This window comes from Neolamprologus brichardi, chromosome 22 (assembly GCF_056152115.1).
Source record: "Neolamprologus brichardi isolate AB-2024 chromosome 22, ASM5615211v1, whole genome shotgun sequence".
NCBI classification, from domain to species: Eukaryota; Metazoa; Chordata; class Actinopteri; order Cichliformes; family Cichlidae; genus Neolamprologus; species Neolamprologus brichardi.
In genome coordinates, this window is record NC_142124.1 from 9,851,786 (window position 1) to 9,923,874 (window position 72,089).

General features: G+C 42.4%; 1 protein-coding gene across 1 annotated transcript; it reads left to right on the forward strand.

Annotated features, from left to right (window-relative positions):
* The first annotated feature begins 23,698 nt into the window (after window positions 1-23,698).
* Window positions 23,699-59,192, forward strand: nedd9 (neural precursor cell expressed, developmentally down-regulated 9). Its single transcript, XM_006794371.3, has 7 exons — window positions 23,699-23,924; window positions 39,295-39,702; window positions 51,406-51,504; window positions 53,592-53,729; window positions 55,505-56,680; window positions 57,046-57,135; window positions 58,229-59,192. Exons 1-7 carry the CDS (start codon window positions 23,913-23,915, stop codon window positions 58,772-58,774), a joined length of 2,469 nt encoding a protein of 822 aa, XP_006794434.2. The 5' UTR covers window positions 23,699-23,912; the 3' UTR covers window positions 58,775-59,192.
* The last annotated feature ends 12,897 nt before the right edge of the window (window positions 59,193-72,089 follow it).

The following is a 72,089-nucleotide window of genomic DNA, read 5'->3' on the forward strand; positions in this document are numbered from 1 at the left end:
AAGTTATTTAGTTCCACCTTCCTCACTCTCCAGAGAACACTTTGCATTTCCAAATTTGAGTTTTTCAGGAGTAGATGTTCTTTCATGTGCAGAGAAAACGTCCTTTATGTCTAAAAAGGCTCAAAGCTAAAAAGCAGTTCTCGCAAAGGATTGATCACACGGGAAAAAAACACACCTGATCTTTTACCAGACCTGGAGTCAAAAGTACAGATTGTTCCACTGCTGGTTTCGCTGAAGAATTCAGTGCTTAAAAACTATTTTGCGGTGCAGCTACGTTGCCCAGCTCTTGCTACATCTATACATATTAAATGTGAAGGCTCGTGCATGACTCCTGCGTGTGTGGCTGGCTCATTCGGATCGACTCTGACTGCAGAAGGGGGCACAGCATTGAGATGAAACCACTCCGGATGGCCGAGAGCAGAAACTGGATCAGACTCACGACCACACGTCTGGCTGTGTTTGTGCACGAGTGTGTTTAAAGAAGAGAGAGAGACAGGAGCTATTTAAGCAGAGGGCTTTTAGGCGATGGAGACATGCTGGAGGTCCGACCCTGTGAATGTAAACCTCTGCTGTCCCGAAGACATGTTTTGTATCTGCGCAGCTGTTGATGTTGAGGGTTTTTCAGTGGAAAAATCGGTTTGATCATAACAATCTCAGCCCTGCTGTAAACATCTATTTCGTGTGATAGCTAATGTGCTAGTGGCTTCTAAATTAATGTTTTCCAAGTTATTGCTAGCGCAGAAAACATGAAACATTTTCCTTCATCAGAGCTCAGATTTTACTATCTTAGATCTTTAGTCAGCTCTCTGGAAAAAGCAAGAAGACTCTTTTTTGAACATTTGTGTCAAAGATAAACTTTTAGGCGATTTTTAGGTACTTTGTTTTATTTTAATTGGACAGCAGAATTCCCATTAAAGATGAGCGGTCTTCACTTCAAGTCACCAACCTCATTTTGGTTTTTTGTCTCTTTTTTTCTAGCTGATCTACATTTGTGGTTAGATGTTTGCATCCACTCATCATGAGCATGAAAGTCATGATAATTTGGGGCTTTTAATGATTTCTTTGAACTGTTCTTTTTCCAGCATGTAATTGATTGTACAGAGGGCTTTATTTAATGACTTTAAAAAACAAGAACTGGGTACAAAAGTTTGAATTTATTGTGGATTTTCTCTAATCTACACAGGCTCGAACGTACACATGCAGGTTCAAATATAATCACTTAAATATTTTTAGTGCTTAAGGTTCTACAATTAGATAGTTGGTGATCATGATTTACTGAAACTGGTAGTTTCTCTTTGCCAGTATGAAAAGGATTTATTTTTAGTCAGCACTCATTGGATTTATCAATGGGAAAGTTCAAGAAACTCAATGAAGATGTAAGAAGGAGAGTAGATTTACACAAGTTGGGAAGGTCTCTTTGAAACATTTCTTAACTGCAGATTAGAAGCTCTTCAGTCAAAACAACTTTATATACAAGTTCTTCAGATTGCAAAAAGTTTATTCTGTTCAACTGGGCGTAGCATTTTCAGTGGGAGAAATGTTTCATCACTCATCCAAGTGACTTCTTCAGTCTCAGTTGACTGCAGGACGTGTCACTACTTAACCTGGAAGAAGACTCAAACTGTCAACATCAGAAAACAGGAAATCAATTAGGATTTTATCCAGCAACTAGCAATCTTTGGAGTTCATCGTGGACTGAGAGGATGCTGACCAATGAAGGAACCTTTGCTACAAAGTCAACACTTTCAAATTCCACTCAAATTTGCTGCTGCACACATGGATATCCCAAATGCCTTCTGGAGAAATGTTTTATGGTGAGACGAGACAAAGATTGAGCTTTTTGGGCACAATGACAAGCGTTATGTTTGGAGGATTAAAGATGTAGTTTTCAAACGTAACATAACCAACTGTTAAGCATGGTGGTGGTGGAATTATACTTCGGGACTGTTCTGCTGCCAGTTGTACTGAACAATGAAGGACTACCTCCAAATTCTTCAACTTCACGTTAAATCAACAGCTACATGTTTGAAACTCGGACACAACTGGGCGTTCCAGGGGTACAATGATCCCAAACACATATCAAAGCTGGTTTTGGAATGGATATTAAGCTTCTGGAATAGCCTTTTCCAAAGCCCTGACCTCAACTCTACTGAAAACATATGGGTTACATTTAAAAGCTAGGTCTTCATCAAGAAGCCAACCAATTTAAATGAACTCTACCGATTTTACCAAGAAGAGTGGTCAAGTATCTGGCAAAATCATCAGCGCATAAATACTTTTGACCCTGTGTGTATTAGTAGAAAGTCCAAAATAAATTCAGACATGCAAACCAAAATTAGGTTGACCTGAGCACCAGTTTAGGTCATTTCATCAATTAAGCAGCAACCATGGTAGGAAAAGGCTACATAGAAATGATCCATCCATCTATTTTCTTGACTGTGTATGAAGTCCAGGGTTCAGTTTGGACAGTTTTTAGAATTCAGAGCCTATCCCAGATGCCATACAGAGAGGGCAGGGTATGGTCACATTTACACATAGAACCAATTTACAATCACCAGTTAACCAAAAGTCAAAAGTCAAAAGCAGGGCTTTTTTGCTGTAACATAACAGTGCTTTAATAGTAACCCCCAAAGTAGACTTGGTGCAACTCTCCACCCAGAATGAAGAGGCTGACTCTGTCCTGGCAGAGGGAGGTACTTTTGTGGAAGTGTGAGTCAGAAGATGACTTCTGGAGGTGGAAGGCTGGCAATTCACTATGATCTTGGATTACCACGGAGACCTGACTCACTGGATTTACAAAAAATATCCCAGCAATTTTTGCAGTAATTACAATTATTAGGAACATACTGGGAAGCAAATGTAAAGTCATAGTAGTTAAAATGATTTGTTTATCTGCTTTTCAGCTATTGCGGTCACACAAAAGGTAGTTTATAAATGTCATTATAAATTATGACATAACTGATGTGCCGGCAAACCAACTAATCTGAGTAAAACCACACTTTACCTGGACAGATTTGACTTATCATTACACTGAGCAAACCTATGGTGGCTCAACAAAAAAACAATTGACCAATGAAGGGTTTAGTCACTGGGATTAAGAAAAGGGTTTGTCATCTTCAAGTATAGCTACACACAAGGAATAAGCAGAAGAGGATAAAAGCGTCACTAACGAGATCAGATGTTAAAAACTTCAATGATGAGTGATAAACCGATCTTTAAGAAGAGATTCTGAAAATGACACTTACATTTGTCCGCATTTTATTAGGAGAGAAGTAAAATAAATGTGTCTTTCTGAAAGAAAACTGTTAAAGTAGCGTAGTTTGGTGTATAATGTTCTTAACGGGGTGCTAAGGATGCTAATTTCTAGCCTTTAAAATGCTAGTAACTGTAGGACAATGCTAACAATCTAAAGCACCATATTTGTGTTAAAATGTACATCAGTAAAGGATGTAAGACTGGGAAACTCCATCCAAAAAGTGGTACAATACTATGAATGAACCATTGTTGTTCTGCCTCTGTCCCTCATACATGAGGGTTTTGTTTTCAGGTAACTTTCTGTTTCCAGTGTTTTTGTTTCCAGGTGTTGGCACACATGGCTGACAACACAACACTCCTACACATCAGGCTTACGAAATGTGTTTGTTTCCCTTTCATGTCTGAAGAAACGCTACACGGTTAATCCCAGTGATGTCCTTCATTTCACCGCGTCTCATCTGCGCCCACAGCCAACACCAAACCCGGATACAAGCCAAATGCTAGCTTTACTTTTCAGCCACAGATCCCGGGCAGAGCTCCGTGTCCTGACAAGAGCAACCAGAAAGCAATCAGAGCAGTCAGACCCCGTTCTCCAGAACCACAATTAGATTTGTAGCATTTTCGCTCCAGACTTTGTGTTGAGCAATCTTCCAGCCCAGACTACACCCTGCTATGAGTTCATTAAGAAACTACCCACACTACACCCATTCATCTCAGTCAGCGGGGTATGCAGGAAACCAGAACCCCATTTCCAAGCCATACCAGAGGCACACAAAGACCCCAGCACGGATGGCTTACATTGTATCACTGACTTTCCTTCCTGCTTATTCACATATTTGCTCAAGCCCCTTGGAATGATTGTGCTTTGTCTCAATACTGTTTTTGTAAGGTTTTGTTAAGAAAACATTAGCGTGCAGGTATGACCACGGGGGAGAAAAGCTGCATTGAACATTAGTCTTGGCTAAATAATGCAGGAAGGGGGGGGGGGGGGAAGGTAGGCGTGTACAGTGCAGTCAGAAGAAGCTTAAAGTAGGGCACTTGGCAGAAAGCAGTTTATCTCTCAACAAAATGGTGAGTAAAAGGCCAGAGGAGGAGTCAAAGGTCAGGAATCACTCATAAAATCATAGTCATTTATGTTTTTATGCATATTTGCGGCTGCACTCTGGAGTATGTTAAAAGCTCCAGGCGCTGGCAGTCTTCCCCCTCCACCAACATGCTGAAGGGGGGGTCGGGGGTTTGGTGGCAGCGTTGCCTCGTTTAGATCCTTCAATTCCCAGAATTCCCACCCGCATCGCCCCTGCCCGCAGAGCACAAAAGGATGGATGGATCCTCTCCATAAATAACCAGCAGAGCAAAGCCAAAACCACTATGTTTTTCCCTCCATGCTTTGTTTCAAAGCCTCGAACTGAAAGTAGCCTCGGTCTCAGTGTGCTGGATCCATCACACAGGCAGATAAATCTTTGGCACACATTTGAATAAAGGAGGAGCAGAAGTAAGGAATTTTAAAAATAGAGGAAGATAAAACCAAGAGACTGAACAGACTTGTCTGCACATGAGATTAAATACACGAGATAATGTCAGACTGTTGAGATGTTTGCTCTGTATGAATAAGAATTGATTTAAAGCTTAATTTAGTGCTGAAAGGATTACCCAGACCGTCAATCAGGACTAATGTACTCAACATGTTTGATAATAAATTCACAGTTTTGGCTCCAGTTATCAAAGATTTGGAACATTTGTCTGCGTTATATGAGTTAAACTGAGTATTTTGAGGTTTTACTGTCTCGAAATAATAACACTTGCATCACTTTGTGATCTAAAACATCCAAAAATCAGTATTTAGTGAATATATACAGATAAAATAGTAGTGAAGCGTGGTGAAGAGAGAGCTGAGTGTAAAAGCGAAGCTCTCAATTTACCGGTCGATCTACGTCCCTACCCTCACCTATGGCCACGAGCTGTGGGTAGTGACCGAAAGAACGAGATTGCAGATACAAGCGGTGGAAATGAGCTTCCTCCGAAGGGTGGCTGGTCTCTCCCTTAGAGATAGGGTGAGAAGTTCAGCCATCCGGGAGGGGCTCAGAGTAGAGCCAGCTAAGGTGGTTCGGACATCTGACAAGGATGCCTTCTGGGCGCCTCCTGGGTGAGGTGTTCCGGGCATGTCCCACCAGGAGGAGGCCCCGGGGCAGACCCAGGACACGCTGGAGAGATTATATCTCTTGGCTGGCCTGGAACACCTTGGTGTTCCCCTGGATAAGCTAGAGAAGGTGGCTGGGGAGAGGGAGGTCCGGGCTTCTCTGCTTAGGCTGCTGCCCCCGCAACCCGGCCCTGGATAAAGCGGAAGAATATGGATGGATGGATAATTATTTTCTATTTGAGTGATATTTTTATTTATTTATTGACCCTTTGGAACAAATGGAGGGTGGGGCTATGTTTCTCGCATTTATTTTCCTCTATCTTATCTTTTCTTTGGCATTATACTTTGTTTTTCTGCTTGTATTTTGTTGACTTATCAGGCACTCTAATAATTAAGAATGCTTTGGCTACATACAGTGGGGCAAAAAAGTATTTAGTCAGCCACCGATTGTGCAAGTTCCCCCACTTAAAATGATGACAGAGGTCAGTAATTTGCACCAGAGGTACACTTCAACTGTGAGAGACAGAATGTGAAAAAAAAATCCATGAATTCACATGGTAGGATTTGTAAAGAATTTATTCGTAAATCAGGGTGGAAAATAAGTATTTGGTCAATAACAAAAATACAACTCAATACTTTGTAACATAACCTTTGTTGGCAATAACAGAGGTCAAACGTTTACTATAGGTCTTTACCAGGTTTGCACACACAGTAGCTGGTATTTTGGCCCATTCCTCCATGCAGATCTTCTCAAGAGCAGTGATGTTTTGGGGCTGTCGCCGAGTAACACGGACTTTCAACTCCCGCCACAGATTTTCTATGGGGTTGAGGTCTGGAGACTGGCTAGGCCACTCCAGGACTTTCAAATGCTTCTTACGGAGCCACTCCTTTGTTGCCCGGGCGGTGTGTTTTGGATCATTGTCATGTTGGAAGACCCAGCCTCGTTTCATCTTCAAAGTTCTCACTGATGGAAGGAGGTTTTGGCTCAAAATCTCACGATACTTGGCCCCATTCATTCTGTCCTTAACACGGATCAGTCGTCCTGTCCCCTTGGCAGAAAAACAGCCCCATAGCATGATGTTTCCACCCCCATGCTTCACAGTAGGTATGGTGTTCTTGGGATGCAACTCAGTATTCTTCTTCCTCCAAACACGACGAGTTGAGTTTATACCAAAAAGTTCTACTTTGGTTTCATCTGACCACATGACATTCTCCCAATCCTCTGCTGTATCATCCATGTGCTCTCTGGCAAACTTCAGACGGGCCTGGACATGCACTGGCTTCAGCAGCGGAACACGTCTGGCACTGCGGGATTTGATTCCCTGCCGTTGTAGTGTGTTACTGATGGTGACCTTTGTTACTTTGGTCCCAGCTCTCTGCAGGTCATTCACCAGGTCCCCCCGTGTGGTTCTGGGATCTTTGCTCACCGTTCTCATGATCATTTTGACCCCACGGGATGAGATCTTGCGTGGAGCCCCAGATCGAGGGAGATTATCAGTGGTCTTGTATGTCTTCCATTTTCTGATGATTGCTCCCACAGTTGATTTTTTCACACCAAGCTGCTTGCCTATTGTAGATTCACTCTTCCCAGTCTGGTGCAGGTCTACAATTCTTTTCCTGGTGTCCTTCGAAAGCTCTTTGGTCTTGGCCATGGCAGAGTTTGGAGTCTGACTGGTTGAGGCTGTGGACAGGTGTCTTTTATACAGATGATGAGGTCAAACAGGTGCCATTCATACAGGTAACGAGTGGGGGACAGAAAAGCTTCTTACAGAAGACGTTACAGGTCTGTGAGAGCCAGGGATTTTCCTTGTTTGAGGTGACCAAATACTTATTTTCCACCCTGATTTACGAATAAATTCTTTACAAATCCTACCATGTGAATTCATGGATTTTTTTTTCACATTCTGTCTCTCACAGTTGAAGTGTACCTCTGGTGCAAATTACTGACCTCTGTCATCATTTTAAGTGGGGGAACTTGCACAATCGGTGGCTGACTAAATACTTTTTTGCCCCACTGTACCTACATATCTGTTGCAACAAAGACATTTCCTAACTTTAGAAAAATATGCTTTATATATCTCAGTTTCTTATTTTGATTAACATATAACAAAAACATGCTTACATGCTTTAATTCAGAGTACTAATGATTTTCTAATGATTAATATTGTGCAAAAATGGTCATTTTAGCTGCATACGGTGGTGTTTCATAGCACAATGTGAAATCGCCACAAAACGTCATCTGTGTTTGTGTCACATTTCTTCACGTCACTCAGCACAAGTTTAGATGTAATGTCTAGACTCTGGTGAACATAAAAATATAGCATCGTGTGTTTGTGTAGTTCACATCATGAAAGGGTGTATTTTCACCGAGTCTGCAATTTTTTCCTAAACCAACCCAAGTTGTTTTTAGTGCCTAAACCTGCCCAAGTAACATATCAAACATAATAATGTAACGAACATAATAATTTCACAAAAATTGGTTTCTAGATACACTAATAAATAGATTTGATGTTGTCACTATTTCACAAGCTGCTGTGATGACTGCAAAGCCTTATTAATGTTTTAAAAACAAATATCATCTCCTAAATGCCTTATACTGATTTTATGCTGAATTACAGTATTGATTAATGAGAAATACAAAGCCTAGTTTCATCACACAAAGACCGATGAGCTCAAAAACACACAAACACTTTCATCATCTCAATCTCAGCTCAGAGTCTCATTTCACCCCCACACTGCTTCTGCTTTTAAGGCAGCCCGGGATTAGTGATTAAAGCTGTGTGTGCTCACACATCCACCATACAGTAAACACACATACAGGACCACACACACCTCTACACCACTCTGCAATCAGACAGAGAGCACGGGAGGTCAATACACTCAGTCTGTCTCCTTGCCAACTAGAAACCTTATCATACCTCCAACCAAGCAGGAAGGCATCTCGCAGCTCACGAGTGACAGTTAACACATTATCAGGCTTAATCTTCAAATCCCAGCCCAGATGTTAAATCCAAGACCAGGACACTCACACCTTTTCACTCTGACAAACCCCCCACAGTGCCTTATATTAACTCAGGTGCATCCATCAACACCAAACATGAAGCCTGTTCATTTTCGAATGGGATGTCATTATGTTTGGTCATGTTTTATTCATGCTAACACCTGGAGGAGCTAGAGGTGCTCTATCTTTAAAATTAATTAAAAAGTGTTCATTGATTAGTTTTAGTGTCTACCATTTATCCATTAAGCCATTAAGCTATTGGATTCATCTTCTCATTTATCACAATAGGAACTCAATCATCTAACCTCTTTTAGCTAACAAAAGTAGCCTTAGCTGCTCTTTTTAATAGTGTGTCCAGTTTCAATATCAAGATTTGATCAGTGCTTGCAACTATATTTTGACTGTTCATAACATGCTTGTGAAAAATGTAATTTCGACAGTTTCTTTCACAGTACTTTCAGCTCGTACTTTAACTAGCTAGAGTGCTAGCTAACTATACTGCTTGCTAGCAGATCACTATTTTTAGCTGAGATTTCCACCAGTAATTTCACTGTTATAATTAAAGTATGATTTGCAGGGGTAAAAGAGGAATATGTAGACCAGAAAAGGTCTACATATTTTTCCCTTCCCTAAATAAGTTTTATTGCCAGTGAGGATAAAAATGTATCCCTACAGGTATGCATCGTGGCTGCTAACCGCTGCATCCTGGAGTTAGAAAGCCTTGATATAAAGGGGTCTCTGGAGAAATGTTTCACATTACACAGACGGTTTGTTGGCTTTGTAAAGGACAGGTCATCCACAGAGAAGCACTCCTAATCTGACTGTCTTTTCCTGGATCGTTCACAGCGAGAACGTACGGTCCAGAATGCTCTAAAACACACTAATTTTCACATATTTATTGATTCATAACCTTTTCTTCTCGTAATGAATTTCATTATTTTCATTATTTTTATTTAACCACATTGAAAAAGCAGTTGCCAGAACCTCTTCGAGGTTCTGGCAAACCGTCAGGCGTCTCAGGAGGGGAAAGCGGTGCTCTACCTGCACTGTGTATAGTGCTGGCGGAGCGCTGCTGACGTCGACTGAGAAAATTGTCAGGCGGTGGAAGGAATACTTCGAGGACCTTCTTAATCTCACTGACGTGTCTTCCGAGGAGGAAGCAGAGTCTGGGGATGAGGGGAATGACCCGCCAATTTCCGGGGACGAGGTCACTGAGGCAGTTAAACAACTCCTTGGTGGCAGAGCCCCTGGTGTTGATGAGGTCCGCCCCGAGTTCCTGAAGGCTGTGTGAAGCAGCGGGAATGAGGATCAGCACCTCCAAATCTGAGGCCATGGTTCTCAGCCGGAAAAGGGTGGAGTGCCCACTCCGGGTCGGGGATGAGTTCCTGCCCCAAGTGGAGGAGTTCAAGTATCTCAGGGTCTTGTTCGCGAGTGATGGGAGAAGGGAGCCGGAGATCGACAGACGGATTGGGGCTGCAGCTGCAGTAATGCAGACGCTGCACCGGTCCGTCGTGGTGAAGAGGGAGCTGAGTGTAAAAGCGAAGCTCTCAATTTACCGGTCGATCTACGTCCCTACCCTCACCTATGGCCACGAGCTGTGGGTAGTGACTGAAAGAACGAGATCGCGGATACAAGCGGTGGAAATGAGCTTCCTCCGAAGGATGGCTGGTCTCTCCCTTAGAGATAGGGTGAGAGGTTCGGCCATCCAGGAGGGGCTCAGAGTAGAGCCGCTGCTGCTGCTCCACATCGAAAGGAGCCAGCTGAGGTGGTTTGGGCATCTGACAAGGATGCCTCCTGGGTGAGGTGTTCGAGGCATGTCCCACCGGGAGGAGGCCCCAGGGCAGACCCAGGACACGCTTGAGAGATTATATCTCTCGGCTGGCCTGGGAACGCCTTGGTGTTCCCCCGGATAAGCTGGAGGAGGTGGCTGGGGAGAGGGAGGTCTGGGCCTCTTTGCTTAGGCTGCTGCCCCCACGACCCGGCCTCGGATAAAGCGGATGAAGATGGATGGATGGATGAAAAAGCAGTTGGTTCGCCTATCCGTTACAATTCGCTCACACTTAATTTCTTGTATGTCACAGTGTCACTATACGGATAATGAATAAGATTATTGCCTCCATAATGTTTTACTTTAAATTTTCCATCTTTTTATACTTATTTTTAGATTTAAGGTAATAAAGAAAATACAAGCTTGTCACGTCAGACTGTGGTTGGTGTTCATTCTGAGAGCTTTGAGCCAATCACCTTTGTTTTGTTTTGTATTCACTCCCTGCTTGGTTAGCTGTAGGAAAAGGTATTGGACTAGGTTAAACTACACCCTTCCACAATGAAAAATGCAAGTTAATGGTACCTAGGGCATTTAAATATCACACCAAGGGGCCTCAAATATGCGTCCAGCTGACAGTTGTCTCTTACTACTTGTGCGACCGCTACATTGGGCCCCGGGCACCAAAGTTCCACGTTTGTATATTTCTAACGTAACAGTCGCTTTGACAAAACAGCAGTATACCCTTTAGACACCATGAGAATAAACAGGCTCAGCTGTGCAATCTTTCTGAATAAAAGTACTGGTGTACACTTTCAAAGACCAACAAAAGCCTGTATTGTGATGCAGAAGGGGTAGCGGTGGCAACAAATTTACACCCAAGATACCAGTCTTTTGGACTGTTTGCTTTCATGCTCTCTTTAGCTAGACTTAGGCACCAAAACTACTTGGTTTGGTTTAGGAAAAAAATAATGGCCACGGTGAAAATACACCCTTTCACAACGACAACCACATGTGAGAACGCTTTGTTTTCTTGTTTAGTCGGGTGACGTGCACTTTTTCACATGACCTCGTCTGCATAGACTGGAATCTTTCTATTTTTCACACACTTCTAGACCTCTATAGGTCCACGACGGCACCTGCCATATCTGTGCGAATGACAATAACTGACAGTTGGACAAAAAGAGGTTGATATTGGAGGTGAATGCTCACATAAGAGACATTGTTCACAAGCTGAGGATCAGGCTGTCTAACAACTTGTGTGCCTGCTGTAGATTGAGTGGCATACACTACATTGTCCAGACTTATTGCTCACTGGAGAGAATGATTGGAAGCAAGGCCTGAACCCAAGTCAATATCAAGCGTCTGACCTCGTCGTCCTTATATTTAGAGAGCAAAATGGGAAAATTTCAGCTCTTTTTTTCCACGGATAAACCTCTGCTGTATGCAGGGATGTCTGTATGTCGCCTGAATTTTAAAACCGTTCCTGACACTGAAGCATTATCACACAGTAGCTGGTGACAGAATGATGAACAGTTGGCTCTGCAGCAGAATACAAGACCAATCCAGAGGCAAATTACTCACAGGGGAAGGTGTGCCCAGGCAATGTACAATGAATGAACAAGTGAGAGGGGTAAAAAACAGAGTGAACATTGAACTCGGGGTATTAAAAGATGGCCTTGGCAACCAGTTAAGCGTAATTCACTTTCACAGTGAGCATTTACGTGTGCAGCCCAATCTCAGGCTACTGCAGACTTTTATGGCCTTGTTTTTCATCGACTACAGATCGGTTATATCACTGCCAAGCTGAAGGCCAAATAAAGCAAAGTATTTAGCCGCGTACAAGGAGCTATTCAGGTCATTGAAATACAACTGTGACAATCAGAAGTAAATGAGACCCTTCATGTTATTGAGGTTGGTCGAGCTGGAGCCTTGGAGCAGCTGCTAAAGGCTACAGACCTTTAATGCTGGGACTGTTACTTCTGATCTCAGTTTGATTCAGCTAATGATGCAGAAGGAAATTAATCTACTGTAATGCTTGAGCAGTGTGGCGGAATACATTAAACACAGCACAGAGTTTATATGAGTTTTTACGACTGACTACCTTGGAAAAGTGGTCAGACTAATGCCATGCAGGGATCACTGTGTCAGTTCTACCAGTATCCAGTTTAAGTGGGGAAATGGTTCCATGTCTGTTTTTTGTTTAGAAAATAAGTTCTTTCAAAAATAGAGTCAGACATAGAGCTGGGCGATATATCGAGTTTTTAAAAAATATCGATATATTTTTATACGAGATATAAGATGTGACAATATCCTTTATATCGATATAGTCTATGTTACGTTATAACTATACTTGTGGAGCCGCAAGTTTGCCTCTCTTCCGTCCACTTTTGTCTTTACGCAACGTTACTTGGCCTCGCTCCTCCTTCACTGAACACAACTCCCCCTCCTCCCCCATCGCTTCACCTGCAGGAAGCGACAAGATGGACACGACAAACCTCCGTTAACGAGTTACTGCGCATCGCCCCGTGCGTGGGGCTGGACGCCGTCAACGTGTTAGCTAGCTAACCACGCTAACGAGCTAACCACGCTAACGCCATGCAGCCCAGAGGCGCTGCACAGCCTGAAATCGTTTCATTTTCTCAAAAGTTGACAGTGCGCCTTATGTATGAATTCTGGTTGTGCTTGATGGCCGCGAACCGATTTTATGTGGAACACGGCGCTCAGCAATCTGTCAAAAATGTTTTAGTACGACTTTGGTAAGATGCAGAGCTGCACCGGTTGATGGATTGTCAGAGCATTACGGCTACCGAGGAGCCTCGCGGAGTGATACGTACTGTGCTTCAACGTAATATTACCCTACTGTGTATAAAGACCATAAATGGCACCTGTTAAGAGACGTGGTTACGACGAGGATTTCAAACTCAATGCTGTCAGTCACACAGTAGAAGTTGGGAACAGAGCAGCTGTGAAATCTGTCTTTGTTACTATGCTCTGCATCTTTTAGTTTACATTTTGACTGCACAATTGTGAGCTTTTTGTTATGCACAAAAACAACATTGTTTTCTTTTATTTATGGAGCATTATTATTTAATAAATGCTCATAATTTATTTTTGAGTAAATTTTATGTACATCTATGCTCTATGTTAATAAAAGTGCCTGTGTGACATCTGGGACACAGCTTTGACTAAGAACTCTCTTTTTGTTCTTACTTTATGGCTTTAAAAAAAAATATCGAGATATATATCTTATATCGCCGTCCAGGTAAAAAATATCGAGATATGAATTTTGGGTCATATCGCCCAGCCCTAGTCAGACATGAAGATTCCATTCCCTCCATTTTTATTCTAGTCTGTAGAATAGCTTTGCATATCTTTGATGGTCCAAATACACATACAGACAGATAGATAGATAGATAGATAGATAGATAGATAGATAGATAGATAGTGTGTGGGGGGGCACACCTCATTTAATAGTTTTTCTTTATTTTTACTACTTTCAGCATTGTAGATACATACTGAAGACATCATAGATATGAAGCAGGATATATGGAATTATGCAGCAATGAAAAAATGATAAATTATATTTTAGATTCCTGAAAGTAGCCACCTTTTGCTTTGTTGACAGCGCTGCAAACTCTTGGCCTTCTCTCAGTGAGCTTCATGATGTGGTCACCAGTGTTGGTCAAGTTACTTGAAAAAAGTAACTTGACCAATTACTGACCAATTACTAATTACCAATTACTAATTACTGATTACTTCCCCCAAAAATTAATCCCATTACTTTACTGATTACTTATTTTCAAAAGTAATTAATTACTTAGTTACTTAGTTACTTTTTAAAAACACAATTTACAACATGAATAGGTGATAAAGCGATAGATCTTTCAGCCCAATTCTACTTTTTCTGCATAATCCATCATACAAAATGTAATCAAATGGAAAAGTCTCTTTTTAAAACTTGTTTTGTTAGTTTTAATCTTTTAACTTTATGCATCAAGCAAAAATTTAATTATATGCAACATTCTCTGACTGGAAGAAATTTGTTTAATATTTAAACCTATTTTCTGCACATTCCAGCATATAACATAAAATATTTTTTTGGTGTTTACACTCAGTCTTTCAAATAGATGCAAGTAAAACACAGCAGAAATAAATAAAATCAAAGACTAGCGGTCCTGTTGCTCTATTTTAACCTAAAGTTAAAACCTAAAGTAAAGCAGGAGTGGGGTAGGCGGAGGTTTGCCCTGGTGCAGGTGTGCCGCAGCGGTCAGTTGAAGAATCCGCGAGTTTCTCTGTGAATTTCCCATTACATCGTAGCTACTCGGTGCTTGCTTGGAAGTTTAGGGTTTTTTTTCATATTTTTTGCCTTCTTAATGGGGTTGGGACCATCAGTTGTGTTGTAGGAAGTACTGTACACAGCTGACAGCCCTAATTGACAACTGTTAGAGTTCATATTATGACAAGAACCAATCAGCAAAGTAAAGAGAGACCCCTGTCTTTAACAAATGAAGCTCAGTCAGTCCGACAAATTGTAACAACATTGACTGTGTACAAGTACAGTCGCAAAAACCATCAAGCGCTACGATGAAACTGGCTCAGATGATGACGACCAAAGGAAGACCGAGTGTCACCTCTGCTGTTTTTTGATTGGCTGCCCCTCACAAACAGGTGCTCCGCTTATTTCATTTGGCACAGATTTGTACACTATACTTGATACCTTACACATCACATACTGTCACACACATCCCAAACATACTAAACCACAGATAACGTTTAGAAGAGCTGAGAGAAATCATATGTTTTCATGGTAACTCCTGAAAATATGTTACTGTTACTTCCACTTCCAACTATCTGCTGCACACCTCTTCATACTTTTCACTGTTAGTGACGAATGTTTGTGGGTTTCTCAGTGTAACTGTATTTAAACAAGTGAAACCTTACTTCATCTTTGGTGTGAACACACCATGATAATGCATACCTCTGCTTTACATTGCACCATATTTTATAATTTCTTTTTTTAAAGCTGACAGCCAGAAGCTTGCTTCGCTGTCACTTGAAGTCGCCCGATGTCATTTACGTTCTATGACTGAAAGATCCTTGCTAATCGCTTTCAGTGTGCATGTAGCTTAATAGCTACTTGTCCGAGTTTGTTCATTGTTAATGCACTGTGATGTCTATTCTTCCACTTTAAGGTTGTCTTACATTAAATCTAAGAGAAATGCTATTTCACCTTTACTGTATATAGAAAGACTGACAATGAACACATGTCTTGAAGGTTGAATGATCTTCAGTATGAAAGCCAGGTCCGTTTGAGAGAGAAGCTAATGTTTGAGGTCAATGCTAAAACTCAAGGATGTCCAAAACAAACTAATGGGCTTGAAATGTGATCCTGGCCTACAGTCCAAGGCTCAAGGACTCCACAGTCAGAATTACCGAGCTGGTTAAAGACAAGAAACAGTTGGTTACTTAAGGAAAGAAGCAATTAATTGTGGGTTACTCTTGTATTTCCCAAAGACAGAATTTCCAACCACCTTGATAGGCTTTGTGTTAGTGGGGAGCGAATTTCCACACGAAGTCCTGGGAATACAACCTTCAGTCTTTTCCTTTCCAAGGAGTTGTTGCATCCATCAGGCTGGCCTCAGGGTTCCTCCAACACTCTGGACTAGAGTGGCATCTCAAATCCCTGTGCTGGTTTTATTTCATGCAGGTTGCTGCTTTGTCTTGTCTGTCTGCAGGTAATACCTGCTTGACCCCACAGGACATAAAGTCTCTTTTATAAAGCTTTTAGTAGAGCTGCAGTGTCACCTCTATTGCTGAGAACCCTGTTTGATTTAAGAGAACGACTCTTTAAAGCGCATGTATTCAGAGTTTAAAAGACAAACGACAGAAAAGGATCAGCTAAGTAAGCGCACTCATATTTTTTCAGTAGTCTTCTTGTCTTGTGTGTTTTGTGCATTCCTTTGCTGCTCCTCGGACACGAGGCTGCCATAGGTCACCGGGACTGGGTGGAGGTGGTGTTGGTGGTGGGGACTCGCCTGTCTGAGCAACAAGGGTTGGTGGAGCATCTATAAATCTGCCTCAGCTAGTTTACGAGAGTTTGAGGGACGTTTTTTCATGGGGAGCAGCGAGGGGGCTATCTCAACCTGGCCTGCACAGAAGAGCTTTTGTCAGGAGCCACCAACACCTCCACCTCCTGCTCCCGTCCATCCACCCAAGCAGCAGTGAGCATAGCCCCCCACCCCTACCCCTCATGATCTCTACTTCTGGCTGCTCTGCACTCTGATGAAACCTGGGGCCGTATCTGCAGGGGTGCTTATGTAACCAAAACATCACAGACACCTGGCGGAGATGAAAGGCGTCCGGCTCGTTTTTCACTCGCACTATTACCGGCTATTTCCGTGCTGAAATGTGCCGTAATAACACTCTGAGACCTCTGCAACTCCAGAGATGGGAGGCCCTTTCAGCTCTTGTAATACAGTAGGTGAGAGGCCACAAATACTGCAGCTATGGTGGCAGTTGTCATGGCGACTTGAGCCCTTGATGCCAGTGCAAATCTTCCCCTGGCTTCTCTGCTGAGATCCAAAAGCGGGATCCTGGGCTGCAACCAACGCTGAAGAGGATCATTTTTTTTCTCTCATTCGCTCATTCCTGCCAATGAGCTGATGATGCATGTCGGGGGAGAGTAAAAGCCAGCTGAAATGGCACGCTCAGTCGAGACTGAAGACTAATGGACTCATTCAGTGCAGCCAAATGTTGTGCGAAGAGGATAAACAACCTTTTTGGCTTTTTTTTCCTCTCTCTTTCAGGCTGCTTTCTTCCCGGTGCCGATATAAACAGATGGGAAAATGAGTTTTGTTTATCATAGGAAACAGGTGCTTGCATGCACATAATCACATGCCATACACAGAAGAATAGCCCCCCCGTGCCCACTTGTGGCTCGGAGAATGGGCTCCAGCTGGGCATGGTGTATGTTTCACAAACGAGTGTTTTGAGCGCCCTTACAGGAGGCATTCATCTGAGGATATGACTGTTCACGGGGGACAATGAGAGCCGATAGGGTCCCTGTGATTGTGATAAATGAGCTGACACAAATTAGAGCATGAGATGCAGGCTAATTACAGGAGATTTCAGCCCCTTTAAAGTAATAGCACACAGGCCCACAGTAGGCAGCCCACTGCAACAGACAGACCTCCACGAGCCCTGCTGTCATAGCGAGGGGGCCTTTTTCTGTGTGGTGTGTGTGTTTGTGTGTGTGTGGTGTGTGAGGTCATGAGATGCACATTTTGAGCGCATGCGAGCATAGGTGTGAGAAAAGAGAGGAAGGCTTTCCTGCTTGTTTGTCAGCTTGTCAGATATCATACTGGGTGTTTCTTCTCACCTCCGTTACATTGGAGCTCACATTAAAGAAGTGACATCGCAACTTTCACCCACTTTGTCTTTCCTTCATTTGGGGTAAGCACAAAAGTTAACCTTAAAATAATGTAAATTTACTTTTTTTCTGGCCTGTGAGGACAATAAATTGAATTTTGGTGAGTTTTAAACTATATTTTTATGGTATCTGAGTATTCTGAGTTGCGATAGTTTTATAGGGAGACAGTTTCATGCATACACAGACTTTTTCAGACTTTAGCAATGTTTTACTTTTCATATAAAGCTTTTGTGACTTACAGAAAAAGATATGGTAAGAGCTGCTGGATCATACTGCTGTATGCACTGATCAGTTTATTTAATTCTTCCATTAAGGTGATTTATTGTGTTTAAGGTCAAAAATAATCAGTCATTGTTTTCAAACTGTACGAAACTCTTTTTGAGATCATTCAGTCATGACTGAATCTGAAAACTGTCTCCTGTCTGTCACTGCACAGCTAAATCATTCCTACATACGTTTGCACTTGAGAACAGCCGTGGCAAAAGCTATTCTTTTTTCTGTTTATCTATTTAACAGAAAGATGAAAGTGTTAAGAAGCAGTTTTATTAGGTGTTGTCATTTTGAATTTACAGTAACATCAAAGCACAGGGGAAAATGTTGCATAGTCGCAGTTTCCTGACACCCTTCTGCTGTCACCATTTCTAAGAATAACAACCAGCACATTTTCTTCTTGCTGAACTTACAAACGTGTATCAGCGGGATCAGGCCACATGTTAACTATAATGGAGAAACTGTTTTTAAGCTTGATGTATCTCCAATTATTTTTTAAATTTACTTGAAACAGAGTGCAGGCAGGGTGGGGCAGGTGGAGACGAGTGTCAATGGTGATTTGTGTCAGAAAGATGGCCGCAAAAGTGATAGAGAAGATGTCTATGATGTCTAGAAGTGGCAGAGTTGAAGATGTTGAAATTCTTATTGAGAGTGACCAGGATGGACAGGATTAGAAATGAGTACACAGTACACGGTTACAGCTCAGGCAGATGATCCACTGTGCTGATAACTGCTTGTCCAGTTCAGGGTTGTGGAATAGCTAGTCTATCACAGCTGTCTCAGAGCAATAGGCTCTAGCTTTCCCATGACAAATTAAGAGTGAGTCATAGGTTTGACACAGAAACGTAGACAGCCATTCACAACTACACCCAATTAGAATCACTAGTAACCAAACCACCCACAGCAGGGCCCCAAACAATCTGCAGATTCAAAACCAGAACCTTCCTCTTGTGGGATAACACAAGCCACCCTTTTCTTCTTTCGTTCTTCAAACTTTAAGGGTTAGCTAAGCGGATATAGTGGTTTATTATACAAAAACTCTTTTCTTTCTTTTTTATATTTGGATACATTTGGATGCGCTTTTGTAAATTGTGAATTAAGCTACCAGAATGTGTGGCCCCCTCATATCTGATAAGGATCCTGCATTATTGGTATTTACATCAAGCTATGCAACTTTGATGAGACTGGAGTCAATGTTTCCTCTAATTTTTCATGTGTCTGAGCGAACGCACAAACTCCCTGAGCGGTCCCTTGGACCACCGTGCAACAGCAGACCTGTGCACTGTGGTCACGCCGGCATCAAATCCATCCCAGTTACATGGTTGATTAAAATAATCAAATTACAGCATTTACATTTATGTTACACTACTTTTAATTAACTGCTTTAGCCCCACTTACAATGAAAATTAAAAAGAATCTTGTTCATGACCTGTGTAGTATATTAACACTATTGAAAGTAAAAATAACTTGTATTATGAGTATGAGTCTGTGGTCTGGGAGAGAGTCCCGTAACTCTCTGTCTGCAAAATACAGTATATAATGACCAGTGTTGGGCAATTAATTATATAGTTGCTTCTTCAAAAAAGTAACTGAGTTATGCAAACAACAAAGTTTTTTGCAGCTGTTTACCTAAAAATGCAGCCAAGGCGTTTTTTAAATAAACATTTAAAACTATTTACAGAACAATCAGCTATTCTGCATCAAATCTGATGCCACACAAATTATTTGTGCCACTCCAAAAAATCATTTCTGTCCACTATGAAATAAAGGAGAACAACAGCCTGATACCTGCAGGCAGTGTTGGTCAAGTTACTTGAAAAAAGTAATAAGTAACTAATTACTGATTACTTCCCCCCAAAAGTAATCCTGTTACTTTACTGATTACTTATTTTCAAAAGTAATTAATTACTTAGTTACTTAGTTACTTTTTAAAAACACAATTTACAACCTGAATAGGTGATAAAGCGATAGATCTTTCAGCCCAATTCTACTTTTTCTACATAATCCATCATACAAAATGTAATTAAATGGAAAAGTCTCTTTTTAAAACTTGTTTTATTAGTTTTAATCTTTTAACTTTATGCATCAAGCAAAAATCTAATTGCAACATATGCAACATTCTCTGACTGGAAGAAATTTGTTTAATATTTAAACCTATTTTCTCCACATTCCAGCACATAAAATAAAATATTTTTTTGTGTGTTTACACTCACTCTTTCAAATAGATGCAAGTAAAACACAGCAGAAAATAAATAAAGTCAAAGACTAGCGGTCCTGTTGCTCTATTTTCACCTGTAAAGCAGGAGCGGGGTAGGCGGAGGTTTACCCTGGTGCAGGTGTGCCGCAGCGGTCAGTTGAAGAATCCGCGGGTTTCTCTGTGAATTTCCCATTACGTTGTAGCGCACTCGGTGCTTGCTTGGAAGTTTAGGGGGGGGGTTCGCTGTAAAAAGAAGTTTTCTTCCCATGCACAATGGGCTCTAATGTTTTTGTCACTTTTATGGAATCAAACTCACAATAAGATAAGTTCTTCCACGCTTTAAATGCTGCATGCTCATACTCTCTTCCCACTCCATATATTATCCATGGTTGATCTGCACACAGCTGTTGTCATGTGTCACTCGCTTATGTCACTGTCATGAGACATTCTTGCAAAAAACTCACGGTTTTAGTAACGCAGTAATGCAGCGTTTCTACGGGAAAGTAACGGTAATCTAATTACCGTTTTTGCAATAGTAATCCCTTACTTTACTCGTTACTTGAAAAAAGTAATCGGATTACAGTAGCGTGTTGCAGGCCTGACAACAGGAGATGTATCACTCCTGTAACACCTGTAACATAGTCACCTCATTGTTCTGACACACACAACAAAACTATTGACTACACTACACACTAACTACACAAGATTTGCGCTAAACGTCTCAAATCTCTCACGTCTCAAAACACCGCCGTCACTCCTAAAACTTCCCCCTTCCTAAACAACTGGTCATGGCCATGTTGCCATATCATTTTTTGATTGGTCGACATGGTCAAAGGAGCTTGCAAAGAAAAGCGTCTGGACTTCTTTAAGTTACTTGAAGACGTTTCACCTCTCATCCGAGAGGCTTCTTCAGTTCTAAGGTCAAATGGTGGAGAGTCCCAGATATAACCCTAGTGGGAGTATCCCCCCACAGAGGGACAAAAGGACCCCCTGATGATCCTCTAATCGCCTGAGCCAAGGTGTGGAACTGGGTGTGGGTCCCAATCAGCCAGAGTTTCGGGTGAGTTCATTGTGAAACCTGGCCCCACCTTATCATGCGAATTCCTGAGGTCAGATGGCCCAGGGTGTGAGTGGGCGTTAAGGCGTCTGGGAAGGGATCTCAAAACTGGATTATAGATGGCAGAGAGTTGGTGTCGTAAACCACCGCCTCTGTTCAAAGATGGTCGCTCACAGTGGACATAGATGGCTTCTTTCACTCCTCTTTCAAACCATCTGTCCTCTCTGTCCAAAATGTGAACATTGGCATCCTCGAAAGAGTGTCCTTTATCCTTAAGATGCAGATGGACAGCTGAATCTTGTCCTGTGGAGGTGGCTCTTCTGTGTTGTGCCATGCGCTTGTGAAGTGGCTGTTTGGTCTCTCCAATGTAGAGGTCTGGGCATTCCTCGCTGCACTGTACGGCATACACCACGTTGTTAAGTCTGTGTTTTGGAGTTTTGTCTTTCGGGTGAACCAGTTTTTGTCTGAGTGTGTTGCTGGGTCTGAAGTACACCGGGATGTCATGCTTGGAGAAAACCCTCCTGAGTTTCTCTGATACACCGGCTACATAGGGGATGACAATGTTGTTGCGCCTGTCCTTCTTATCCTCCCTCGCTGGTGTCTGATCTTCTTTTCTGTGCCTCTTTGCTGACTTTAAAAACGCCCATTTAGGATAGCCGCACATTTTGAGTGCTTCCTTTACATGTGTGTGTTCCTTCTTTTTCCCTTCAGGCTTAGAGGGAACATGTTCTGCCCGGTGGTGTAGGGTCCTAATTACTCCAAGTTTGTGTTCTAGAGGGTGATGGGAGTCAAACAGGAGGTACTGGTCCGTGTGTGTGGGCTTCCGGTAAACTTCGATGTTGAGGTTGCCATTCTCTTCAATGTGCACAGCGCAGTCCAGGAAAGGCAAACAGTCATCCTTCGTGTCTTCCCTGGTGAACTTGATGTTTTTATCCACAGCGTTGATGTGCGCAGTGAAGGATTCCACTTCTTGTGTCTTGATTTTGACCCAGGTGTCGTCTACATATCTGTACCAGTGGCTGGGTACTCTTCCTTTGAAAGAGCCAAGAGCCTTCCTTTCCACTTCCTCCATGTAAAGGTTGGCTACAATAGGTGACACGGGGGAGCCCATGGCACAGCCATGTTTTTGTCTGTAATAGCCTTCATTGTATTTGAAATATGTGGTGGTGAGGCAGAGGTCTAACAGTGTGCAAATCTGATCGGGTGTGAAGTTGGTCCTGTCCTCCAAGGAGCTGTCTTCTTGTAGTCGTTTTCTGACAGTCTCCACTGCCTCCGTGGTGGGTACGCTTTTCTTTGCAAGCTCCTTTGACTACGATGACCTGGATGACTGAGAACCTTCACAGACATTGGTCGACATGGTACATTTTTCCACCAATAGGAAAGGCTGGGGTTTTTTGGTGTTGTTTTTGCTCAGGTGGAGAGTGCTTTTAAGCGTTTTCCTTATAAACCGCAGTTTTTACCGTTTCTTCCCGCAGTAAATATAATGAATTAAGCTTAATGAATTTGATTTAGTTCTTTTGTCTCCTGCTCAAGCTGTGGTTTGCAGTACGATGTTGAATTTAACACTAAAAAGAGTGTAATAATGAGCGCCTCATGTAAAGAGGACTGGTAGCAAACTATTTCCTGATTCTGTTTGGGAGGTAAAGTTTTAAATGTGGTGACTTTAAGTTAGTTATTTAACTCATGTCATCAGAAATGATGGCCAATGTTGTAAACTTTATGCACAAACAAATATGCTAGTCTGTAATTTCTACAGGTGCACAGATGATGTTAAAATAACTCGTTTTTTTAGAGACTGTTGTACTGTACTTTATGCAGCACATTTGTGGTGCACTTACAGTATACCATAACAAAGCGTCAGGTAGCATATAATTACTTAGGCTTCCATGATGGAACAAGTGCAAGACAAATGTTGGTTACTAGTAATGTTTCATATGTAAATGTATGTGTTCATTAATTGATTCAGAAAGGTCACGATGATTTTAGCTGTACCGTCTTTAAGCTATACCAGAAACGTAAATATAGATGTTATACATTATATATGATATCATAGATATTTCTCGTTGGTCTGGACAATTGTCTGTTCACATTGTAACTTATAACAATTGCATTTTTGTGGTGTCTTTTATTAACTTTTATTAAAAAAAAAAAAAAAAGATCACTTTATATCAGTTGTAAATGTGCAGAATAAATGGAGAAAAAAAATAAAGCCCTTTTAATGATTTTTTTTTTACGCCTGGCATTAAGTTATGCTAGAATTAACATTTTTATGCCCTGAAAAACCAACAGAAAGTTGACAGAATCATTTTTTTCTTCATATTCTACTGTTTATTATTATTTTTATATAATATTTTTCGATTTTTAAAATTCTTGTTTTAATTCAATTTTTAAATTTTTTTTTTGGCAATTTAATTTTTAAAATATTTTCTTTCTACTCTATTTTTTTCCTTTATTTTATTTTGATACGACGATGACGTCGCAGATTTCTAGCGGACCGTAAGCGGGCGTGGTTAGAGGGTTTTCGTTGGGCCAATCAGGAGCGCCTAATGTTAATGAGCTGCAGGAGTCGGTGTGGTGAGCGGTTCTCCGGAGTAGAGGAGTAGAAAGCGGCGGACTGGAGTCAGCTAGATCATTGCGTGTTTCTCTGCATATGAATCTCTGGATGGCTGGTTAACCGCACAGGAAGAAGAAGAAGAAAAACTCTTAATAGTGCCTCCGGTTATTCCGACGTGCCGCTGTTTGTCGCGGTAAAGCGGATATTTCTCACTTTAACTGGAGTCAGAAAGAAAAGCGGCAAGATGAAATACAAAGTAAGTGAAGCGCCGCGGGCTGGATTTGATGCTACATCTCAGTTTTTTGTGTTATTAAGGCTGGATATTTGTTGTGTTGTTTAACCTGGATAATGACAACAAATCTTGATGCTGTCGGAGACTTCTTTTTGAGTCGACGTGAATGTGAAATGTTAACGCTTCTGTATTCGTGGCGGTAATCACAACTTATTTCAGTGAATACATCCGGGTTGCTTTTTTCTTATGAACTGGTTAAAAAAAGAAGAGGAAACTGCACTAATGACTTGCTGAAACGTGCCTTTTTTGTTTCTGCTTGATGTGTGTGTGTGTGTGTGTAAATGTGCTGCACAAGTCAGTATGCGTCACTTTAAATCTGCAGGTTACGTTTTCCATCACAGGGGCGTAAAGAGAATTAAAATGAAACCAACTTTGAGGCCCCCTCCTTGCACTCACCACTACATTAGATTAGACAATGTCAGAAAATTGTGGGTTTTTTTGAAGTCTAAAACCTGAAGATATCAAGTTATGACAAAGAAATTTGTGACAAATACACATTACCGGAGGTGTAATTAGCAAATACTTAGAGATATTGTTTAAAAAATGTTTTAAAAAAGGAGTATTGGGTTAAGAAAGCGTTTGTAAAAAAATAAATAAATTAAAAATATATATATCTTTAGAGAAGATTCATGGTAGTGGATGTGGAGTGACATTACATTGTTGTTTGGCTTGGCTCCTTGGAGATCAAAATGCTCAGCTAACCGCAGGTCATTTCCACAACAGCTGAAAGCCCCCCCGAAGAGATATTTATTTTAGTGCTATAAATCTGTGATTCTTATCCTGTTTTTGATGCTGTGGATGTTTTATGGTAGTGAGTTTTCTTTTGTGAGTAAACCTCGCTGTAATGTGGTTTAGGATGCTGTAAAATCAGACCAGCTCTCAAACAGACAGAAAAGACTGTTGTTAATGCTGTCAAATGCAGTTACTGGTATTAAAAGGGAAAGTCACCTCTGCATCATCGGCTACAACCACAGGTCTTTGCATCAGGGTGTAGACAATTGGAGGCTTCGACAGTGATGGATGGAACAGCTGGATGTCACTTCATCAGGAGGAAGCTTTGAATTTACTCTGGATGTGATTGCATTTTAGCACTTTTCCTTTGCTTCATGTTCTTGGGTCTGAGGTCTTCCTTGCCCCGTTAAAGGGGCAATAGTCTTTTGTGAGGATTTTGGTTTTGAGGGCACTTGATTCAGTTTTCACTGGCTGTTTTCTGATGTGTGAAGTAGCTGTTTGCCTCAGTGTTGGCTGGGATTCTCTCTGCTATGAGGTTTGGCTTTTTTTCTTCAGTCTTCTGGTCACTCTTTAGCAGATTTGTAACTGGAGGGCGTGCTCGCTGCATATGTGCGTCATGCTCACTGACTCATTGTCCTGTCAAGTACACAGTTCACAGAGCCAAGGGTGATAGTTTGGGTGTGAGGCCAGAGGAGGATTTGAAAGTGGGGAAATAACTTCGAGCATGTCTCCACGGTCACTGTATTTACCCTGAACAATAAGACTGATCAGTGCATGCTCATAAATATGATAAACACCACCGTTTCAGGCCATTATCAGCCTGTAGGGAGGATATCTGTGCAGTATACACACTCAGCTCTCTGACGTCTGACTCCTTTGTTTGTCACTTTCAGAAGATAGCCAGAGCGCAGAGATCATGTAGACAGCGCTCTTTGTTTACAATAAACATATCCATGTTATGCAAGGCTGTGGCAGAGGAAAGGAGGGTGGGAAATCAGCCCAAGGCTCCGGTTAGGTGACACATTTCACGTCACTACTGCGATTATCTAGTTTCAGCCGGTCGCAGCTCTACTGCAACACATCCCGACAGCCACCCGATATTTACAGCTATATTAAGAGTGTCCCTGTCCTCGCAGAGTGGTAGTGTTTCAACACATGCTTAACAAGCGAGCCCTCCCCCTCATGTTGTTCACGTGACCTGAGATGAGGCGCCGCGGTCTGATCAGACGCCTCTAGAGATGGTTTCCAACAGGTGTTCAGGTGTGAAACGGAGTGCCTTTTTCCATAGGTCACCAAATGTGTGTAATCCCCATGATGATCCTCACAGAGGCGGAGCTCTTCCAGGGAAATGGAGGACAAAGAAAGATGAGACATAAATTAGTATGAAGGGGACCTATTTTGCTTTTTCCTTATTTTCTGTCTTGTCACTGTTACAGAGGCGGATGGTTATATTTTTAGTTTCACTTAATGAGGTCTGTGTTTAGTGAGTAATCCCTGTGAGCCAAAAGCTCGGGCTCTAAACGCTCAGATTCAGACAGTTTTTTTCTACCTTTGGGTCTGAGTGATGTCATAGAGCGGAGATATTCGTCTTACAGCCATCACAGTCACACAGCTATGGTTCTTAGTACATAAAGCCCCACCCACCTACAGTTTGAGCCCTCTGTTTGTGAGGGGCAGCCAGTCAGAACAAAGTTGGCCTCAAGGGGGAGGAGCTAAAACAGCTCGTTTCAGACTGAGCAAAGCTGTTCTTTAGAGTTCAAGAACAAAATATGGAGATAGAGAGGATCATGAGAGATTCAATTTGCTTATTGGCTTGGAGATACTTCGCATACCATAGTAATAACGACTGGAAACAGGAGGAAACTGCCAGCCAGGTTCTGTCCAGTGCTAACAAACGCCAACAGTAACACTAAAGCTCCATAATTAACCTGCTGCTTTTGTGATAACAGGTAAAAACGATCAACTCCTTTAATGCTTTTGAGTTAAAGCTCTCGATATGATGCCTTAAATGAAAGATGTCCCTGCTGGAAGTTGGACTTGGACATGGAGAATGTACTTGCCCAGAACTGTCCTTTTAAAGGGTCGTGACACAGTTTTAAACACCCAGGGCTCATTCCTTTGTAGCTGATGTAACCGTTGTAGAAATAGCTCCACAACCAGAGTGAAGAGTGATTAGATGAAGCCAAACTTTGGCCCAAAATGTGCTTTTCAAAGTGTTTGTATTTTTTTTAATGGGTTCAGGTTCTAGGCAGTCAGCCAGCACTGAAGGGAACTGGAGGAGAGAGCATAGCAGACATTGTTCTAAGAGTGAGGAGGAGGATCTGTGGTGCTGAAAGGGCCTGCAGAAAATGAAAAGGAGAGGAAGTTGCGGGAAGAACGAGAGGGCAAACAGAGTTGGCTGGATAGTGGGGGTCGAGCCGTTGGGGTGGGGTTGATGGGAGTCGGGGAGGTCGAGGAGCGCCCCGTGAGAATGAGTGCATTCCAGGCGATCGTGCATGGGAAGGTTGTTCAGAGGATGCACATGATTGTTTCAAGGTGGCCCTTTACATTGATAATGAGCCTTACAGCAGGGGTTCTTTTCTTTTCCCAGCTTGTTTGCTTACGCAGGGGGTGGCATTGTGTAGTCCTTCCAGAAAGAGACATTTGTATTCTTCTGAAAGAAATTCCTTGAGAGGAACCCAGTGCCCTTTTCAAGAGAACTCTGCAAGTTATATGCACTTAAGCATTATTTCACATTGCTTTTTCCCATCTTAACTTCAAAGCATTTATTATTCTGTGCCTGCTCAGATGTCTGAACAGTGACATGTAGCTTTTGTAGCCCATGTGTGTCAGCGATTTCCTGTCCCTTTGCCCAACTTTGCTCCTGTGTAAGATTTTCAGATAGTGCAAAGAGCTACTCCCCCAACGTCAATGAATAGCGACCCCCCCACCTCCCCTCTCTGCGCCCTCGCACCGTGAGCCAGCCATTAACATTTGAAAACAGCCAGCGGGGAGACAGACTACAATGTGGACTCGTTTTAGAAACAGACTCACCAACAATGCAAAGAACCATTTCCACGGTTGAGCTCCTCCTTCCTTCCCTCAAGGAATGCCAGCTATTTCACAGGGTCATCCTTCAGGATCTAGTGGGCTCCCGTCAACTCGGTTCGACTGCACGGAGAGTCAGTTTAATAGCTGAGCTGACCTGTGTGCGCTCTGGATATGTGTAGGGTAGAAGCAAAGGTCCTCTAGCAGGCCGACAGCATCGTAGTTTTAAAGCATGTGAGATTGCATTAGTCTTCTTTGTCCTGTGGCGAAGCTGAGCAGTGTGTAGACAGTCGTCTGGGGGAAAAGCAGTTATAAGAAGCTGCTGTATACAGGTAAAAAAAAGAATACTAAACATTGCTAAAGGTTTTAAATAAAGAGGTCAAAGTGTATATAAATTACATGAATTCAGAGTTCTCTAAACCAGCGGTCCCCAACCCCTGGGCCTCGGACCGGTACCGGGCCGCGAGAGTTGAGGCTCAGGTGTGAAATGTATAGTTTTCAGGGTTTTTATCGGTTTTCAGCGTTATTTTGTTATCGTTTTTATCGTTAACTCGGTTTTCCTTGGTGTTTTCACGTGTGTTATGAATAAATCTTCTTTTTTTCGGTACCGGTACTAGTTTTATTTTGTTGTATTTATCCGCGACACCTTAAAGGCCGGTCCATGAAAATATTGTCGGGCATAAACCGGTCCGTGGCGCAAAAAAGGTTGGGGACCGCTGCTCTAAACAACCCATTTGAGGCTTTTATTCGCTGTTTTTTCCCCCCGCTCTGTATGATGGAGGATGATATGTCCAGTACAGCCATCTAAGGTAAATTTTACTGTTTATGAGTGCAGAAGCCCCACTCGTGGGGCAGCCAATCAGAACTTAGTTCTAACTTAGTTCACCCAATGTCTGTTCTAGACAGTGGGTGAACTAAGGGGCTACCCCATGGTGAAGTCTAAGATCATTATTATTTTTTTATGCATGAATCATGTTGTTGAAATCAACCTAGTAAGTCCTCTTAAACCATTTCCTTCATCCTTTTAAACAGTTACTCATTCATTTCCACACACCCACTTTTTAAAATACTTTTTTTCATCATTTTCAACGCTTTCCCTTGAGCAACGTCTACAGAGACGTGGACGCGGACGAAGAAAAACAGAATCAAAGAAAAGAGAATCTGAATGTTTTTCTACACAAAATTTATCTATGAAAGTTGGTATAAAATGAAAAGACGGCTCATTTTGGGAAAACAATCTGAAGTTTACGATCGATAAGCAAGATAACTTGACATATTCATATGTCATTAAACTTCTTTTTATCAGTCAGGAAAGTTGATATTTATTAATGAAAATATTCCTGATATTGCCTTTTTGGGGTTTTTTTCCATTTGTTGGCCAAAACAACCCATAGCTGTTGGTTATTGAATCTATTTGACATTTCATACACCAAATTATCCATTAAAATAAAATAAAAAAAATTTAAAATATATATGTATATATATATATACATATATATACATAATGAGAGTATCCCTTAGTTTAAAAAGCACTTAATCAAATGCAGTAAAGTGTTAAAAGGGGGAATCTTTCTCCTTTTATCTCTGATGCCCTCCATGTTTCAAAGGGGAAAGATGGCAGCCTCTGTTGTTTGGGCTGTGAGATCTTTGTGTGGCGTGAAATCGAAGGGACATTGGAGTGAATCTCCATCTCATTGACTATTCCTATATGTAAAACCAATCAATGTGGCCCTGCAGAGATACCCCGAAACATATTTCACATGTCGGCTAATGCCCCCTGGAGGGATTAGTGCTCTTGTCTCTGGGGGTTACTATGATGCACTCATGTACCCTCGCTTGGCATCAGCACCAAGCTTGGAAGTAATCCACAAGTCTCCTTTGCCAAAACTGAGCGTCTGTTGGCCGGAGGCCCCGTGAATACCATTCGTATTCACAGGACTGTTGTACATTGGTGTTGCCAGTGCTCCTCGACCCGTTTAGGTGCAGTAAATTATATTTTCAGGTCAAAAGTTGGTGTCAGGCTCGCAGTTATTCACCGCTTTGCTCAGGCGCTGAGCCAGATTTACGGATCAGTTTCCTCTCATAGCCCTGGACTGTCCTGGCAGAATGCGAAAGTTGCACAAGCCGCTACACTTTTGAGAGAATATCTCCAGTTTCAGGCCTAATTATAGGTTAGGCTCCAGGACCACAGCGAGGGAGTCCAAGATGTGACAAGATAGCACAAGCTCGGTGGTAGCCTGGATCTATCTGGGTTGTGCAGGAGCCAGGAAGCGCTGCAGGCTAAGGAGTGGGTCAGAAACGCAGGAGACGTCAGGTTACCTTATAGTTTGCGTGACAGTAAAAAACAAACCAACAAAAAGACGACTGAGATGAATGGACAGAATAAGGAGGAGCCGCGGGATAACAGTCATTTTACCCAAGACGTTACACCAATCAGATCATTTCCTGTGACCTCACCTAAAGTGGTTGAGTGTTGCAGTTGAGTCCTGCCCACGTTGTATTTCATCACAGTTTTTACCGCTATAAATTACTGTGAGTGCACTCAAAGTAAACAGAGTGGCAGACGTACTGCCGCAGGAATGAAGAGACTACAACAATGTATCAAAGCATTACTGTTTTAATAACCTTAACATAAGAAGCAGAAGCTGGGTGAAAGCCACACCCCCTCAAATCCCAAACCTGCATTCAGTGACCTTTTTATCTGCTTTGGGCAGCAAATAACAACTAATAACAGTAACTAATAATATAATATAATGATGAGTCAAATTTCTGTAAACCTGGTGAAGTGAAACCCAAAATCGACAACTCCCAAGTGTACTGGTTCTCTACCACTTTATTTAGCTCTTTAGCTTCATGTGGTTATCAGTTTTTGTGACATTTGGACAGTTTTCAGAGATATTTGTACAAGAAGCATTCGTCCATTAATATGTGTCTAGTGTGTCTAGTATAGTAGAAAGAAATGAAAGATGATTTTAACTTAAATAAAGGATCAAACTAGCTTTGCAAAAGGCTTTGGGCAAACTTGTAAATCGTACTTTTCCAATGTGTCTGGGAAGCATCTCAGTAATCCAGGTCATGGCAGTCTTAAGAGTTTAAAAAAAACAAAAACAAGTATCTGGACTTCTTTAAGTTTACCCCCACTAGGATTTACATATCTGGGACTCTTCACCTTAACTTAAGAACACAGACAGGAAGGCGTCCAGTTATCTTCTTTCTTTTCAAGATCCTAAGATTATTACTTTTCCACAGTTCAGAAGCACTTTAATGATTTATATCGAGCACAATTCTTAGCAAATGCATCCAGAGAGGAGAAAGTAGCTGAATGCAGTGAAAATATAAAAGCTTTACTGTTGATTATGAAGTGCAGTTTGATCGTCATCTCCTAAATAAGAGTGAAACTGACATTTTCCAGGGGAAGGCCATGATTGTGACACACTTTTCATCATTCTCTGACTAGACAGTTCAACTGAGATATTTTTTGAGGATCTGAGGTTTGTTGGAGCTTGCGGCGTGGTCGGACAGCAACATGGCACATCACATCCCATCAAAGCTGCAGCTGCCACACTGTTGCTGTTTCTGTTTTAGGGTGTGGAGATTTCCTCGCAGCTCGTGAATCATAAATGAAGGTGTTGGTGGTGGGGGTGTCATATTTACACTGTGGATACAATAGTCCTTTTTATTCAACGCTTGGCAGGTTGAATTTACCCTTCTTTCTACATCTTCTGGCAGAATTAAAGTCTTTACACAAGAAAAATGAATGTTTACAATCAGTCACAAAGCCCCCCTGAAACAGTTTGTTCTAACCACGAAACTAAAATAAGCTATCGATTGATTACATGCAGCTACAGCGCCCAGTTGCACTGTAACTGTGTCGTAACCGTGTATTGATTTACACTTGCTTGCATAAGATATCAATCATTGTGAAGCTGCAGGGAATGTGCTGGGTCACGTTCCCCTGTGTGTTGGCTTTAAATGACACGGGCCTTTTTCGACAGGATTTTCTCAGAAATAGCCGAGGTGAGATTTCACCGAGCCTGCTGTGTAATTATGTTAATACACGGCTACTGGCAGGGCTTGTAAGAAGGCTGTAATCAGAGGGTCAACCTTCCTGAAAACTGTCCAAATGAAGAAATTACCATGTACTCTGAGCTCTGAACCGCTTCCCATGAGCCCTTCCTACCCAGAACCCAACACACGGCCCATTTATTTGAACTGGCTCTCACCCGCAGCAGGCCGCGCTCTGAGGAACGGCTTGTAAAAGTCATCAGGTCCTCATTACCGTCATTACTATAATTATTTTCTATATTTAACCATGCGAAATGAGGCCAAATGAGCGTGTACGAACCACCCCGGGACACGTGTTACAGTGGTACGGCCCTAATTGTGGCACCAGTGTTCTCACAGTCAGAGCGTACCACTTTTTTTGGAGCAGGTTGTTTGTTTGGGCTGAAAACGTCCTCGTCGCTTTGAAAGCCGAGGCGCTCTCATTGCTGTGGGGACGCGGGTTTCTTCTATGTGGTGTGGCTGTGGCAGTAAGAGAATTCAAGTATTTGTGAGCTTGTTTAGCCAAAGCCACCTTCATTATTATTAGACTGATGTGTACCCCGGAGAGGCAGAGCCAAAACCACCCAGAGAGCTCTTACTGAAAGCAAAGGTGGGGCCCTTTTCAGCAAGTGGTGAAGTTACGTAAGGTTTTTTTTTTTTATAAATTTTGAGAAAGGTCAGAACAGGCCTGGGATGGGATGACGTTTTAAACTGCTTGTGTTCAGGCAAGACACTGATGGGAAGAGGGGAAAGAAAAGCCTTGGTGATGTAGAGGTTTGAGTCAGAGGGGATTCAGACAGACTGGACAAACCAGGACAGACTAATAAAAACATACCAGATGGGAAGGAGAGCTGTTTTAGTGCCACATGTTTTAAAAGACAGTAAACAAAAAACAAACGTGTGGAAATAAAACAAACCTGTCAGCCTCAACATTAAAACCCCTTCCATGTGAAGAAAAGACATCAACCATCTACGCACCTATGCAACCCTTGCATTGCATTGCAGTGACGCACCCCAGTGGTAGTGGTCTCCCTTTTCAAGGCATTGCACCTCACCGTGCATTAAAACCTGAATCCCATGGCACTGATCTGGCCCCTCAGCTCCCCAGATCTCAATCTAGTTGAGCACTGGAAATATCCCGGAGCAAGTCAGATACATGGAAGCCTGCCTCATCTGCTGACGTCTGGGTCAAAACTGTTTAGGCACAGCAAAGCTGGTTGGTCTTTCTACTTGGGTTTAGTCTTTTGACTTTAGATACATTTTAGGGTAGTTTAATTTTTAGCGCCTTTTTTTGCTTGTCCTTTACGTTTTATTATCCTGTGGTAATGCAGTAGCAGCTCTCTGTTTTCTCAGAGTCCAGACAAGAATTTGCTCACTAAAATACAATTTCTTCTGCTTGTGATTATTCCAGTTTGTCAGCAAGCTTGCAAGTTACACCATAAAACTCATTAAAGAGGTGGAGCACGGGTCGAAGAAATCACCCATAAAATGTTGGTGCGGCTCAGATTACTTCCTTGAACTTGTTAAACAGGACATTAGCCCTCAGCGACCTTCTGCTTACTTTCTGGCTTTAGCTAAAGATACACTAAAAAGCTGTGATGTGGTGGATGTCAAACCTGACACTGATGCTTTTTTTTCTTTGTTTTCTTTTACATTAATCTTACATTTATATCATCTTATACATAAACTTGGTAAACTCACCAAACCAACTGTTCAAACCTTCTGTTTGTAAGAGGCAGCCAATGAGAAGAAAGACAGCTAAAACGGCTCGTTTCAGGCAGATGATGATCTGAGGGGCTGTAGTATAATAAGGATTATCTTAAAGTGATGATTCAGGGTTCAAGAAAAACTAAACGTGGAGTTGGGGTCATCACATTAGGTCCACTCTCAGTGTCATCAGTATAGACTGTACCTGAACAAGGTTTTGATGACTCACCTGAAGCTGTATGCCAATTAAAAGGTCTGAAACTACGCAAACATAGATACATTACATAAACAAATAGATACAATAGTGATACATCTAAGTCACTGCTTTAAGACGATTCGAGGTCATGAGCAGAAATGTGGTACTTGCAATAGGAAGCAGCTGAGCGCTTTCCGCCTCGCTGAGTGATAACTTCCTGGAAGCTCATACACATGTGTGTGTGGATGCAGCAGAAGCACCCCTCTCTGACACATGGCAAACACACGTGTTTACAGGAGGATCAGTGGCAAGCGATGGAGTCTCCGTGCTGCGGCTAAGTGCTGTTTATGACGCCCGGTTTAATAGCCGGGTTCACCTGCTCTGGGTGAAGACAAAAACATGACTCTTCCCCTTCTGCATCACTTCAAAAAGGGCCTGCGTGTAGCTGGCAGTCCTTAGAGCCGACAAGCTGTTTGTTTAGTGTGATCAAAGGTCATGTTTGGTGTCTTGCATGACCCTTCACATCCCAAATACCATGCTTGAAATCTGCTGTGGCTCACTGTTTTTCGACTCAGATGTTCTTTAACCGTTCATTGATTTATATTGCATGAATCTTTACAGACAAGCTGCGGCACTCTAATGCGAAGTAAACTGCAGTGTGTGTGTGAAGAGGAGGGTGTGAAAATGTGTCAATCAGGCTGCTTCCTGTTAGGATCTCTGTGGTACCAGGCTCACCACAACGGATGATGATACATATATTTATATATATATATATATATATATATATATATATATATATAATATATAAGTGTTCATGCTTTTTTTCTACAGTATCACAGTCATGTCAGACTTCTACAGAATCCAGATGCAGAAGTTTACTCACAGCTTCCACTGATCACTAGTTATTAAAGTGCAAATGTTTGCAATCAGTCTATTAGTGATCCTGTGCAGCCTCTGGGAGCTGGCAGTGGTACTGTGATTGTGGTAGCTTCTACTATTACCCCTCTTTGTTTTGTTAATATTACCTTTACTTCCTCATGAACTTTTGCATAACTGGAAAGAACAGCAATAGAAGGGGAAAAATCAATATGTTTTAAACTTCACTAACACCTGTGACGGGTGTAAATACATCGTTTCCTAGACCAAAAACAAAAACATAATGAACATCATTTTTGGTAAAAGGCTGGAGTACCATAGACACTATCACCCTTGGTGTATGAAATATATTTTGAAGCCTCCAATTTGGTATTTGTGGCTGTTTCAGTCATGAGTTTCTTTGTTTTTAAGAAAACACTACGTTACTTACATGAGAAGCAGTCCTTAGAAACACTGTAACCACCTGTCATCCAAGAGAGCCACACCCCTAAGTTTGTATTACTTTAAGCTTTGATGGCAGTAAAACCAAATGATAATACACAAAAGCAGGTGAACAATCAAAGATGCCACACAGGTATATGTGTCATCATCTTGCCTAGCGACCTCTTACCAGTAGGCTAAAATGACCAGTTTGTAGCGTTTATGCACCTACAATGTTATTTTAATTTCACGACAGTAACATTTAATTTGTATCTACAAAACGTGAATATTAGGATATGTTTCATATATGATGATACCATCATGTTGCCAGGCAACCACATAATGGCAAACTAAAATGACTTTTCAATAGCAGAGCAGGGCTTGGGCTTGGATATTGCTGTACAGCTATTACAGAGAAGCGAATCAGCCACAGAGACCAAAACAGTTTCTTGCATCAGGCTGTAAACGTTTTTATTTCTGCTGTAAAGTTGGACTGTCTTTTAATAACAGAGTCTGTGGGACTGACCTTTGGAGCCAGGCTCAAGTGGCCACTAGTGGAACTGCAGTCAACCACACTGTTTTGTTGGGTTTGTTTTTTAGCTCTGATGGTTACTGCTTGCATCATGAAATTAAAGTCATAGAGACTTGTGGTGAAATATGTTTTTGATCCGCTAAAGATTTCCCGTTAGGGTTCATTTATGTCCTAAGATTAGTATAAAATCTGCACCGAAGCCTTATTAAAGCATATGTACGAACTACAAAAGGCAGCTGAGTGTGGTTTAGACGACAGATGCAGGGTGACAGTTCCTGTTGCAGATTTTCCTCGACCGACTTGCATCTCTGCAGACTGAAATTGCTGGGTGTGCTCATACTGGTGGTTTTCAGTACCTATTTCACGTGAAGGCACGGCTCAGTTTGTGATCGTGCGCGCATGCGGTCTGCAAAACGGGTGCTTTCATTTCGGCAGCTGGTCACAGTGATCACTAATTAGCAGAGACAAAGGAGCACGATGCGTGCAATTCTGTCTGTCGGGTGATTTAATTTCTCCTCTGAGCATCAAACACAAAGCAGTCAACCACAGCAGCAGAACTGGCCTCATGCAAATACCTACAGCTTTGGCCTTAAGCTGAAAGAAGACGACTTATTTAAGATCTAAGTTAAATAAAACCGTGTAGTTTGTCTGCTATGGCTTCCAAATCACCTACACTGTGACCTAATTTAAAGAAAAACAAAAAACTAACCAGAGTATGGCTGTATTTATGTCTATCAGATCTTTCATTAGACGGTAGCCACAGCCCTCTATTGCTGATAGAGCAGGTGACACCCACAGTAGCCACAAACGACACAGATTAGTTTTCCTGCTGGGGTCACTTTTTTATTTTACTCTGGTCTTGAATATTAGGCATGCAACATGTAAACAGATCTGCAAAGGACAAGGAAAGATCACGATTCCAGAGGCTGCTCATCAGATATTCACAGCTCTCAACAATAACATGATAAACTCAAATCAGTGTGTTTGAGCAACCTGTATAATCCTATTTTAAACCTTAACTTTATGGACTCTGGACTTTCAGTAGTAATAAAACTGTAAATATTCAGCACTCTATTGTGCTTTCGACTTGTCTTTGTGTCCAAAGGTCGTCCTTATGGGACACTTGTTTACTCTTTTTGTGTGTGTGTGTGTGTGGCTGTTTTAGAGGCCAAAGGCAGTGGAGGAAACACTCATTCACTGTTACAGCAAATGTCCATAAAAACAACAGTCGCTATTCGTTGCAGGTCGTTGCACGTGCAAGCGATTAGTTTCAGACTGCTCTGTTTGTGCTTACAGAAGCCCCACCCACCTGTTGTTCTTACTTTGTGTTTGTTAGGGGTAGCCAATCACAAAAGGGTTGGCTTAAAAGGAGGAGGAATGAAGCTAGATAGTTTTCCTTTCTTTTTTTTACACAAAAAGAAGGGTGGAGTGGGCGATAAATAAGCATTATTTTTAAGTGGCATGCTGGTATAGTGTGTTTTCCTTGTGAATCAATAAAAAAAAAGCAAACACTTAGAGGTTTAAACAATCTAACGGTAATCAAAAGCTTCAGTTCAAAATCTGTGCTGATCTGGACGGCTGTATTTCCTCATATATTCAGACTTTAATTGGAGCGGGAGCAGTTATCAGCATTTTTGTTTCCTCCTGGACAACTCTTGGACATCCAGGTTTGCTCCCATTGGATGGCATTGACCTCTAGGGCTCATGCTCAAGCTCTTCGCAGCTAGTTAGGTGGCAGTGCGTGATAATGAGGGTGTAACTGTGCTCTGGGTGTTGCTGGCTAATGGCTCCGACAGCACACTGAGACAATAGCCAGGGAGGCCCGCCCCACAGAGAGCGAGAGAGATAACGATGTTACTAACAGCGAGTTTCACATGGGAACTGCTTGAATCGGGCTGATAGGAAAGAGGAAGGCCGAAGAAGGTTCAAGAAAGCCCCAAAGTAGTAACTGCCACAAAGTAGGCTTCCTTATTCCCACGGTGAACTGATGAAAGGTGAGATACAGAAAGAACAGATCAGAAAAAAGGTGGAGTGGAGAGATAAACAAAAACTGAGTGGCTGTCCTGTGTGGAGCTCTGTTTGGCTACTTGAAGTCAGTTTTTAATCTAAATGGGCATGTAATCCAAATAAAAATATCATTTTTGTCCTCCAATCAGCTCGTTTCATCTCATGTAAATGTAATCCAGCTCAGAAAGATTATAGCTGGTGCTGACTCGGAGGCAGTCAGAGCTACTTTATCGCTACTGTGCCTCTGTTGGTTATTCGTTACATATTTTTTTCATTTTATCGCTTAAGAAGAGTCATAACTGAACAAATAGGAGGCGTGTTGCTTCTTCTTACTGTGTTATGAGGCTCATCTGACTGGTGAAGGTTTTTGTTCATGAACTGATGATTTTGAGTTATTTTAAGCTGTTATAGAAAGTTGTGGACTGGCTTTGTTTGTCCCTAGTTGTTGAGTTTTTGTACTTTTCATTGGTGGGAGATATATTGTAGAACACAGAGGCACTGCTACAGTCTTTGAGCTTAAAATGGAGGTTGGATTGGCATTTATGAAGTACTCCTTTAATCTTTTTGACCATTCAAATGTGGTGCATAAGCTAAATTTACCCATTCATTTCTGTAGGGCTTTAGTCTTTGTACTTTATCCGCTTTACATACTTAACTACATCCACATTAGAATCCCCATGTAGGCTAACATGTATATCTTTGGACTTTTGAAGAAAGCTAAAGTACCTTGGGACCATGCAAGCTCCTCACAGGAAGTTCAACCAGGAGATTTGACTCAAACACGATCAACCTATGAAACGATAGTGCTAATATATAGTGCTCACTGCACCATCATGCAGCCCAGGATGTGAAGAGCACAAGAGTTTGTGATCTTGACATCCTAGATTCTCTAATCTAATGTGATCGTTGTTGAATTTCTGAAAAGCTAAAAACAAAAGCAAAAACCAGATAATAACCTCTCTCCTTTCCCACTTTATTAGATGTTAAAGGCACACTTGAGCAAGCCGCTTATCCACTAATTGTATTCATGGACTTTGCATTGATCGCTGTTGCGCCTGGTTCCCAGGATTTAAAGTTGTGGGCATCAGGCAGTTGAAAAGGAGTATTCATGCTCAGTTAACTCCTTCCGTGGTTGAATAAAGGCTAAAGGAAGAAAGACTGAGGCAATTAGTCTTAAATGCCCCTCTCAGACACAGCGGCACGCTCCGGGGCTTTTCCTATCTCCAAAATCTGCTGTTTTGAGTCATTATCCCTCAACCCTCCGTAGACCTTTAGATAGCTGTGCCCTGAAGCACGAGCTGAGCTGAGAAAATCCCATCAAGTTCAGATTTGGTTTGAAAGACATCTGGTGTGGAGCTACGGACCAATGGCAGCGCAGCGAGTTCACCAGCATGTCATTCACTGGAGTATTTAAAACCTGGCGTGGCAGACGGCAGTCATGTGTAGTATTAGGTTAGTTTTGATGCTTCAGATAAGAAGTGATTGATACTGTTCTCATGATTGTTGCTGGAGCTCGTTAATTCAGCTTCTTCTGGAGCTTTTTATTAATAAATCCACAAAACTTCTATATGAACGTGTGGGTTTATGTGTGTGTGTAGGTGAATGTTTTTTTTTTCTTTGGTTTAGCATTGTGTCCTGCAGATAACCTGCCTGCAAAACCGCCACTGTTGTTTTTCCACTCAAACCTGACAAACAGCACGCAGCAGGAGCTAACAGCTGTTGCAACCACGTGCTTGTTGTGTTATAATTAAGCTGACACGTATCTAAACACAGTCTGACCTTTGCTCCCGCAGAACCTGATGGCCAAAGCGTTGTACGACAACGTGCCGGAGTCCCCCGAGGAGCTGGCCTTCCGGAAAGGGGACATCCTGACCGTCATTGAGCAGAACACGGGCGGCCTGGAGGGCTGGTGGCTCTGCTCCCTGCACGGCCGCCAGGGCATCGCCCCCGGGAACCGCTTGAAGCTGCTGATCGGACCCATGTTCGAGGCTCAGTCGTCGGGCGCCGCTGCCGCCCCTTCTCCATCTCAGAGCTATCAGCAGAAGGCTAACTCGGGGTCTCAGGGCCTCTACCAGGTGCCCCCGTCCCTCCAGAGCCCACAGCAGCAGAGTCAGCAGAGCATCTACCAGGTCCCACCGGGACAGGACGTCTACCAGGTCCCACCGAGGAGTACTCTAGCAACTGATAACACACCAGGCAAGGTGAGACAGAGCTCATCAGTCAATCTGTCAGCTAGTTTGGGTTTCCTTTATCGACTCAGCCCAAGAAAGATACATCACTATGGAGCACAGCAATCAATAGTGGCCATCTGATTTCACTGATTAGTCCTCCTTTAAAGCAAAGGTGAGGGGCTCATCAGTGAAACCACCTGGTAAGATGATTGGAGAGAAAAACTGTTATTACTGAGTCGTACCTTTTTTCCTAATGCGCATTTTGCATTTAAATGCACTTTACACGCTTTCATCTGTAGCAAAGGGTTGCACATTAATATTTATCAGAGCGTCCGAAGAAGAGGAAATAACAAAATGGAGAAGGTTTAGAGTAACAGAAAATGGAGTCTGGTCTGTTCCCCAAACTCTGGATATTTGGGATCACATTGGATTTCTAACGTAACATCAGCTGTGGCGGGTGTGGGAATGAGATGCGATGGGAAATGGCATTTGCGCGTTTACACCGTGATCCGTCAGGCTCGGCTCTCACCAGCGCGCGCACGGAAAGCAGAAAGGCCAAAGAGGAGATTGCAGCTCTGCCATGCGAAATGTGTGCAGGGTGTGCCGGGCCTGGCGCTCACCACAGAGCAGGGTAGTGTTTTTGTGCACGGCTCCCATTTGGCTTTATTCCTGTATTGGCACACTGTGTTCAGCAGAGCCAGTCTAACCCGCAGAAAGGCTGCGAGTATGGAGAGAAATTGTGGAAAAGCAAACAGTACAGAGCTGTTTTTTGGATTTTGGTGGAGCACAGCTGCATTTAAATGCTTTAAACATGGTCACTGGCAAACACACTGGACTTGGTCATTTGCAGTATAGCTATATATACACAATTCTCCAAACAGCTTCTCCATGTATTTATCATTTTATGGCCTAGATCGTATATCATTTAAAGTATATATCTTAATTTGCCTGCTGAAAAAAGCATTTAATAGTTTTAAGTCACCTAGTTATCAGTTTATCAGTATTTATACTCAATTATTATTATTTCATCGTCATTTTAATTTCTGCACCAAACACTTTCCTAACTATGGAGTAATAAGTCTTCTCTTGTGTTCGGTGTCTCCAGTTACCGATACTGCTGAGCCAGCTGAAGCCTTCTTTACTTGCTCTTGTTTTACACCACCAGACGTCTCGTACACTTGATTTAAATGCATTAAACAAGGGTGAGCAGTTAGCATGTCATTACCTCATTACACATGGAAGTCACTGGCAGGTGTGCGCTAAAATACGAGGGGAGGAAATTTCCCTGGTTATTCAAGCGTTTAACTAGTACGAGCATCTCAGACCAAGTCTTCCCTTCAGGAGGTGGATGGTAATTACATGCTGAATGAGCTTTTGATATCCCGAGGGCTATTTCCTTTAAAACAAATCAGCCCCAGCCATCATAGAAATGAGCTAAGGTGTTCATTTTAGTGGATAAACAGGCAGCAGGCGCCAGGGGCTTAGAGGACTTACTGTGATTCACTGCACAGGAGTTGCTGTGATAAAGTCAGTGGGAGCCAGGGGGCTGTGGGGAGAGACCTGTCAATCAGACACACACACACACACACGCACACACACAGAGCAATAGCAGACCTGTCAAGCAACACCTCTCTTTTTCCGTAACAGGCTGCGAGGCTTAGCCGAGGAGCGGTATTAAAAAGGCTTTGAGATAACATGGAAAATGAAATGCGCTCCTAATGAGAGTGTATTTTTGTGCCGTAATCGTGTTATTGGAGAGATTATATTAAGTCTTGGACGTTCGACTGGTCCTCCAATCTGCGGTTATCAAAGTGCTGCAATTTTCGGCGGTTGTTCCCGTCTATTGAGTAGAAAGATTTCGGCTGCGTGTGTGTCGGTGCGTCATGACGAGGATCCGCTGTTTTCCAGTGCTGTCTGAATCTTGGACAGAAGCACAATCGCCTTCAGTCGCCACAGACTGTTCTGTTGGATCTGGTTATCTCTAGTGAAACACTGAGAGAAAGGAGAGATATTGTTGGTTCGTGGTCACCAATTAGCTTTCCAAGATTTAAGGAGGAGCACCTCCAAAGCTTGAGTAGACCTGAAGCTCTCCCGATTCAATCAGATTAATTTAACCCTGCATAAAACATTTATAGAAATAATCACACAAAAAAACCTACAAGTTGGTTCATTTTCAGGTTTATGGCTAACTAAACAGAACAGTTTGCCTCGGTGGTTGTTTTCACTATAAAATTTTTCATTTCAACCAGTTACTGACCAATTAGAGCGATGCTCCATTTACAGTCATATAAAAATAGCGTTCAGCTCTTTCAAATACTCCATTTTATCCCTTTTCTTAGCAGTAATTAAGAAGCTACTCTATTGTTTAGCTGAATTTTATTTTCTGTTTTGAAGCCAAAACTCGTGTGTGGTTTGTGTTTTAAATTTGCTTTAATTCTGACAGTGAAAAATAGCTCAGGCTCAGTGTTTGGAGCCATTTATTATGTCCCAAGTGACAGAAAAACATCATCTCTCAAAGCTAAATTAAAGTGAAGGCTGTGATAGAAACCTATAGTTATGTTAAGCCATCCTGGATATACATACAGGCCTCAGGTTTGGAGCCACTGTATGTTTTTGGTAGAGCGGAGACGTTTACTTTCATCACAGCACACTTTTTAAAGGCGTCTAATTATGAAATTATGGTAAACGCTGTTTTAAAAAGAAGAGCCTCTGATTGTTTGCTCTGAGCTCCACGGTGTTGCGCACAAATGAAATCCCGATCGGTCGAACGGTGTGCGCCCTGCGTCAGAGCATTTATGGAAATATTTGTTGCTGATGTGAAACCCCGGCTCTGGCCTTTGCTCTTGAAAGAAGCAAAGGCAGGCTTGTTTACTACAGCTCGTCAGTGTTGATGACAGGCCGGGCTCGCTGACTTACGGCCTCGTGTCGTTTTAACGGCGGCTGTTTTCATGTCTTCACGCGCAAACATGCGTTTGGTTTCGCAAATGGTTTTTGAGACTGATGCCGGCTTCCTAGACTGATAATCCCCTCTCGTATTACTCCGAAGCCATCATCCCCTCCTGTGGAGAGAGGCCCCCGTATGTCATGAATGTGTCCTCGGAGTGGGGGGCGGAGGCGGGGGATGTTGCGTGCCAGGCCTGCAGTGCAAATCCAGATTGGCGACTGGTTGTTTTCCCTTTCATGTGGCGTGGGGCTCCGGTATATAAGGCACACTGAGGTTTGGCGCTCGCTGCCACTCTGGCTCTTCGGTTTGGTGCTGCGGCCTTGTCCTTGGGTGACCCTCCTGGGAGGGTGAGCTACAGCCGCCCCACCTCCCCCTCCCGTCCCCTCACATAGCCTTAAAGCTGGGTCCGTGTGGGACGGACGCCATGGAGCTCTCGGCCACACAAAGAGCCTCCTCACATGGAAGCCAGGAGCAGCCTTTTATCATGTGGCTCCCAGAGGCCCGTGTTTCATCTCAGCCTTGATTTCCTCCTCCTCCTCCTTCTTCTTCACCATCTCTGAAAGGTGTGTCTGTTTTCGCCCCGGTCACTGTTGTGACTCAGGCGCTGAGGTCACGGCGCCCAGTGATGGGCTGGGTTCAGAGTTCAAATATCTGCCCTTATCTGCTCCTTTCAGGCGGCCTTTTCATTCCTGCCTTCCTGCCTTCATGAAGTCTGCTCCTTGTATAGGCATTTCCTCCTCTCACCACGTCGTAGCCGTAGATGCAATCTGTTCATTGGTGCCGTAAAGAGCACAACAAAGGGTTTAATGAACTCAACACACAACTCAAGGAAGTGCCCTGATAGCGCTTTGTAGACTGCGAGGGTGTGCTCGTGTACCTTGATAAAGTTGTGCTTTTTGAAGTAACCAGGTTATGTGAGAAGAATGTCTTGTTTGTTTGCCTCGGCCATATTTTCTCTGCCTAATCACGCGCACGGCAGTCTCAGCAGCAGATAAGTGAGTTATTTCTTCCTGTAGGAGGCCGTCTCCTTCAAATGCTCGCCATTGTCACGTTAGTGATAAATCGCTGGCCGGCGAGAGGGCACGACCATAAATCAGTCGCACCAAAAGTAATCTGCTCTGGGGTGAGCGTACTGACAGGACTTTCTCCTCTGGAAAAGTTTGAAGCAGACAGTGTGATAAAGTTGAAGAGGAAGGCCAAGAGAAGACAGGAAATGCTTTCTTGAAAGCATTTATAAAAACCAGAGCTTACATATTTTATCTTCTTTTTTTTTTAAGCCGGCCAACAATCCAAAAAACCAAAACAGATTCAATTTCACATCACAGAAGGCAAACAAAACCAGGAGGTATTTACATTTAAGAAGCCAACGTTGGTTTCATTTTGGCATTTTCAGCCATACTAGCAGCTCTTTGGTTTACAGTGTGGGTCTGTCACTCTGCTGCTGGACAGAAATATCTCTCCGACCACGGGATGATTGGCATTAGATCTACTGCAGACATTCGCCTCCCCTCGATGATGAACCCTCATACTTGCACGGCACTTTTCTACTCTAACTGAACAGTCAAAGCACTTTTATTACAAGCTGCGTCCAACCATAAAATAATTTATTCTACATTTCAAGTGCTTTTGAACCAACAAACACTCATATAGTCCAGGGTTCAGTAGTACACAGAAGAGTTTTAAATAGATGCACAGTTTCAAGTAAACCTTTAAAGTGTTTTTAAAATGAGGATAATACACTGACATAAGTGTCCTCACACACACCCAAAAACACACCTGTTATATCCTCATTAGATCCTGTTAGATCTTCGTTTCCGGAGTGGGACTGTGAAGAAGTGCAACAGAAGAAGAGTGTTAAAGTACAACAATAAACAAACAAACACATTTTTTCCTTGTCAATAAATAAAGTTATGCAGGTGAAAAGTATGCCATATAAAAAGCTTTCCGCTGGTGAGCACCACCTGCCTTCTTCATTTACATCCAACCAAAGTTTCAGGTCATAAATCAACTGTGACTGTGAGGTGCTGCTACAGCTAACCATTTGTTGTCTCAACAACTTTAAAAATTAACTGCCGTGTTTTGTTTAGATTTTTATTGCGAATTGATTAAAAACAAATGTTTCCACTATTTTCATTCATTTTGGAAGCCTTAGCCTCAGCTATGTAGGGGAGGAAGGGGCAGGTGAAATAAGAGCTAAGGGACTGTTATGTTTTTTCACAATGTATGGTTTCAAAATCTAAAGTTTGAGGATAAAATTCTGGTCATTTTTTCTTTGGGGGGGGGGGGGGGGGGGGGGGGGGGCAGCTGTGTGTGGGCCCTTGCCCAAAATGTCTCTTGGATAATCCAAGAGCTTAAAAGCTTCCTCACTCCACATTATCCTGCTTTTTCCCAGAATTCAGAGGATTTTGTCCCGGTATATTTTTCTTAGAAAGTAAACACGAAGTGTCGGAGTCATCTTTCGTCTTCTCAGATATTCATGCCACAGGATTAAGTGCCGCTTTGATCACAGAGAATGAACGATGATCCCTATTAGAACTGAGAATCAGCCCATTCTCTTTTCACGCTCCTCATTAAGCCCGCTGTCTGTTTGGGTTTAGTCGCTCGGACGTGCTTCGGAGACGGACGGCGGCCTCTCGGGATTCGAGGCTTAATTACCTGCATTAATTAGTTTGGCGCTTTAATGGGCTGGTGCAGCTCTGAGTGGCAGAGGGGAACTTTACCAAGTTGCAAAACACATCTCTGTGCTGTGAATCAGCAGGAGCCAAAACACATGCAGTCATACACAAAATCACGCTCTTACCTAACATATGACTGATAGCGTGCATGCTTCCTGTGCCCTCAGGTGACCTTCATTTAAAAGTAAGCTAGCGGCACCGTGCTGACAGAGCTGCAGATAGGAGCTGAGCGGAGATGAGGAGGTGTGAATGAGGAGACGGGTGGAGGAAATTCAATAAAGCTGTTGCTACATTACCAGCGGTGTCATTGTCACCATCGTTTTATACGCCGCGCTGTGGTGAAAAGCCTCATTTAGGTTGTTGATGTTGATGTGTCAGCAGCCCATTAGTGTGGGTGCAGATGGGGGTGGCAGTGTGTGTGTGCAAGTAACCAATGAAAGGGTGTGAAAGGATGATATCCGGGGAAGTGTTGCCACACAGAGATGCCATAATTCACCCCGAGGCAGTCAAGAAGAAATGAACTTACTCAGATGAGTGAAGGACAAACCAACATAAGGTGTCTTAGCAACCTGGGCAGGTTTCCAAAATGGCTTTATGTGATCTTGGCTGCAGGAACACAAATATTTTTTTGGAGAAGACCTACCCCTCCTTTATTGTTTTGACTTTGCCGGTGGCGAGCGCGGTGTCCAAAAACGACTATTTGGGTTTGTCTGGGTCGAGATTAACTCTGCGCGCCAGATGGTTTTAACACAGAACCATCTGGGAAGTCGTCCTGGGAAACCGTTTGGAAAATGACGGGCACGTTCAAAAAATACTTGGCAGGTGATTGAGCAGTCTGTCTATCACTGAGTGTGACCAGCAGAGCCAGCTGGTGAAGCAAAGTCTTTTCAAAGCCAGATGGGAGAAGAGGGAAGACCTTCGCCGTCTGAGCTCTTCTTCCAGGCCGTCTGCAGGTCCTTAAAGTTATCTTGATTACACTTTCACTTGGAAAACGAAAAGGCCTTAAAATATCACAAATTTAGCTGGTGGAATCCCCGAAGATGTTGAAGATGACGCTAATCACACTGTTTGTTGTTAGTCTGCAGAAATGTGAAGAATTAAAAATCAGCTTATTGTTCCTGGTGGATAAAGCCTGTGCCTGGAAAGAGGGAATAAGATATAGTCTTGAGGTCAATTACTAGTCATTTTAAAATAGCATAGCAAGTATGGTCTCACTTTAATTGTGTATTTTGTTCTTTAAAGTTGTTTGCACAGGTAACCTGCACCCCACTTGTCCCCCATGACCACTGAGATAGACTCTTGCTTTCAACCGCGAGTTGGTTTAGCAGTTAAGAAAATCGATGGATCTTTTATAGAAGGTCTTAAAAACGTATACTTTTACTTTCCTGTTACCCGCCGACCACATCTGCTCTTCTTTTAGAGAAGAAATACTCTCAGGTTCAGCCTTATCTGAATCCGTAGCAGCACATTTTCTCAAGAGAAAGAAATACAGTGACATTTTTACAAGCTGATTTCTTTTGCTATTCTCCAAACTGTTAATAGTTTGCCTAAAACTTCACTGCAGCTTTGTTTTTATGCTTTGGAGACCAAACTATTAATATGTGCTAGTACTTAGTAGTTTGGTTATATCTTAAGATGTGAATACCAGTAAAACCTGACATGTATACAGAGTAATTCATTCCCCATCAGTACATAAAACCTGAGAGAGTATATAACAAGCCCATGAGGTAGTTGTTGATGCTATGACAAGACCTCTCAAATGACCCTGAAGTAAAGCTTTAAAGGTCTACCTTCCAAAATCTGATCCTGCCAGCAGGCTAAGTAAACAGGGTCCTGCTGAAAGAGACATGAGTCACTCGCCACAACGCGTAGGAGTGTTAACAAGCCATCTATTTGCCTCCTCTTGCCGCTCGTTTAAGTCGCCGACGTTGCCCTTCATCTTCCACGAAGGCATCCTGAGCTCCCCTCACCTGAGTGGGAACAAATGTTTGCTCAGCGCCCTCCCTCCTTTTGGCTCGGCTATTCGTGATGTCATCGTTCTCTGAAAGGCCACGCACCGCCGTCATGCAAGCGACAACCTCATTGGATGTGGTAAATATTTGCCCGTCTGCAATTATAGCCGCGCCAAGTGTCCTCAGAGCAACAGCCTGCTGGGTAAACAGAAGGGAAATAAATGAGCAGTGTGCATCTGGCAAAGGCTGAAAGAAGCCACTGATGGGCGCTCAGAGCGATGACATGTACCTGTAGAAAAGGTCACCGAGGTCTTCAGCGGACACCTCGCTGTCATCTGCATGTGACAGCTGGGTCCAGGCTTCCCCTAAACCCAGAGGGAAGGTAGCCCGGCTGAGTGACCTTTTAAACAAGCAGGAGGCTGGCTTGTTATCTCCTGAGTCTGGTTGTTCTGAGAGGTTTAATATGCCTACTGCTATTCACATTTCAGCACATTTTCACTGGGCAGAAAATAGAAAATATGAAAAGGCATTAAAGCTGCTCTCAAGCCGGGCCAATAGAAAGACAATAAATCAGATAAACCAGATGAATCTTTTTAACCGATGCTACTGCGCTCCACTAAGCTCTCGTCTTTCATTGTCTGAATAGTCACGAGTCCCCAAAACTATTCAGCTGTCGTCTCTAAAAGTAATAATAAAACTATTTATATGTAGCGGGTGTTTAAACTAAGCTTTTAAAAACTCGCAGTACAATATACTAATGAATAACCTCAGACATTTTATTAGCTGAAGGTTTGCTTGTTTTCAGTGTCGTCTTCCTGCCTTTCGATGGCATTCGTCTCTCCCCATTGGAGAGAACAATCTAACTCTCGTCCTCCACCTTCCCTGTCCTCATGTGTTTTTATTAACCTAACAATAACACTGGAGGTAGCCAGCAGGCAGCACATCGTTATATGTCAAAGAGCACAACTTCACTAGCCCTCCAAACATCGTTGAATTTAGTTTTTTGTCTTATTTAGTATCCAAAGTTACATTTTAGATTTTTAGAAATAGGCAGGTCTTTAGGTTTCTTTAGTATTAAAGTACACTGTAAAAAAACAGGAACCCGTATTGGCTAAGTAGGTGGACATTTAATAATACCAAGGTTCAAGATGAACAAAAGAGCCCACAAAACAAAAACAAAGTGTTAAATTAACAGTAACCCTTTTCCTGCTGGCAGTATCGCTAGTTTTTGAGAGTAATAAGGGGCCCAGATTTGAAAACAAATGGTTTACATCACTTGACTGTGTATGCTTTTAAGCAGATAAAACCTTAAAAATAATCAGTCCAGAGTGAGGAGAGCCAGAAGCAGCTGTTTATTCCTCTTCTGGTTTATTTCAGAGAGTATTTAAAGCCAGCAGTATACGTTTTCAGCTCTGACCCCAAAGGCCTCGCCGGGATGATGTCTGCTGTGGCGCGAGCGCCAATAGTGAACACCTTAAATCACCACGGGCTTGTTCAGATTGGACTCATAAGAACCATATGGACTACTGTTAGTCAGATGAATGGCATTCCTTTCCATACTAGGCAACTCTTTTTCCGTTCCCCTCTCTTTCCCTTTCTTCCACTTGAGTTACCTTTTTTCATAAATCTCTTTTACAAACCAGTTCCTCTGGAGCACTAATCCCATTCTGAGGTTACGTCTCCTACTGCTCATGCTCCGATAAATGTCTCAGGACGAGAGATGCTATTAGGTTATTGTGCTATAAAGTGACTCATGAGTGGATACAGGGACTTGAGGTCTTTCATGTCCCTGGGGACTCGGCCCTTTGCCAGGGAGCCGTGCGTATGGTTCCTATTTTCGAGCCCTGCTAATGAACCCTGTTTGTTCCAGTGTAGCGATAGCGTTGCGCGGGGGCAAAAGAGGAGTACTGGGCTCAGGGAAGGACATTCCCGGCATTCCTGCGTCTGTCTGACGCATCAAGGAGGTCGGCTGCTCTGCTGCTTTTAGAAGATGTGAATCAGCCTGAGGGTTTGAGAACGGGGGGATTAGGAGGTGTGAAGGAGCTGATTGCCTCTGACGGGAAAAGAGGAGGAAAAATGTGTTAAATAATTAACAGGGTTAAAAATGTCAAGGGCGTAGGTGAGGCCCGCAGCATGTGTTTGTATTTTGTTTCGTTTTTTTTCCCAAGCAGTAATCGTGCCATTATTCCTAAGCCTGTCTACACCGCAGAGTAAAATATTTTAAAGGTGTATTAAATCCTACAGCACCAAATGCTTCAGTTTAAGAGTGTTGTTCATCAATACCAGTGACCCGGTGATTACTTCACCAGAGATTTCTGGATTTAGAAACTCACAATCCTGCCAGCACTACGATAAAACTCCTTCTCCAATGCCATTTCGGCTATAAAACCATCTTCCATTCAGATGAAGTCCTTGCTAAAAACTCTCCCAAAGCACTGCTGAAGGTTGACCTATTTTTATTGCTTGACTGAATCACATAAGTTTTATGTTTTATTTAGTTTTTATTAGTTGAGCTCTAGTATTGTGGGATATGTGTTTTTTCCAAGTGAGCAGAGATATAACGATCTCTCATGTGTCAGTTGGTCTTGCTTCCATTGCCTAATTCTTCTGGTATAAGTTACAGTGAAATGAAAAGCTTATATTACAACAACAAGTTGTTTGTGCAGCAACCTCCAGTGCCTCCAGTACTAACCAGTCAAAATGCATTTTTCCCTAGATAGCAGTGTTTACCAACCAGTCTCTATGGCCTGCGTTAATTCAAGCTAACAAAAAAATCTTAACTTCTGTGGTTTGGTTTGTACTTTTTTAATGGGACAAATTGCATTTCTCACTGTTTATATGAGCCAAAAATCAGTTTCTTATGTTTAATAATTTTGTTTCCCCTCTTACAGTTTTTAAATAAGTAGCTATTTCAGGGTAACATTAGCTAGCATTACTCTTTCATGTTATGTATCTCTATGAAAACTAAAGCAAAAAGTTGAAATCTTAACAAACAAAAAATAAACCCTTTTATAATGAAGTGTTGTGTCAAGACTTTCTTTTACGGTATTTTGAAGTAGCTTTAGGCTAAGGCTACTTAACTTTAGTGCCCCCAAAAACCTTTCCTTAGTATTTAATTTTGTTTTTAGTATTTGAAATTGTAACAGAACTACACAGCATGCTTCATGGGAATAAAAAGGGAAGTTTATGGGGGGGAACACAGCCTTGCTGAGTTTATTATATTCAAATACTTCTTGCTACATTTTTTTGATGTGGCATGAGTAAGCTAATTCAGGCTAATGAAAGCTAATATTAGCTGCTGGGTTTTTTTTTCATAATCAGTAGTTTAACTTTAAGCTTTTAAAGAAAAACTATACAACAAAGGTACAAATAATAAAGCAGTTTCTCAATGTTTAAATAACTTATTGATCAGTTTAGTAGTTGCCTGTTTTGGCGTTACGTTAGTCCTCATTAGCAACCTTATCTGGTTTAGCTAGTACTGCAGGCTTATGTTAACTGTGTTTTTCAAGCTGTTTTTTTAGGCCTGACTATTTCGGCTTCTAAACAAAGACACCGCTGTTTTAAAATTAGAAAGCTACGTGATCAAACGTAGCCATTCGCAACTTCTTAAAATATATGATCTTAGTTGCTGTTATGGTATATTTCAGCACTCTTGTAACCATGTTAGGATTTCAGTAAGGGAAACTGACTGAATTGGCTGTCATGTATAGGTTTTACAATGGTGTGAAACCTATGTCACCTTTTTGTCTTTACAAATCTGTTTTGGGCAGTTTGCTGCTATTCTATAGACAATGGAAAATGGCCCCCAGTCATTTTCAATCCAGAGATACATCCGTGCCTGCAATGCTTTCAAAACAGCTGCCTAAGGAGATTTTTGGAGGGTTGTGTTTATAACTTCATTCCCTGGGTCCTTTGTAAACAGCCTGGCACAGGGAGGATGTTGTTAGAAAATATCTGCCTTGACTGTAATCACTTACTATCCCTGGGTCATTCAGGGACTAGAAATGGAAAACAGGAAAAACAAATAAAAGCCGGCACACATGCATGTACAGACGCCTGAGAGTTGGGTGGCAGCAGGGCTGTTAGGTTGTGAGTCAGAGCATTTGTCCTCTTACCCTGGACGACAACTCTGATTGTTTGTGTTCCTGCTGTTTTCGGACAGGTGGTGACCCCAACCAGAGTGGGACAGACCTACACTTACAGCCCAGGACAGCATAACCAGCAGGACCTCTATGACGTCCCACCCATCAGATCACAAGGGGTAGGTTCCTCATGCACCATAACACCAGGATCTTTTTTTCCAAACAGGGAACCCAATAATACAGTGCACTCTATGATTTAGAATAAAGGAATTTGGTTAAAATTAACCAATATAGGTTCCTAAAACTCCTTAAAATTATTGTTTTTCAAAACCAAAAAAAGCCATTAAACCCATTAATTTCCAGTAATGAGGTCATTTTCTAGTAATAGCTGTGAGGCATAAGTTAAGGTTACAAGCTGTACTAAAAACACAGCTTGAAGTGTTTTTTCCCCTCTCTTTTTTTTCTAATTTTTGGTCTGTATGATGTCAGAGAGAGAGAATGTTATGGTTATCTCGGGTACCGAAACCACACCCACCTTCTGTTTGCAAATGTGGGTGGAGCTAAAGCTGCTGGTTTCAAAAAGAGGATGAATTGAGGAGCTGAGCCAAAGTACAGATAAAGTTATGAACAAGGATTATTTTGAACTGTGGCTCATGCAAAGCTACACTAGGAAACGCCAAGCATAAAAATAAGCTGGATAAATATCTTTAACACTATAGTGCATGCATCTGAGAATGTACAAATATAATCTTTAGTTTACCTACACATTGATATCAGTTGAATCTGTTAGCATGTTTTCACCTCATATCAAGCATCTTCGTTTTAAAAACAAGCCATCCAGGTGAGCTTTTGATGCAGCACACAGTGCCGGGGCAAATGCATTTCATTTCTCAAAACAAGAAAGCCACTTCTCTGATCTGCATCGTGCTATTCTGCCTACCACATTTCCTGTTCTGTGCAGAGATGATTTCTTCTGAGAAAGGATTCTTCACACTTCATTTTCTCTCATGCTGTTGAAACCTGCAGTGCGGCAGTGATGTTTGCACATTTTGAGAACTGTACTGTTTTGTTTTAAAACGCTCAAATAGATATTTTTAGAATTACAGACGAGGTTGCAGTGTGAAAACAATTCGAGTTGCTTACAGAGATGGAGTTACAGGAAGTCATCACCTGATTGTGCAGTTAACCTCAATTTCACATTGCTTTGTAGTGAGTTTCAGCTTTGGTCTCTGTTATCACCGTTTTCATAAACTCTTACTGCTCTTTAAGTTTTGTTCTCAGCCAAAACAGCCTTCTGTTTTTAGCCAAAAATCCACTGAAAACTACTTCAAAACAGCTGTCAGACAGGTGGAAACTAGCAAGATATGGAAGTGGAGCATTTAGCATCTGAAGGGCAGCTGGTGGAGACCAAAAATGGAGCAAAAAGAGAAAATACTGTGCAAAGAAAAACTCCAATCAGTGACCGTGTTGCTCTATAACTATTCACCATATCAAACTGACTTATCGTTCATTCTTTCCTGTCATATATACAAACTTTCTTGTGATGCTGGATGCTGACACTAAACGCAGCCGGAGATTCAAATAATGAGGCCAGCGTACGTACGAGTCAGAAAAGAAGCCCAGGCTTCAGCTGTCAGTGAGAACAGTTGTAACTAATGTGACCACCTCAGGCCAGCCAATCAAAAGAAAGTTGGCCTTACAGCCACCTTTGTGGTAAAGAAGTCTCACTTTAGATAGGAGTGCTGCACCGAGGCACCTGTGCAAATAAAAATATGAAGCTTTTAACTTAGCGGTGACTTATTGTCACCTTTCACTGAGCACTAAATTTGATTTTATTTACTTTGTGTCACATTTGCTTCTTCATACATGTTCATATATATTTCTTTTAATGCTTCCTAACTATTACAATCAAACTTCACTGAGTATTCCACCCAACTCTCCCTCAGCCTGGTTCAGGCGAAGTTTCTTCCTGTTAAAAGGAAGTTTTTCCTTCCCACTGTTACCAACTATATAAAAAAATGTAATGACTTTAGGGGCAATTTGGCGAGTAGTATTTTCCTCCGAGCCAATTTGGCATGTGGACTTGAGAAGTCTGCGATTGAACTGCGACCTTCTGATTACTAGACATCTCACATATGGCCAAACAGAAACTAATAGTGTGCTACAAAATCAGATCAAGTCAGCTACAGTCAAATAATATGAAGACCAAACTTTGTGTGATTGTTTTTCTGAAACACGTAGTGATCATTTCACTTCCCTCTTTCAGGTGTACGATATTCCACCTGGTCAGATGTTCCCTGGTCAGAAAGGCGGAGCCAGAAACCAAGGAGTCTATGATGTTCCCCCATCACCAATGGACCCCAGGTCACAAGGCATCTATGACATCCCTCCAACCTCTCAAGGGGTAAGAGAAACTTCCAGAAGCCACAATGAAAGGGCACATCAGTCAGCCACTCCATTCGTTTAAGCCACATGAAGCTGAATTAAGGAGGCTCCGTATGTCCGGAAAATTTTATTTTTATGTTTATTGATACAGCTCCTAGAATTTCTCTTAATTGACTATATTAAATGAATAATACGTCAAATATCATATTTATTGCATTCCTGCGGCCAGTTTAAATGAAAGCCTCGCCTGCCAGGAGAGTTTAACCAAAACGGCTCCGTGTTTAAACTCGCCAGCAGGGGAAAAAAACAAAAAATCAAGGACGAGGACATAACTCTTCTTTTGCCAGACCCTCTAAGATTTCACCAGAGCCGACCAGGCAGCGCGCCACCAGTTTGTTTGTAATAACCTGAAATATGCTGGGACCTGTTATTTGCGTCGTTCCTAATTACAGTTTGGGCAGGCCTGTCTAGCTGTAAAGAGTGCGTTTGGAGGCTGATGGAAATCAGTTTTATTGCCCCCGCTGCGCTCCCATCGCGCTCCGTGCCATGTACGTCAGCGCACACTCTGCTGCGTCGAGCTCGAGGGAGGGTGAAAGCTTCGTTGCATTAGAGGAAGGAATCAAGAGGCTGAAAGTTTGAGGTTTCAAATATAGTATCTCCCCAAGCCAGAAGGTCTTTCACTTCCTCAATCTCTAACTGCAGGACTGCTGTGCAAACACACTGCATCCAGTAAAACCCACTGAGGTGCATTTACAGTCCAAATTCTGTGTTTAGCACATTTTTTGAATGTCATAAACTCGAGTCTCCCGGGGGGAGGCGATTAAAAGAAAACAATCTCCTCTGCAGGAATCCAGGTTTCTAACTGCTAATCTTATGATGGTCGAGAATTTAAAACATGTCACTTTTCTGGTGAGTTCTTAACGAGCTATGTTTTAGGAAGGGGAGCCTTCTTTGTCGATGACTTTCCAATGCCCGAAGACTCGTCGGCCCGAATGCTGGGCCAAGCACACATTTTAGTGCCTTTAAACGGGACCTCAGAAGAGGCCAAAGCTGAACATTGAAATGTCATAAACCATTTTAGGAAACCAGTACTGCAGCAGTGATAGTTCCTCACTTTGTAATGAGACTGCATGCACATGCAAAGAGGCAGTCAGCCAGTTTATGACTGTTTCTGTCAACTGTAGAGCAAATGTTTGCTCACTCGCTGTGTGCTGCACTCTTTCACATTAAATGGACTAAATGCTTCCAAGCCTTTAGTTTAGAAGAATTTGTTATATCCACATCTGGCCAAGCAGTGGTGTGCGCACTCCAGCTCCAAGGATGCCTCAGAGGCCCCTTATTTTCAGAGCCCACGGTCGATGCTTCACAAAGCACGATCGATCCTAGTGCGATACAAGTGTTTACATTTTCAAGTTGAGACAGCGTGACAGCACCTCTCAGGTGCGGATGGCGCGACATGACTGCAGAAGGAGTGCAAAGGAGGTGTTTGTGTGCAGGAGGTGGAAAAAAATGAGTCATATCGCAGGTGTTTCCACATCTGTTTAGGAGGGTAGCAGCGAGAGAGTGGGATGCACAGTTCTAATAGTGCAAATAAATGAATGTATGGGAAGTACGCACTGAGATATGAAATGCTCTGTAGAGGTGCAGCAGAGTATTTTGTATGATGACGGGGATTTCACAACAAGGAAAAAAATAGTCCTGCGAGGCCACTGGTTTGGTGAAAGCTCCACTGTTTGATAATAATATACATGTTAACAAAAATAATAACAGTCTGATTACTGTCCTCGCCCACAGGTCTACTCAGTGCCTCCCTGCAGGACCAACTCTGCCCAGCAGGAGGGGAACTACGACTTCCCGCAGCCCCTCAAGAGCAAACAGGAAGGCATCTACGACGTACCCCCGCCTGTCCTCGCCAAGCCCGCCCAGAGCTCGCAGTCACATTACGACTTCCCACCGAACGTGGAGCCTCCGGCTCATCAGCCGCACCCAAACACCAACGGCAATGAAGGCATTTACGATGTGCCACCGCCTGCCTTTCATTCAGGGGCGGGGTCTCGCAACGACGTGTACGACATCCCGCGGGTCATGCAGACCTCCCAGCACAGAAGCTCGCCCGCCGACAGAGACGGAAGCAAAGGCATCTACGACATCCCCGCTCAAGATGTTCGCGCAGTAGCGGACGTGACGGACGGCGTGAACCGCCTGTCGTTCTCCAGCACGGGCAGCACGCGCAGTAGCATGTCCACCTCCTCGTCCTCCACTGGCTCCAGCTCCGAGGGCCGCCTCGCTCTGGATGTGGACACAGCCATCCAGAAGCTGTACCGCCTTCAGCAAGCAGTGGACAGCTCAGTCGGGAATTTGCATTCAATGGCAGCTTCCCCTCACTGGAGGACTTTTCCTTTCATGGAACGCCACGCCAACGACGTCCGCACAGTTCTGGACAGAGTCCGGGCCGCTCTGGGAGACTTCATTGTGTTTGGCAGAGGTGCCGCGGTGAACGCTACGTCTCTGTCAGACAACAGTCTGCACAGTAAGCTTCGAAGGCAGCTGGGACGCCTGGAGGACTCACAGCAGATCCTTCTGCAGATCTACCAAGCTCTGGAAAACTGCAGCTGGGCGCTTAACACCCTGGCCTCGTCTGGAAGGCACCACAACAAGACCGACGACCTGGACCGCTTCGTCATGGTCTCCAGGACTGTTCCCGACGACGCCAAACAGCTGGCCTCCACGATAGGCAGCAGCGCCGAGCTGCTGTTCAGGCGGACGCATGTGGACGGATCTTTCTCTGTGGGCAGCACGCCTGACGAGAACGTGATCCACCCGCTCACCTCCCCCTCGTCGGACAACGACAACTACGGGGGCCAGACCAAACCTTTCCCCGTGCCCTCGACCCCAGACAAGGACAACATGAACAATAGCGAGAAGTGCGTGAAAAGCTGGATGGAGGACTACGATTATGTACATTTGCAGGTAAATAATTAAATCCACAGTTAGTAGAGTGGTATCATGATTATGAAGTTTTTCGATGCTGATGATTCTTTTGGTCCTTATGTTCAAAATCACAGCCTCGGGGTCAGAAATGTTCAAATACCACACTGGAAGTCTTTTAATATGTAAACAAACTCAGATTTAATTCCTACAGAGGGTTTAATCCTCACTCCATTGTTTCTATTTGCAGTTAGTCAGGTACAGTCACTCATGGACATGGTTGTAGCTTTATTTACTTTAAGTGATTTTACCCAACAGATAAGAATTTATGTGTCGTGTATCAAAGATCAGACCTACGTGAGTCTGGTTTCTCACCCTTTTTAAAACATTTTTTAATCTCCCTTCAGGGCAAAGAAGACTTTGAACGGCAGCAGAAGGAGCTGTTGGAGAAAGAAAACATAATCAAGCAGAGTCAAGTTCAGCTGGGTCAGGAACAGGTGAGGCTTTGTGTTTGTTTGGGCCTCGCAGGTGGAGCGCACACTGTGCGGGGGAGTCAAATACCTCACAGTCTTAAACAAAACAGATGATAACACTGAGCGATTAGGGGCCCTTCGAGGTTCTTACGAAGGCCTCTGCAGACCTCGGCGCTCAGATCTGATTCTAACACCATTCTCTCGATGGAGGCCAGCGTCAGATTACAAGGTGGAGCGGTCACGGCCCTGAAGTGACCCACATGTGCAAATATATATAAAACAAATGCTGCCGTACAAATGTAAACATGGAGTCTAGAGTTTTAGGTTGGTGTGCAGTATAAGACGGGGAATTTGTGGGCGGAAGAACCGAAAGAATATAGAGAGAGGGAAGCTTTTTTATTTTATTTATCTCGTGGTGCTATTTTCATACGAAGGTGTTTGTGGATGTGGAGTTGCAGCCAGCAGTGGTGAGATTGTTGGTGTGAAACTGATTTCTTCTACATTTTTAGGATGAAATGTAAAGGGTGGCTGTTTCATTTTGGTCATTTAATTTCTAATTTCTTCGAAGTAACAGCGTTTTCCAGTAAATTTAACATTAAACATTTTCTCAGAGACTCAGTTTGATACTTTTAAGACAGCAAAAGTTTAACTTTGCTGTTAAAAAGGAAAAAAGCCATAAAATGCTTTGCAAAAAGGAAAGTGTTTTTATGTTAAGTGTCATGCAAGGTCAAAATCTTTGATTTTTCTGCTTAAATTTACATATTTATAAAACGCAATTTGGCCTTGTGACCCTGAACTGGAGGATAAGTGGTTAAGAAAATGGATAAGCCAAATGGGAAACATGTTTGCTTTGAAATGAAATGAACAATCAGTGTGCAATCAAAGCTTAGACACGCATCCTTCCTCCGAAACGTGTTTATACTTCCCTCTGTCAGGTTAATAAAGGGAACTCTGTTGATCTTTTGCATCCCAGTTTCTGCCCCCATTTTTAATCTGTGGGTTGAACCTGATGTTTTTTTTTTAAATGTTCACTTCAAATATTTTCGATTATAAATAATTATGTGTATTTAAAGCTAAACCTTTGCCCTTTGACCTCACATCTGTACTGCTTCTACAGATCAATCAGTTCAAGAAGCTGGAGCAGGAAGTGAGCAAACCCGTGGAGAACGACATCACGCAGTGGATTTCACACCAGCACTCGGCGCCGCCCTCAGACTCCTCGTCCTCCTCCACCTCCCTCTCCCCGTCCGCCCACCTGTGCGCTCGGGACCGCCAGCTGCTCAGCTTCTACTCGGAGCAGTGCGAGCAGCACTTCGTCACGCTCCTCAGCGCCGTGGACGCCTTCTTCGGCTGCGTCAGCGCCGGCCAGCCCCCCCGCATCTTCGTGGCACACAGCAAGTTCGTGATCCTCAGCGCCCACAAACTGGTCTTCATCGGGGACACGCTGTCCCGGCAGGCCTCGGTGCCTGAGGTGGCCAACAGGGTGATGAACTCGAGCAACGTGCTGTGCGACCTGTTAAAGACGGTGGTGTGCGCGACTAAAACGGCCGCCCTGAACTACCCGAACACAGCCGCCATCCAGGAGATGGTGGACAGAGTCACCGACCTGTCGCACCACGCTCAGCAGTTTAAAGAACAGTTGCTGCAGATGGCTAATTTGTGATTTTCACCCTCATGGCTCCTGCACATCACTCCGTTTGTACATCTGCCATAAAAAAATATATATATTTGCAGTCTATGTATGTCGCTCTCCATCTTTAAGCCCGTTTAAGATGTTGTAAATAGTCAGTGTTCTGTAAATATTTGCTCTATTTTTATGTACATTGTTCTATATTATGATATGGACACATATATAGATGCAGTACTGGTGCCTCTGTAGGAACATGTGGACATTTTTCATAACATTCCCATTGCATATTATGAAGCACCTTATGAGATGTCCTGTTATTTCATTTATAACTGTAGAGTGTCGTTTCTGTGTCTTCCTGCTGGATGTGACAGTTAAAAGTTCCTTGTAAATCAAGTCAGTGTCCGTGTGTGTGTGTGTGTGTGTGGAGCTCTCCACAAAGTAAAGGACTGTTCTTCACCACAGGGGTTTGTCATCCTTATGTCGTCCAAGAAGTGAAGCAGTCAGAGGGGTTTGGATGATAAATAGTGATATTTTCTTTAAAAAAAAAATTTGTCAAACATGATATTTTTTGCAAAGATGATAAGATTTATATGTGAGCATAGAAAAAACTTTCAGGTGTTTTCTGTGTCCATGTATTGATCAATAGACACCACTGGCTCCAGTTTTATGCCAAGCTGCTTAAAAATATTACAGTACAATGCATCTCATGGTCTCCGTCGGCTGATGGTAATAGATGGTATGCACACATTTAGTTTAAAATTCCTAAGGTCCCGGGAGAGGACACGGCTCCTGCGTCTTTGGGGTTGGCGTGCGGTGTAAAAACCACAGCAAATCAAACATGCGGAGCGACCTGCTGTGGTGACCGCTTGTGAATAAGAAAGCAGCTGAAGGCGGCTTTTTCATTTCAAAGGTCAGAAGTGAAATTTACAACATAAATCCTGTTTGCTGAGCTCCTCTTGGGCTTTCCGCCACATCTCACTGTCTTCCTCAGCTGATTGTTTGATTCAAAGTCTTACAGAGGAATGCCAGATAGTTAAGAAACTATCCAGTCACATTCCCCCGAAGACATTCGTGCATAGACATAATTTTACCTGCTCCATATAAACAGTTTGTGGATCTGTTGAGCCTATCCTTACTCTGTCACATATGCACTGCTACATTTGTGGAAGTTCATATTAAACATGGTCAGAGTTTGCACAATCCCTGTGAGCCAAAAGCTCCGCCTTCCCACTGATCTAAAAATTTTATACTATTGCCTCTATGACATCTGAAAGAGGGGATATCCCAAATATGGCCATATAATGCACACAAGCACCACCCACCTGCTGTTCAGACCTCCTGCCAGTAGAAATCTGGCTTTAAAGGGGGAGGAGCTTAAACAGTGTCTTTCAGTCAGGATTATTTCTAACTGTGAATTATGCAAAGCTACTCTAGTATAGCCCAATACTAGAAAAACAAAACATCCACATTAACTGTCAACTACAGTGTATGTTGACTTTTTCCAAGGCTTTCGGTTGTGTTTCATGGTCTATACCTGCAGCACTGAAGGTCATGTCCTTGTCTAAAGGTGGCCAAAAGTGCCAAAACAACTGCCGGTGCACCTTGGTGTCATGCACCTCTTGATTTTTGTAAGCCAGCATAGCGGCACTAAGTCAGGCACTAATATCAGTACAAGAGCTCAGACATTCACAGGAGATACGGAGGGAAACTGTGATTTCTTTGCTTCTGGTTTCAACTGGTTTTACTCCTCATTGTCTGAGTGGCGACACATTTCTGCCGTTCTGCAGCAAGCCCAGCTAGTGGTGATGTCATAGGTGGTGTGCAACAACCCTGAAAAAAGGCATTATTGTTGAAACTACTGTTTCAAACTGCCTCTCGTAGTCTTCATCAGACTGATGGGGAGCAAACACTAACAGAAGGATCTTAAGGTGTAGATTAATCATTCCAGGATCTAGACGAAGAGCTTAGATGAAGGGTTGATTCATCCGAAGCGTGACTCAGCGTTTAAGTAATATAAAAATCTCACCTTAGGTTATTGTTCTGGTTGATTTTTTTATCCAATCGCATGCTTGTCTCATCGTTAAGTCATATCTGATCACATTAAACACAGAGCTGAGAGGATTTCATTGAGCGGGACTGGGCAGGTGGAGAAGGAGCCAAACTATTCTTCACTTTGCTTGTAGCACATTAGACGTGACACAAAGAGTAATGAGGGTGAGTAGAGGACAAGACTCTGCTACAGATGTTGTGCAGGCCGTGAGAAACGTCTCTCTGAGCCACCGGCTAATCTGCAGCACATTTCTCTGCTTCAAGGTGCAGTGAATTGATCAGATACACGGCAGAGCTGAAAACAGCCTCTGTTTTCTCCTCATCTCCTCTTCGCTGTGTTTCATTATAGTCTGAGTGACTATAACCGCTCCCTGAGGGGTAGCTGCTCTATAGATAGATGGATAGATGGAACTGCGTAACGGCGAGATGTCCATGAGCACAGCGAGACTCCCGCCTCCCCCTTCAGCTTCCAATCTCAGAATCTCATTAAAAAATCCTCGCTGCTCTCACAGACTGGCACTCACAGGCAATCTCCCTGTTTTTATTATTCACTGCATTCCTCTCTGCGCTCTCCAGGGAGAGGAGAATGACTTTTAAAAAGGTTCCCGTTTTGCAGGCAGGGTGCAATGAGTCCACAGCAGAGATGTGCTCTCTGTTAATCTGCCCCACAAAGGCAGAGAAGAAAAAAAGGGGCTTAAAGTTTTTAGCCTGGCTGGAAAAAGAGAAGCTGTTTTAGTCCGACTATTTGAACTTGAAAAATAAATCCATGCTGAAAAGGTCAAAAACATTTTACCTGAAGCACAGCGGTGGCTGTCCTAGTCAAAAATATATGACTCTGCAAATCTGAATGTTTGATCATAAATAGTGTAGAAAACTTGATTTTCAAGCTCATGTGCACCCCTGAGCTTTATAACATATGACATTACTTGAAAAAAAGGGTACTGCTGTGTTTACACTGTGATGAATCAGTGCAAAAAGAACCAAATGCAAGACAAGCCTAGTAAAATCTAAAAATATCTGACATACTAAGGTTCAAATGCAAAGTAAAACACAAAATTGGGCAATTATAATTCAGGCCTGAATCCACACACTGAGACAAAAGTCTAAAATAGAAACAAAAGGAAAACAGAGACGCCATCAAATCAAAACTGTGAAGAAAACCAAGGAATGGACGGAAGCCTACAGGCAAGAGCAACAAGATTATTTGACTGGAAACAAGGGAAAGCTCAGGAGTAAATATATCCCAAGCGGACGCAGGAGAGCAGAGAGGGAACAGGTGTGGAAGAAGGCACAGGTGGGACAGACGATTACCAAAGAGGAGAACCAACAAAGCGAGGAAGTAAAACTCACAGGAACGCACAAAGACCACAATCTAACCTAAGTATTTATACTTGTTGCCTTTACTACTTTAGCAATACCACAAAAGTTTTAAAACTATTGTTTACCTGCATAAGAAAAGATAAAGGTAAGGTAAAGTGAAATCAGCAACTTTTTAACAGACTTTTTTTGAAATTTGGTGATTTTATAGGTGTTGTCTTTATGTCCTGGTCACCATTGAAATTCAAGTTAATTTAGGAAAATGCTTGAAAATAAAACTGCCAAAATAAGTGCCCAGAGGTGCTTCAAAGACAGCTGGCAAGTGTTAAGTTTAACATTAACATCCACCCGATTTTCCCGGCATACTATGGAAGAGGATTAGGGCCACTGGGGAAAAAAAAGTGGGCACGTCTTTTGTTTTTCTTCTTTTCCTGAATTCTGTGAAAAAAGTCAGAATTCTGACTTTAATCTCAGAATTCTGAGAAAAAAGTCAGAATTCTGACTTTTTCATCAAAATTATTTTTTTTTTCAGAATTCTGACTTTTTTCTCAGAATTCTGAGATTAAAGTCAGAATTCTGAAAAAAAATAATTTTGATGAAAAAGTCAGAATTCTGACTTTTTTCTCAGATTTTTTTTCCAGTGGCCCTAATCCTCTTCCGTAGCATACCTTTGAATTGTAACACAAGATGAATTATTCACTTCACCTGTGCTTTTAATCTCTTGGCAGATTGGTGTTTTTTATATTTTAAAAAAAAGTAATTACATTTTCATATATTTTTTTAAAAAGTCTATCACGTGAAATTAAAAAATGTAAGAACTCTTTTAGCTTCCACAGCTTTCTTTGTTTAGTCGTTTTGCCGGGCTTGGATAATGGTACCTCTGGACGACTTGCGGCTCCAAACAAGTGAGAGAAATAGCTTCTGGGTGATGTTAATGCTTCAGACCCAGGGAGAGCTCAGTGAATCAATGAGTTATTTTGGTCTTGGCAGCTCTAATTCATCCACTCAGGCCAGAACACACAGTCCTGGACGCAGCAGCAGCAGCAGCAGCGGCGGCGGCTTCTGTGACCGGAGGCAGCGAGCCAGACATCTTATAAATGACTGTCTCTAGTTCACTGCAGTTGCACAACAATGTAATGTGCTGCAGAGACGAGCGAGCTGAAGCTGCACTTCCATCAGCTCCCCGGGGCAGACGTCTCCACGATCCCGAATGAGATATCGTCTGGGCGAGCTGAGAAACAGCAAACAGGTGTTTGGGCCGCCGAGATGGAAATGTGCAGGAGAAGAGCGATCAAACCGTCAGCCGTTCGCCTGCGTGGTGGGCGAGCAAACGGGGTGAAAGGTCATCAAAGAGGGGGCGTGCAGTACCTGCAGCCAACGACAGGAGCAGAGAGCAAAGCCCGGCTCTCGCGTTATAAGTTAGAGAGGAGAGCTGCAGAGTTGGTGTCATTTCCTTGGCTTACCACAATCATTTCCTGTGAAGTATTTGGAGGCTCTGAAATTACAGCTTCTTCGCTCAGCAGGGCCCCTTTGTGCCCCAGCTGCAGGCAGAGACGTCGTCAGCCAGATCTGAGGTAGATGTGGCATCAGCGTTACCAACACAGCTAAGGGTGAAGGTTTTCCTCAAAGTCGGTTTAGTGTGAGAGCAGTTTCTTAACTTTACCTGCATCCAGCGCAGATTCTCAGCATGTGACTCATGCATAACCCAGTGTGTCATTCAGCTACTTTACTCTAAATAATCCAGATTATTTCCTCTTTATTAGGCTTATCATGATCTTTGCGGCAGTGGATGAAGCATTCTAAAGTTTCCTACAGTATTAACAGGTAGAAAAAATATTCAGTCTTTAGCCACACTGACCTCAGCGCTGTATTTCTGGAGTGCATCTCAGCTGCAGCTGTGTCGGCTTCTTGGAACCAGAAGTGACCATATTTGGGTCGAAAGCTGAAGCTGTTTCATTAGCAACTGAAGATGTAAACAGTTTCCTGGCCACCAGTGACCAGCAGGGGGCAGCCCTCAGCTCCTTCACTCTGTGACATCAGCAAACTGCTAACCCTGATCATCTTAAGCAGGCCGCCTGGAATGATTTTGTTTTAGCTGTAAAACTGTCATTAAAAAAAATCAGCTGAGAGCATGAGATTTGGTCTCTTTTTTCAGGACAATTACTTCTTTCAACATCTCGAAGTTGTTTTGCTCTATATGTTTTGCTGTATACTATAAGAGTGTAATCAGCAGTGTTGGGAAGGTGACTTTTAAAATGTATTCCACTACAGAATACAGAATACATGCCCCAAGATGTATTTTGTAACGTATTCCGTTATGTTACTCAATGAGAGTAACGTATTCTGAATACTTTGGATTACTTAATATATTATCATGCTGTTTACAACTACTTGAATGTGATTTATTACTGTTACTGAAGGTCCGCGGCTCGGAACCATAGTAAAGGGACCTCTGGCTAATACTTAGCTTTACTTTGTTGTCTGGGTCAAGTTTGCTAGTGAGAGACAGAGAGAGGCGTTGAAAGGCTGCTCCAACGGAACTTATTGTTTTTGGAGGAAAACACGAACACAGTGTACAGTCGAGTCTTAATAGCTTACTTACAACTGGGCTCATCAGGCACTCTTCTTGGCTGCAGTGGTTATTATTATATTTACATGCTTCCAGCTCCCGTTTCTGCTTGATGACAACTCATAGTTTTCCACTCTCTTTTTTCTCCCTCCTCGCGCTCACAGACACATAACGGGTATGGCAGTCCATTCTCCCAGCAGCACGGACTACACTGCCCATGAGGCTACATTCTTTAGGGCTATGCCTGTAGCATTCTGCCTATTAGCTTAGCACAACAACAACAACAAAAAGGCACTCTGTCACCCAGGAAACACACAGTCCCAGAGAGAGCACGTCACCCTGTAACCATGGCAACCGTAACGCTGCCGCCTGGAACAACAGAACATAGCTATCAAACAAAACCCAAACAATCCTGACCTGTGACAATATGAAACAGGAAAATACCGCCGTGTAATCCATTTATTTGAACAATGTAACTGTATTCTAAATACCACCTTTTTAAACGGTAACTGTAACAGAATACAGTTACTCATATTTTGTATTTTAAATACGTAACGGCGGTACATGTATTCCGTTACTCCCCAACACTGGCAATCAGCGATTAAGAACATAAAAAACAAAATTAAAATGTTACAGTTTTTACGAAATAAGACCCTCAGAACTTACATGAATAATAGACTGATAAACAATCCCCCTGGTAGAGCTCCAAAAAACAGTTCCTGCCAAACTGTAGGCGAAGGCCTGCACTGGACTGCTGACACTTGTGCTCACCTTGATTTTTTCTGAGTGGATCATAAACCCACTCTGCTCTACAATCCCTCAAAGCCCTGCTTTTTCAGGGTTTGGAAGAGGGCTGGGCAGTGTATGTTTGCTAATGGTGACATGTCATGTATGGAATTAAAAAACAAAAACATGGCATAAAACGCTAAGAAAGAATAAAAGAATAATAAAAAAAAATGACAAAAAAAAATACCAAAATGTCTGATAAAATGCTCCCTCTTAATAAATTATCTTTAAACCACCTAAATGTAGCTGCACATAATTTAACTCATTCCAGGAAGAGAGCCCTCAGATTTTAAAAGGTCTTCACTGGCTTCCCGCAATTTCCAGTATTTTTTAAATAATTTTTTTAATTGTTGTTCCTAATGCAGATTTATTCTTGAAAAGTGGAGCTACATAAAAATCTAAACCTGATCTTATGACGATTAGTTAATTTGCAAAGTAAAATAAAGTATTTAGCACCTATGTAAAAGTTAGGATCATATTTAAGTAGCATTACAGTTCACAGGTTGCATATTCAAATAAATAATACATTTTTTTAAAAAGTAGCTAAAGTACCTCATGTATCATTTCGCATGAGTGAATCATGTCCATAATATTATTGGGTTATAATTATTGATGTCTGTATCTCTTTAATGTTGCAGCTGGTTATAATTTGAATTGCCCTGTAGCTCGATCTATAATAACTTAATCAATTTACAAACTAAAAGGAAAGCAAAGTTTTAAAATAAATAGTACAGTGTACAGAAAAATATACAGTGCATGGAAGTAGTTAAAGTACAAGTCCATTGAAAGGGAGTAAAGTACTTGAGTAAATGTACTCAGTTACATTCCCACTGGTGCTTTTATTTAATGGTGTTGGGGACAGTAAGATTAACAATACTCTAGTCCAATGGCTTTGACTGTAAGATACAAATAAGAGATTCTGGCGTCCTGTTAGCTTTAGAATCAGTTTTAAAAATCTTATTTTTTAACATTTCAACAATCCTTGAATTGTCCAGTAACTCTCAGGGCTTTTACTGGCGTTCCATTCCATCATGTGTGGGTTAAAAACACCAGGACAGTGATGGTGAAAACTCGTGGCTGAGCTCATTAATCAATGGGTGGCATAACAGTAGCCATGGCCGTCCTTTATACTGGCTTGGTTAGCATGCTGCATCCATGAACGGCTGCAGCAGACACCTGCTAATAAAGACCTCTGCTTCATAAAGAGAGGCTTTGAGGAGAAGCTGTTGGCAGAATTAACAGCACAGCATGCAACATATTTCTCAGATAATTCCATTAAAAAAGCTCCAAAAGACCCAAAAAAATCGATAAAATTTTATGTCTATTTTTTGATTTTTTGATTTTATGTCTCGATTTTATTACTGTTTAAATCAGTTACTGGTTACACTTTATGACCTTGAACTGTTTCTTTAATGGATTGTTCTGTCTTGTTTGGTGGTGGTTTTCAATTTTGCACTTACTTGGGCTGTGAGACACATAATTTCATCTCATTGTCTTTTAAGATGACTAGAATGACAAATAAAGCGAACTTGAGCACTACATTGACACACCCATAATTCTAAGAGTTACAAAGGAAACCAACACTCATACAGTAGATATGAAGGGAAAAATGAGCAGTGAGCTTGAGTTTATTTCTTCTGCTCTAACTTGGACATTTTAACATGTGTGTCAATAGGGACTGACTTGCCTTTGGAGTCAGCCCCTGCTGGCCACCAGAGGAACTGCAGTTTTGCTTCATTTTCTGCCCAATCTTGACATTTCCATCTTCTGGTATTTTCTCGTCTTTCCCCGTCAATAAAGGAGCAAGACAAAGATATAAATCCCCAGCAAGTTCAAATAGCTGCCCCCTCCCAGAACTGGAGGTTACTTCCTGTTAAAAGGTATTTTTTTCTTCCCACTGTTGCCAAGTGCTTGCTCAAAGGGGAACATCACTTGTCTTATTTTATTTATTTCCTAACTTGTGAAGCACTTTGATCTTTAAATGTGCTATATAAAAAAATACAATTTGATTTGATTATGATTTGATCTGATAGCTGGGTTTCTTTCCAATCATATGGGGTCTTTACCATACAATTTAAAGCACTTGAAATGATTTTTGGCACTATAGAAATAAAACTGAATAAATATATATGCTCATCATTAAATGTTCCCCTTAAGTGTTTTTAAACATGTGTTAAAATGAAAGGGAAGGATATACCTTATAAGACGTTTACATTCTTCACTATTTTATATCCTTCCTCGATCTTTAATAATTATAGAATTATCTGCTTATTGCTTTTATTTTGGCCCAGTGATAGACTGCCAACTGTCCATAGACTGTCCTAGGAGTACTCTGCTCCTATTGTCCCCTCAACCCTGAAGTGGATAAGCTGTTAAGCGCATGGATGTCTGATTAATGCAGTGCAGTAAGAACTAGCAGTTACCTTCCATGTAAATATTAGTAATCAAACAAATGAAATTACACTCAAATGCAGGGGAAAAAAATGAGGAAATTCACTACTTAATGAAATCTTTTTAGTTACTTTCCATCACTGTGCTCTTGGTGCTTTAAATGCACAGTCATGACTGCACGAAGAGGATCAGTGAAGTGCAGAAAGAGCTCTGATTGGGACAGAAAAAGAGTGCAGGAACAACACTGTGTGAGGACACATCTTCATTCACTGCTTCACCCTTCACGTGTGCTCAGCTCCTTCTGACAACATCATGGCTCATTTGTAATTTCGCTTTCAGCCCGTTTGCAGTAAAAGTCATTGTGCGAGCATCCAGGAATAAGCTAATGACCCCTGTGGCTGAAACAGATTAAGCCTTGTCATAGAATAAAATGGTCTTTTGGAGCTTGACAGACTGTAGATTAAACATGCGGTGCATTAATTCACTGCATTGAGGTCGTGGACAGTAATTTATGGCAGCAATTTAAAATCCTCCAGCAGAGTCTAAAACACTTTACAGAGACTGGTTAATGGAGGAGTTCACTGGAGGAAGGACATGTGTCTCTTTACTGTCTTTTAGCATCTGTTCTTAAAAACAAACCAGCTGCACAGTTTGTTGCAGGCTCTGCAGCAAATCTGAAGCCCTCTGTGGAGCTTTAAAATCAGTCCTTTAACACAAGGTTTAATTTGAATCAAAAAGACGAATGTTACCACATAAAACCAAGGGAGGTACAAAAGTACAACATTTCCTGCACAATACTGTTAAGGAAATAGAAATACTTGAGTAAAGTAGAATCTAAGCTGGGGCGCTTCTGCTGTTGGTTTGTTTTCTATCAGTGCAACACTGCCACCTTGTGTTTAAACTGTGGGGGGACAAGGGACAAGGGAAATTTGGATCTCCTCCAGCTTTGATGGCACCATGCATTTGCTTTGGCTTCACTTCAGTCTATCCACAGTCAGGTTAATTTCGCACCAAGATCTTGCACTGATGAAGCACATCCCAAAGATTCTCAAAGGGGTCAAAGTATGGACTTGATGATCCAAGTGTGAAAATGATGCCTCCTGCTCCCCGAACCACTCTTTCATGGTTTGATCCTGGTTAATCATTTTGGAACACACACACACACACACACACACACACACACACACACACACACACACACACACACACACACACACACACACGCTATAAGGGATGGCAAATATCCGTGCAGTTATACTGCAGATTTATTTTTATTTCATTTTTATATTTTTTTACTTCAATAAATTATCTCAGTAAGTCTTTCAGGTTTTAATGTGTTGAAGATTTCTTAACCTCATTTTCAAGTTTAAGAAATATTTTTAGTTGCTTCCTGCTTTATGGGGCCAATAATTAGACCCTTCTGAAATGTACTAACAACATTTAATGAGGGTCTGTAAAAAAACAAACAAACAAAAAAAAACAACACAAAAAAACAAAACAAAATCACATTATGTTTTATCATCCTTGACATTTCTTGCAAAAGTATTCGACCTCCTTGAACTTTCCCACATTTTGTCACATTACAGCCACAAACATGAATCAGTTTTATTGGAATTCCACGTGAAAGACCAACACAAAGTGGTGTACACGTGAGAAGTGGAACGAAAATCATACATGATTCCAAACATTTTTTACAATAAATAACTGCAAAGTGGGGTGTGTGTAATTATTCAGCCCCCTTTGGTCTGAGTGCAGCCAGTTGCCCATAGTCCTGCCTCATGAGTGCTAATGACTAAATGTGCACCTGTGTGTAATCTAATGTCAGTACAAATACAGCTGCTCTGTGACGGCCTCAGAGGTTGTCTAAGAGAATATTGGGAGCAACAACACCATGAAGTCCAAAGAACACACCAGACAGGTCAGGGATAAAGTTATTGAGAAATTTAAAGCAGGCTTAGGCTACAAAAAGATTTCCCAAGCCTTGAACATCCCACGGAGCACTGTTCAAGCAATCATTCAGAAATGGAAGGAGTATGGCACAACTGTAAACCTACCAAGACAAGGCCGTCCACCTAAACTCACAGGCCGAACAAGGAGAGCGCTGATCAGAAATGCAGCCAAGAGGCCCATGGTGACTATGGACGAGCTGCAGAGATCTACAGCTCAGGTGGGGGAATCTGTCCATAGGACAACTATTAGTCGTGCACTGCACAAAGTTGGCCTTTATGGAAGAGTGGCAAGAAGAAAACCATTGTTAACAGAAAACCATAAGAAGTCCCGTTTGCCACAAGCCATGTGGGGGGCACAGCAAACATGTGGACGAAGGTGCTCTGGTCAGATGAGACCAAAATGGAACTTTTTGGTCAAAATGCAAAACGCTATGTGTGGCGGAAAACTAATTAAAACTAACACTGCACATCACTCTGAACACACCATCCCCGCTGTCAAATTTGGTGGTGGCAGCATCATGCTCTGGGGGTGCTTCTCTTCAGCAGGGACAGGGAAGCTGGTCAGAGTTGATGGGAAGATGGATGGAGCCAAATACAGGGCAATCTTGAAAGAAAACCTCTTGGAGTCTGCAAAAGATTTGAGACTGGGGTGGAGGTTCACCTTCAAGCAGGACAATGACCCTAAACATAAAGCCAGGGCAACAATGGAATGGGTTTAAAACAAAACATATCCATGTGTTAGACTGGACCAGTCAAAGTCCAGATCTCCAGATCTGTTTTGCAAAGAAGAATGGGCAAGGATTTCAGTCTCTAGATGTGCAAAGCTGGTAGAAACATACCTGGTCAAACTTAAGTTCTCCTCTGTCTGCAGCAAACTGGCAGGCAGCAGCTTCTCCCCCCTCGCTCACATGCGTTAGCGCTCAGTCGCCTAGTGCCCGAGCTCGGATCATACCAAAATTAGGGGGAATTTACGACTGTGCGCTATGTGCTTCGAATATTGTGTAGTTTTTGTTTTATACAGTTGTCAGTCAGACATCTAACTGTGAGACAAATTACACTCCAAAAATCCCCGGGCTTCTGAAACAACAACCCGGGCTTAAGCCCAGTAATGTCCCACTTGTCAGTCTGGATACCCCTGACCACCAACCGAAACACATTCATGTCATGAAAGCATATTTTTTAAAAATGGCTAAGCAAACACGGCCAATAACCTTCATTCTGACGATCTGCAGAATGATTCGGGCACAAAACATCCCGCGCTGATCAGGGCTGTGATCGCAGGAGAGAGAAAAAAAAACCTGAGGTAAACAAGGTCAAAAAAAAAGAAAATTATCATTCACTATTTAATTGGAACAGCGTTCTACTGCCATGACAAAATAAATAAATCCAGAAATACCAAAGTCAAATAATTAATGCCATATTGTATACAACACTCAATAAACCAATAATCAAAAAATCATAAGATCTCATTCTTATAATGAATTTCATTCAAAATAATAATATAGAAAACATTTACGTTGGCCCCATCAAAGTAAAGTAGATCAGTAAAGTAAATTAGCAATAAAGCTAATAAACATTATTCCAGATCAATCAAATATCTACAAAACAGATCTAACTGTAGGTGTTGCGCAACAACTTCAATATCTAAAAGGATAATCAATTCAAGGTATCAATTCAAAAGTCCAATAGGCCGCTTTGGCATTACATCAGAAACGTAACAAAAAACATCCAAAACAGATAAAACTACAAAAATCAATTCAATCACTCAATATTTGAAACGTTAATTTAACATTCGGCCACAGTGAGAAACCAAAAAGAAAACCAGTAACTGCACTTAATTGTCATTAGCCTAGCATTAGGTTACTGGCGTTTTGTCTGCGCGACCGCGGCTCTGTATTTTCATTAATTATAAAAAACAAACAAACAAAGCAAATAACTCACCATTGAGTGGATCGAGGGTATAAAGTTGAATAAGTCGGCCAGGTTATTGCACGCTGTCAATCGACATGGAGTCCGTAAATAGTCAATATCTGACAAGCTTGCCAACCAGAGGATCTGGAGGGTAACAGTGGTCCCAGTGGTAATCGGAGTGCTGGGTGCAGTGACCCCCAAGCTTCATAAGTGGCTCCAGCAGATCCCAGGAACAACATCAAAAATCTCTGAGCACAGTCCTAGGAACAGCAAAGACACTGAGCAGGACTCTCAAGCTCCCAGGCCTCTGGTAGAGGACCTGAGCTTGAAGGATAAAGACTGCCCGCAGGGGGGAGAGGGAAATTTGACATATATA

Coding starts and splice junctions, on each gene's coding strand:
- nedd9 (XM_006794371.3), top strand. Junction 51,505..53,591: donor CACCCATCAGATCACAAGGG/GTAGGTTCCTCA, acceptor TCCCTCTTTCAG/GTGTACGATATTCCACCTGG. Junction 53,730..55,504: donor TCCCTCCAACCTCTCAAGGG/GTAAGAGAAACT, acceptor CCTCGCCCACAG/GTCTACTCAGTGCCTCCCTG.